Source organism: Ixodes scapularis, unplaced genomic scaffold (assembly GCF_016920785.2).
Source record: "Ixodes scapularis isolate PalLabHiFi unplaced genomic scaffold, ASM1692078v2 PGA_scaffold6__148_contigs__length_123643588, whole genome shotgun sequence".
Lineage (NCBI taxonomy): Eukaryota > Metazoa > Arthropoda > Arachnida > Ixodida > Ixodidae > Ixodes > Ixodes scapularis.
Window position 1 is genome coordinate 76,793,123 of NW_024609881.1, and position 72,089 is coordinate 76,865,211.

Consider the following 72,089-nt stretch of genomic DNA (forward strand, 5'->3'; position numbering starts at 1 on the left):
CGTTTTTCTAGACGTCAAGTTATATAAACTTTTGCGTTTCTTTGCGTGTTTTTTTTTTTTTTCGTGAGCATTTAAGTGGAACCGTAAAAAAGATTAGGGTGAATATGTTCAGTGTCTGGATGGACATAATGTTTATTCAAATATGGCCCTTACGCACACCTATAGCGTCGAAGTGTAGAACGTGCTAGTTTAATTATTTAAAAAGTAACACAAGAGTAACATGCGTTACTTTTATTTTGAGGTAACGGTAACGCGATCCTTTTATTTTAAGGTAATGTAGGCCGGTAACGAGGACAATTCATTTGCAAGTATCGAGTAACGTATTTGGCTGTTTTTTCGGTAACGCCTACGACACTGGCCCAGAGGTGGTATGCCTCTCTGCGTGTACTGGCAACACACGAACCAGAAGCAAACTCTTATCCCTCGGAAGTACAGTCGCACAGAATTCAACACTTCGGTGTTCACGTTTGCGACGTATATGTGACGCGTTTTGTTTACGTAGAGTTTAGATTTTCCTCTAGGTGTTATAAGTGCCTGGAATTGGAACCTGCGCGAGAGCCAGCTGCGTAATTCGCTGCGTATACCCCAGATGAACAACATTATCTTCAAACAAGCTAAAAAAACTAAACATACAAAAACAAAGAAGCATAGACACCTGATTGTAAACACATTCCGACATCTACGCACTGCGACCGAGGTTCATGCGCATATGCCGAAACATCCAACGGTTGCCTTCTGCCGTTTAAGCTTGCGTTTCGCTAGAATAAAGCAGCCATTTTTTTTCCTTTTTATGAAAACAATTTGGCTATTGGCAGCAGGATGATTTCTCGCTATTGATTTAGTACAGGCATGTTACGAGGAGTACGGAAGCAAGAGGTACTGTTGATGGCCAATCTGACAGGATCGTGTGTGCGGTTATGGAGCGCATCACAGCCTCAAAGCTGTTTCTTTTTTGTGTCTGCGTGTGTTCAGATAAATATTTAAATTCGCATCGATCACAGAAGATTGCGCCCAGGCCGCTTTGCTCCTCGATTATCAGACTACTTAGCTTCAGCGCCTGGTATTCTGTTATTCGAGAATGTTTGCTAGTGCCCGCAACCGCACAAACACAAAAAAGCCAAATCTACAAGACCGCTCACGAACATCTTCTGACTGCACAAAAATACACACGCACGTATCGATATGGCTGGCTGCTTGGGCCGACTGAGAGGTGAATCACTGTAGGCTGTATCTGAGCTCGACCGGCGCGTAATTTGACGTGTGGCATGAGTTGATTTTCCTCGCTAACTTTCTTTGACTCTGAGGTGCTAAAAAGTCACTGTGGTGACCCTCCGGCACCTCGTTACCTGCCCGTGCTCACTGATATCCGCGCCATTAGCAGATAAGAACGAATACAAATGAATCACGTATCAAGATAATTAAACCTATTGTTCTTAAAGTAGAGTGGGGTGCACAGTACCAACCGGGTTGGTGAAATTTATCCGCTGCTAATCCGACTCAAAGAAAACACAAACAACGACCCTATTTTTCTACGCCGTCCGTATCTCTGTCAGTCTGCGCTATATAACAGTATATATGAACGGCAACAAAATAGAGATGGCACTTCATTTTTCAGAAAACCCTCGTGGATGCCTGCAGACGACGAGACATGAGATCGCTGAACTAGTCTAAGCCTCGCTGTAGCTTCGCATGAGAAGATCGCTCTGGAGCAATACTAGCTTGCTCGGTACTCGTCAAACCCCGGCTGTCAGAGACTTCCGAGAGCATCCTCTGATGTAGTGAGTGAAGTAAGAAGTGCGAACATAACAGATCGCACCATGAATTCTTTTTTTAAATGTCAGGGACTAGACCCTAAAACGAAAGAGTAGTACTTTCTCCCTCAAAGGAGAAAATGAAATGTCCAATAAGGTACTACACAAAGGGAGCTCCATTCTCTCATTTCAAAAAGGAGGTAATTGTATCCTCCCGCCGTAGATAAGGCCTCCCACCTTCTTTTGCCCACGAACGGAGGAAAACATCCTCATCTAAACCAAGATGGCGGAACGTAAATGCGATCCGGGTGGAAAGGCTTAGCTCTCTGTACGGTCCTTCACCGTAGTAAGAGCGAACGGCGTATACACCTTTCTGGCGTCTTTCAGGCACACAAGAGACTCTAAAGAGCCGTCCTCAAGCACAGGTCTCATACCTCTTTCGGGAACATGATGAAAACTTGCCCACGAAAACCAGGAAAAACGAGGAAGGAACACAGACAAAAAAAGAGGCGAGTGCCGGTTTGTGTTTTGTGTTCCTTCCTCGTTTGTCCTTGCCTTTTGTGCGCGAATTTTTATCATGTTCAGCGTTTACCCACTGGCCCAGCTTACCACTTTACTTTCGTACAGGAAAGACGACAATGTGCACATAGGGCGATTCGGCGCTTAGGACAACGTAGTGTGATCGATGTGGTTTCCAGCTAATGGCGCTTCACACGAAACAAAAAAGTCGAAATTTCGCCGCTTGTATTTTCCTGACCATTCAAGCTCTAAATACACAAGCAAACGGGAATACACAATACAATCCACTTACATATACAAACAGAATACACACGCAATAGCAACACAAGACAAAAACCAGTAACGACACACACTTTGAATGTCAAGTTCACCCGATCGCTAGTATGACAGTCGTTTTTTGTTTTGTGTTCTAATATTCCACTTGGACGCTTATCGGCCCATTAATCTAATATACACGTAAAGTTTAACGAAATATTACTGCTAAATAATATTTCTATGAATTTTTTTTTAAAGATTAGTGTATATCTCTTAATCTAACGTTTTTAGAAGGGTCACCCTTAATTAATTAGGTAATATTTATTATATGACTTTTTAATATTGATTGTATGAATCATGGGAAAATACAGTATTTACGGTGATTTTTGTTAAATGTTATACCAATTGTTAGATATTACTGAATTATTGCATTACCGCGACAAATATTCTACCATCTAACATTGTCCGAGCAACAAAACACTCAGGGAAGACGGCCTTTATGTAACCGCTATACGATATCTTTATCAAAATCTATTCGACTTAGAATAAAACTACCCGTATATAGCCTTAAACTAAAACGCACTTCCCGAGAACAGTAATGGGCTTCGAATGTAACACAAGAGGGAAGATCATTCTCACAGTTTTGTATGTGTGTAAAAGAACTATACATCTCTATTGAGCCAATGTAAACCGCGAACGCCAGATTGTGGGTCATCTTAGCGTTTCTATTCAATTGTGAAAATTTCTAATCTGGGAATTTTCACAGCTTAAGCAAGTCTTCTCACTCTCTTTTGAAATTTAGAAATATTAACAAAAGACTATCGATTTAAACAGTGGAACAATTCATAAGTTCATAACTTTACTCTGAACTAAATAGATCAGTCCTTATACAAGCCAGACTCGGTTCCGCTAGGAACAAGCCATGATACGCAGCACAGGCGACGAGACACAGCCCAGCACACCAAACCGGTTAAAAGAAACCAGCCAAACCTAGCCTCCCGTAAGCTCCGCGGCTCCGCCATGCCGCTGCGATCGCCCGGTGTTGTTAGATGTTTTTCTATATGCTTTGCCCGTTATTGTTTGCAAAGAACAATGGGAACAGCACTGAGCAGTTTTATGTTTTACCCCATAAGAGAGTTTACCAGTATGTTATTTAACAGAAAGGCAAACCGAACCGCTCTTTTCCCTGGTCTTTGTCAAGCGCTGGCGAAATTTCGATAAATGTCACGCCGAGCTGGTGACCGGCAAAAGGTACCCCCAAACTCTGATCTAAATTTAACGCCATAATCTACTGCCTCCAAGTATGTAAAAAGAAATTAAGAACTCAAGTTGTTGACCCCGCCGTCACCGACTTGACCACCGCTGTGGCCACGAACATGCAGGAGGAAGTTCTCCTTTTTTCAAGCGCTACAAGATCGCACTGCATGTCAATCTGTTAAATGAAGAAACTTCCTTTCCTTCCGTTGGCGACAAGGAGGAAAATCGGTCTATCCTACACTTTTCCAGTCTTGAATAGTAACGCGTTACTAGTAACGCGTTACTGTAATTCCGTTACTTTTTTGGTAACTTGTAGCTGTAACGAGTTATTTTTTCAAAATGTAACTTGTAACTGTAGTTCTATTACTTTTTTCTGGGGTAACGATGAAAGTAACGACGTTACTTTTGTCGTTACTTTCCAGTGTTTTATGAATAATATATCACAGAATGAGGGCACAATTTAGATTTTCCTTGCACTTTTCAAATCGTCTATTCCGACATTTCGAGTGTCAAGTTTGCCTTGCACAAACTTGTGAATACGTTCTTTTCTAGCGAGTGACGACCTGAATATAGCCATGTGTAGATTTCATGAAAAAAAATCTAGTTATCTTTACTCACGCGCTTTTACTTTGTGACTGAACACTTACATCTTAGTGTCTTGAAGCACTATCTATGTTGTGGTTTTTCGTTTTTCTGTGAAAACGCTTTTTAATCGGGTGAATCAACCGTGAAACAGCAATACACGCGGAGGGCACTGCGCATGCTTCGTATCTTGATTATCGCCAGTACTGCACACTGCGCATGTTTCGTACTTTTATTTGTGCCACTACTCTGGCGTGGAAATTTTTAAACAGTAATTTTGAGAAGCAACTTCTGCTAAGTTACAATATGAAGTACAGAGCGTACTATCTAATTTTATGCAATCAAACTTGGTGAAGGGCGCTTTCCAGTTTTTCCTATTTTTTATGTTATAAAAAAGTAACTGAAAAGTAACGTCGTTACTTTTTAAAAGTAACTCTAACTGTAACGAGTTACTCTTTTGTTGCAGTAACTGTAACGGTAACTTCACTACTTTTTTCGGAAAGTAACTGTAACTGTAACGAATTACTTTTTAAAAGTAACTTACCCAAGACTGCACTTTTCCCCTCTCATTTTTTTTTATAGTGCCTATTCATCTACGGTCGGTGCTCGCGTTGTGTAGTGGTGGACAACATTCAAGAGGAAATTGGAGCAATGAGCAGACGTCTTGCCAGAAGACGACATCAAGTTCTGCGTGGTATACGGCAGGCAGCAATCAAAGTTCAACGTTTTATGCATTGTAGTCTTGTCACTTATTGCCTTAACCTGTTAGAGAGGTGTTCTAAGAAAACAATTACCCATTAGTGCAAGATCTCGGTCCACCTCTTGCCTCAGTATCGACAGCATTTGCCTCACTCCGGCTTCACCCTAAAAACGTAAAGAAGGCTCGTTATAGACACACATGTGTGGTCCGGAATCAGAGCCGGATTAAGGCATTCCGGGGCCCTGGGCTAGGACACTTCAGGGGCCCTAATGATGATGATGATGGCGACAATGATGATGATAATGATGTCTGGTTAGGGCAATAAACCTGGGAAATACTGCAGTTTCTCTTATTCTTTAATAAATAAAAAGCCGCCTCAAAATGCAAAAAAAAACAAAAAAAAAAAGATTATCATTCCCGTCTGGTTTCAACTAGGGAGCACTCCGGCAAGACCACCGCGGAGGTGGCATGCAGCTTTCTTGCCTTCCCCAGTTGCGTAGAAGCCCGCACTTTCAAAGTGTAAGTGCTGCTCAAGAACACGTGTTTGCGCGCACGAGACACGAGCCCGAGTAGGGTGAAGGGGGAGCTGTTTATAAAATTTCCCTCCCTGACAAGACAAAGAGCTAAAAAAACCCAGATTGTGGAGCCCCTCGCGTGTTTTCTTTGTTTGCTCGAACCCGCTTTCAAAAGAAAGCGGACAAGCACCCTACGGGGCCGGTCACCCACCCAAAGGGCCGGCTTTGTACAGGGATAGGAGCGTGTTACGCGAAATGCGCGTTTAGCCTCGCTGACATCTCCATTATCTGTGTATACTCCTCTTCTCGAACGCTGCGGCAAAGCAACATCGCTTTCCGAAATATTTTTAGGTTTCGTTTTTGTTTTGTTTTTTGTACAAGCTTTCGTCATGGGAGCCCCCAGAGAGACGGGGGCCCTGGGCTGCAGCCCCCTTAGCCCGTCCCTTAATCCGGCCCTGTCCGGAATAAATTGCCGCTATTGTCCGCATCTCTCGTGTAGCGATTTTGTTATCAGACAACCGCAGGCATATGAAGAGGTTCTTCCTCGCTTAAGTTCAAGACGGTAGCTATACTAAAAACAAAAGCAATGTAAAGATTATGATCGTACGCGTGTTGAAGAGTTGCGAGACGAGCTGCTGTGGGAACCGCCACGAATGGCATCACTCATAATCTAGGGTTGATGTCGTTGGTGTCTCTGTAAACCCCAGTCACAATCCACAAGCATCATACAAAACACATGGTGTTCCCGGTGGACGTGGTGAAAAAGATATGTGCTAACACACTTCAAGCATCATCGAAGCACAGTTGCTATACTTACGTGTTTGCTTTGAACATGTATGCATGCAGTGTTTTGCATAATACATTCACTTACTAAGAAACTCAAGGCAGCAAAGTTTTAACAAATATAAAGTGGTTGGGGAAATATGGAAAGGTTTGATGCTGCCTAGATTACCTCATGTTAATGGTTATACTATGCATGAGGTCGGACATTCAAGCAGGATAGGAAAGTCGTTGAAGAACGTGCGCAGACTGGAACTGGGAGCATTTCGGAACACACCAAATAAGGAGGTACCGGGGGACATGACCTGGCCGTCTCGTGAGAAGAGAGGGGCAATTACTAAATTTAAAATTGAACAAAGTTTAAGATAAATGGAGGATACGCTGAAGGCTTGTAAGATAAACGAGCAATTAGACCGAAGTAGTTTAAACAAAAAACGAACGAAGTGAACCCGATGTCTTTTCTTAAAATACCTCTGCTTCTTTTGCAAGCGTTCTGGTAACGGCAGAACGTCAAGCTCAGATTGGCTGTGATGGAAGTATAGTGGGTAGATTTCAAAGCAAGCCTGCCTTGTGTTTTACCCAATATCCTTCACATCAAGCATGATCGGCGTTCTGATGTTACTGCAACCCCTGCAAAGTAGCAGACGAACTTGCGCTCCTCATAATCACAAAAGTGTGTTAAAGTATTCATCGAGAAGGTCTAAAGAAGCGTTATAATAAAATAAAACTGATGGGGCGAGATATTTGCGAAAAATTGAATTTATAAAAACAATTTTGATGGTATAGTTGTGTTTATAGGCCAGGTAACGCCAGCTACCTCCCGATACAGGGGCTGATACACGGCATATCCAGTACCAGATTGTCGAAACAGAAACCGGAACTGAACCGTTATTATAGCCGAACCGGAACGTAACCTTGCCGCCAATTTCGAACTGAACCAGAACTCAACCGGAAAACATATAACGGTAACCGGTCCGAAGCAGTACATGGTACTTTTGTAACAAAATGAATGTTCGTGAAATAAAAATTGTCAGCAGTAATTCTATGCTGTGATCAAATTGGCATACACCGAATGCAATGCATGAGATATTTTGGGTTTTCCTGGCGCTTTTTTATTGACACTATGATTAATCCCGTGGTCCCGTGACGTAGTCAAGTCACTCAAAGTCGACTTATAGTGACAACGTCACTTGGTTTATTAGTGTTATTGTTGACGCCGTAACGTCGAATGGCATCACGACTTACCACGAGTCACGTGGCACCGTGACTTACTCAATTGACATGAGCCCGAGTTGAGTGTTCGTGTTCATCAAAATCAGCATCGTCAAACATTCGAATAATAGCTAGTGTTCAATCAAAGATGAGATAAACCGAACTCTGACAATGTCTAAAGCTCAACCCATGCTTTATCCTTTTCCAACCCAACCGCATGAGTTGTGATATGCGTATAATTATGCGCATATAACACGCATAAATCAGAAACTTTATCTGCTGCATTTCGTAACAGTAATTGGAAAAAGTCATTGGTTTTTTTGTCAAATGATTAAACGCAGCTGCAAGAAAAAAGCATTACATTTTTGCGCCATTTCGCATGGAGGGAAAATATAGTAGGGAAAATCCTAAACGCGCCAGTCACCCTCGCTTTCTCCATTAACCGAGCTATCAGCCGTGAATATCTTTTCGCACTCATAACACTGACTCTGCATACTTAATATTATGGTTCTGAAATGCCATGCTGCACTCCCTGACGGAGCTTCGTTTCGCCGATCACCAGTGAGCGTAGTGCATTCGACCTTTTTTTCAATATCATTTTCGCCGAGGCTCCCCCTCCCCGCCCCCTTGGTGGCTCCGAGTGTAAATGTCAGACGGATCCCGAGTTGGAGGGTCCAAACCCCGGCCAAGATGCCCGCTTTGTAACCGGGGGCCCGTTGCGGAGAAGTCATCGTGTAACCGAGATTTTGATTGCATTACCGTCTAGGGAAGGTTGAAATTCATCCTCAGTTTTCCGCTAATGTGTACGAGAGGTTGCACGTTTCCTTACCAGTAACCCTCTTTCCCCTTCCCCCTCCCTTCCACCTTCGTTTTATATGGCTCCCTCTCCCGTTTCTTCTCGCCCCACTTCGCCTGTTGAACGGACACAGCCGCACGTTCGTCTGTTCTTTGCATACCTCGTTCTTTTGTTTAGCTCGCAGAAGCGCGCAGGTGCTTTTGTTCCACCCCGACTTTAACCAATGACGGCCAGCGCTTGCCAGTCTTAATTTTGCGTATTCTTGAACATGCATTACGTTGTCATTTGATTGGCGTGCCCCTCCTGGCCTTCTAACGCGCCAGGAACGCTTTTCGGAACACTTGCTGTCCATATAGTCACAGGAGAGTACGAGAACCGAGGCAGGGTCTATTCTCGCGGCTCTGTCTTTCTGATCCCCTCGTCGGCGTTCTTATCGGATAACTCCGCAATGTACCCTGCTGCGGAGAGCTAATAAGATGCTCGGAATATAATCGGGCCCACCGTTTCTTGAGCAGTCGGTGAGCATACACGCAGGGACTTCTAAGCAATCCCCGAGCGGCCCTTGCAAACTCCATCTGGATAGCATGGCCGTAGTGTTAGATTTTGCTTAAGTTAAGAAGAAGGACGAGCACGGAGGGCGATCAGACACGGTATAGCGTCAGCGTCCATCCGGAATTCGTGTCATTTTATGACGGAACACGCGTAACAGCAGAATGACACCTTGGACAGCGCCGTCTAGTCTCTTGTAGGTTACCTGACCATCAGCCATCTTTAAAAAGTCCTCACCATCGCCTGTCCGTCCTTGCTTAAGCACATACTCTGAGCATGTGTTCGACACGAGTGTCATCTCATGTCCAAGCAACGGCGATCACCAATGCTGCTTGGTGGACTCTTGAAAAGGGTCTGTTTCAGCACTGCCTTGTGAGAGGTGGCGTTCTCATTGGTATGCAACAGGCAGCCGGTGAGACAGACTTCAATAGTATCATTTTGACGTCGGGGACCTCTGGCCTTCATTAACGAAAACATGAAGGTTTTCAAACCACCGGCGACATACCTAATACGTCCCGGCAAATCTCAGCTAGGACCTTGTCAATAGACCGGAAAATTGGTTCAGTTTTTATGCTTGAACTCGTGTCTTATTCCGATCACCTTTTCGTTCATTTCTCGCTCTTTGATCACACGGCTTCTGTGGGATCTTTTTCTGACAGTGTTGCTGATGCAATATGGAGGATGTCTTACGTTGTACGCCAGTCCCCAGATGGTGGGACGTCCAACGAACACAGCCTTGGCTCCGAGTGCCAGCGCCTTGATCACATCCGCGCCCTGACGGACGCCGCCGTCGATGTAAACTTCGACGCGTCCGCGGACTGCCCTCACGACCTCTGGGAGGACCTCGATCTGCAAACAGGTCGGAACACAAAATTTCTCTGGAAAACTTTGCTTACCTTTATTATTAATTTGAAGGCAAAATTGAAAGCTGGAATTAATTGTAGTTTTTCTTATTTGCTATAGACGCTTTCAGGCAGCTGTGCATTGGCACCGCCGTAATCGACCCTCAATTGTTGTTTTTTTCCTGCCATTCCGATCACTTCACTTCATTGTTGCCGCAACAAAACAGGTTATCGCCACTTTAAGTGCTACTCTTCCCTTCTCCCCAGCATAGGCCCTTGTGGAGGCTTGTCAACGCCCGCGTCAGTGGCTCGGAATCTCGGTAAGACAAGATACGGTCGACTTTGGCGGCTCAATCTGGCGCGTGAGGGATTGTTAAATTTTTTTCGAAAATATATTTTTTAAGTATTTGGGATAGGAGCACTAATGATGTTTTGTAGGTAGCCTGTACGGCCAGGAAGCATTATATAAGGTTAATCCTGAAGATACTTCCATTAATTTCCTAAGATTTGTTAATTCACTTTTCACTTAGTGAAATTACACACATGGCTCCAATTAGAAACTTGCTGCGCGTCATTGAAAACACCTAAATCTGTAAATATGGGAGGTTTTTGATGCACGTGGGAAGCGAGGCGGGCACCCAAATTCTCACTCGTGCTTTGAGCAACAGGCACAAGGAAGGCTAGTGCTAGGAACAGGACTGAGTTCTGCTATACGGGGTTGGATAGTGCTTAGCCGCGCACCATGCCGGGCGCGGGTGAAACGACTGAAAAGTTCGATGCTTGTCGCGGAGGTCCACTGCCTGCTGGGATTTATTTTATAGTGCATTTATTCAGTGATTTGGTTCACAGCTTTTTTGCATTTCTTACGTGGGCTTTAATAATACCTTTCAGGTTTTAATCTGGAGGCGTTTGAATGTAGGACATGCACACTTGATCAACTGGAATCTCCAAATTCTCGCTCATCAGTCGGCTTTACAGAAGACATCTTAAGCCCGCATGAGCTGTTCTTGCGCAATAAGTGCGCTCTCCTGAGATAACGAAAGCAAATCCAGCACCTTGGACACTGTTTTGGCAAACGCTCGAAAGAGTATGTAAGACTCTCAAGTGCTCATTTCTTGGACAAGCCGCTTTCTTCCGGTCGCTTCCTACCTGCTTGCTGAATGCGCCATCCAGCATCCTAGTGAATATCAGTGTGAAAACGCGGATAATAATCTTAGTACCCGTGTTTTGGCACCGCTAGCCTTGTGCCTGTTGCGCGAGTGGTGAGAAGTTGGCGCAAACCATCGCTTCCCACGAAGACGCTCAGCAAGCGTCTAACGTTAGGTATATTTTTAGTAATTATAGAACTGACTTTTTATTACCCGTCATATTGTGAGGATTAGCCCCCTATGTTATGTCCCCATGGCTGTATGATGCACCCGCACAAACCGCAATAGTGTACCAATCAAGGAGAGTTTTAAAAAAAAAATCTGCTCGAATTAAAAATCAAACACCCCCGTATTGAAATTCTAGATGGTACCAGTATCAGGGATTTTCTGTCCGTCGCATGTAGTCTTTATGACATCACAATCACGCGACACCATGGCGTCAAGTAAAATGATTACGCTGAGTGACACTGTGAGATTGCGTGACTTTTTTATGGTTATATTTTATGTAGTTTATCTTTATTGTTTTCCTTTTATGCTCCTCCTTTCATTTATATATATTTTCTCTCTATTTCTCGTTATGATGTAGCCGGTGTCATTTAAAGAATACCAACATCTCCATAATAAAGAACTTATCTCTCTCTTTCTCTCCATCACTCGCCGCGACAAAACGCTAAATAATACGACGTTCCAGCCGCAGGCTGAAACTAGTGGGTGTATTACGTTGTGAGCTCTCACGATTAACCCCTGGTCCTCAGTAAGGTCAATGCCCACTCCGCAGTCTTTTCTTTGCGCGGCTACGGCCGGGTCCGTCCATTGACTGTTTTTTTTTTTTTTTTTTTTTTTTAAATTGGGGGGGGGGGGGGGCGGTAAACGAGAGACAACAACAACGCAGTGAGTCCGTTTTTCACGTGTTTATTGAATCAAACGCCAACACGCTTTGCTCTTAGACAGGAAAAGACTGGGCGCCGGCTCAGTGGCCAGCATCACCCCGTTGGTTTCCCCCGCTGCCACAATAGACAGATTCAGTTTGAGTCTGAGGCCCACGGAAAGTCTGAGGCCCACGAAGAAAAACTGAGCTCCATAGAGCCAGGGCCTCCGCCAACGAGAGCTCCCGACCCCTTTTCGGGGCCGGCTTATGTAGCCTAGGAGATATGGACCCGCCCGGGGAGACCGGTAGCAGTCGCGTCCACTATCGCTCTCAAGGGTGCGCAGGCGGCACATTCACCCTACGTGGGCAACGGAGAGCCGGCCCCTTCGGGCAATTCGGACTTGGTTCCCTGTATCCGGAGGCCGCCGCCATTGGTGACGACAACTCCCACGGCCTGCTCGAAGCTAGACTTAGATAGGGCTATAGGGAACCTCATGGTTTCCACACTCCCCCCTTCTCAAGGCTAAGGTAGGCCAAAAAAATAAAATGACCTACCGGCTCTCAAAAACAGAATTTAAAAAAAACGCTAGAGCGAAAAGAGCATGCCGCAAAGAAAAATATAAAGAAAAAAATCAGCGCGGTACATGCTCAAAAAGCACTAGCTCGCTGCTTGGAAGTGAACCCCGGGTTGCCGTCGAACTCTACAACTCACGCTTCTTGGCCGGCTTACCGAGAGCAGCGTTGAACGGTCCATGTAGTGGCCGAGCTTGGGCAGGAAGGACGGCCTGGTCACTCCACGATGAAATGTTACCGGAATTAACCGCGGAAAAGACGACGGCTGGGCATCTCCTCTTGGGGACCATGCGACACGGGCACGGTCACTGGGTCCGTGACGGGATGCGAGCTACTTGTTGTTGGCACGGGTCCACAGCTTGGGTCCGCGACTGAATGCCACGTGTTGCTGGCCTGGAGACGAGTCCAGTCAGCGGGAGGGCGGCTGCCGCCATCTTGGTCATCATCCGAGGAGCCGGATCTTCTGGAGACCGGATTCGGAAGGGGGACTGGCAGGCCTGTGACGATGACGCTCCCTGGCTTCGATTTCACCTCGATGTGCAACAATGACTCAGGAACCGCCGGGCACTGAAATGCAGCCTGCGCTCTGTCCCCTCTCCGGTATCTTTCCCCAAGAGGAAGCTTCGGAAATTCCGAGCAAGGTGAAGCCGACCAACTGAGGACGCCCGACCGATCTCTGGGTGCGCAAGGCCCCAGAGATAAAAAGAGGCAGAGACAAATATGTCTTTTCTGCTGTAAGCCACGTGGATCGCACTGGCTCGGCTTGCGGAGTTATTGTGAAAATAGTTACACGACTCCGCTTAGTGTGAACACGGATGTCCACATACCAAGCTGACTCCCGTCACCCCGGACAATGGACTTGTTGGTGACTGTTCGACGAGGCAAAGTTCTGTGTAGCTGCCTTTGCTAACGATTCCTAATCGCTTCGATTTGCGTTCGCAATGAAATGTCAAATGCACCACCCTGTCCTTTCTTGTGATATTAAAACGATGCAGGCTGCAGTCGGGCAGGCTCGCCAAAATTGTTATTTTCCAAACATGTTACCTTTTACCTTAGGCTAAAGCACAAATGCCTGTCACTTCGAAATGTCTTAGAGCCGTGTGCTGCTCTGGCCAACGCGAGCCAAAGAGAGCACTGAATGCACCTCCCAGTTGCACAGGACAGCCACCTTGAAATGCAAAGTTCGTAGAGGCCAAGCGCCGAAGCACGAGATTATCTGCATCAGCAAGAACAGAAACCGATCCTAAATAAAAAAGCCCCGTGCCAGCAGCAATACAGGACTGTTCGCGGCACACACCTCGGCAACAACACGATGTTGCTCGACACGGCGGGTACGCTGTCCGGCTGCCAAAGTCCGTCTGCAACAATGCAAGTTGCTTTGCGACGTTAGTGGCGAGCGTACCGCCCGGCGGACGCACCCGCCAGACTCTACAGAGTCCGTGAAAGTATTTACAACTATTCACATATAGTTGTAAATACATTCGTTTTGTTGAGCATCAAAAACTCATCGGTGCTACGATCGATTCCCAACGAACACTTCGAGTGCCGTGGCTCACAATATCGCCAAGCGACCGCATGGCGGTCACTTTAATTGGACACGCAATTAAGGCGCGGTTTCTACGACGTACACGGGACGCTGTTCAACCTGTTGCACTGCCCGGTCGCACGATTGAACTGCTCCCGGACCCCGCGGCGCCTTCACAATTACCGTCGCATTTATGGGGGTCGCAACTCAATAGGTGGCCCTTAAAAGTTCCTAACGTTATTGTTGCATGCTATGCTCACTGACGTTTGGCCAGAGTTGATCGCGGGTAAACTGAACATACTAAAATCTAGTTGCCGAAAACCATGCTCATGCCAGTCCTCTGTCCCTTGATAGCGGGAAGGAAAGACGGATAGAAAGGGAAATCATTTTGACTCTCAGTTTTCCTGGAGGTACTTTGTTCCGGGGCTCGCTTGGTCAACCTGATGGCTACCGGTCTGTCGACGCGGCGACGAAGGGCTTCATCGGCGGTCTCCGCACCCTCACTAGGCTGGGACCGGTGTTCAGCGCAATCACTCGCACTGCGTATTCTACCAGTGGAGGATTCAGGCACAGCGCATTTTTTCGCTCCGAGATACGCTTTTAGTTTGTGCGCTGACGGGGTGTCCACTCTAAGTGGGCCCCGCGAGCCGTCTTGAAGGCAAACAGCTGCACTTGCTTCTTGCTGTGTCACCGTACTTTGTTAAAAAACGGTGTTGACTCCGAAAAGCGCAGGTGAGCTCTCCCCAGCGAAGCAGGCTGGCGTCGTACCGAAGGAATGCCTCGGACGTATTCCGGCCGTTGAGTTACCTCCGTTTGGGAGGGCGTTCGGCCGAGACACTTATTCATTGTGTCTTTGCACGGCTGACGCGGCCACTAAGCCGTTTAGTAGCATCGGGTGTCGGGCATTCGCCTCTCCCTTAGTAGACATGTTTGATCCTTGGCCAGAAATTGACCTAGTTCGCTGTCTTAGCGAACGGAAATGGACGATGTGGTCTTTTGCAGTTCATGAACAGCCGCACGTTGGGGCGCCAAATGTGGGACTTCTCAACTTTTACCCCCAAAGTCCTCATTGAAGCAAATACCCACTCCGTAGTCCGCTCTTCGCGAGGCTACGGCCTGGCTCGTCCATTGACTGCCTTTCTGGGGCACCGGTGAACGAGAGACAACACCAAAAACGTGAGTCCGTTTTCCACGTATTTATTGACTCAAATGCCAACACGCTTTGTTCTTAGACAGGAAAAGTCTGCGCGCTGGCTCAATTGCCAGTATCACCCGGTCGGTTTCCCGCGCTTCCACAATAAACAGATTCATGGGAAGTCGGAGGCCCACAAAGAAAAATAACCAAGCCCCGTAGAGCCAGGGCTTCCTCCGACGAGAGCCACAGGCCCCCCTTCGGGGTGGGCTTATGTAGCCTCGGAGATTTGGACAGACCCGGGGAGGCCGGGAGCAGTCGCGTACACTGTCGCTCTGGATTGTGCGCCGGCGGCACTTTCACCCTACGTGAATTCGGCCTCGGTTCCCTGTATCCGGGAGGCAGCCGCCATTAGTGACGACGACTCCCATGGCCTGCTCGAAGCTATACCTAGATAGAGATATAGGTAACCCTATGGTTCCCACAACCTTTACAAACATGAGCACAACACTGCGCGTCTAGCTCCTTGCAATAAACGACAAGAGCAGCCTCATTACTTTTCGTTCAGCCCTCGTACGTAGGAGACACGATATTTCTTCTTCCCGATCACCGATGATCATTTACAAATTTTAAAGCATTTCCTTTAGTGGAATCGAGTTATAATTATAAGGTAATAGTTTGCCAGATGTAGCGTACGGTTGCTGCTTGTCCGTCCAACTGGCGACCACCGTGGTTTGACACGAGGATCGCTGAAACGCCACGACTGATAGCTTCCTCTGCGTCTTCCGCTGTGAAGAATAAGAAAAATACATCAATACACTGAAATTTACGAATACAAGCCATGCATATACATATAGATGAAAGCTAGAACAGCAGCAGAGGCTTTATTAAACAAGTGATTTTGCAAGACTTCCCGAAACGTATGTAAGGTAAAGCTTCTCCTTCTAACGTTTTGCTAAACAAACATGTTTATAAATTTATTATGTTTATTGTTAATTACGAACACCTTGGTGGATTTTATTACCAATGTAGCACAGTTTTCTGGTTCTAAATGTGGTTTCTCCTGTCATTTCTTCAAGCCCTGTATGCCCAAAAGAACGTTAAGGTATAACCTTAGATTTTCCTTCAGACAGAGCCTGGCATTCTTTGCCCAGAGTAGGTAAACAGACGCCAGGCTTCACCTGGAGTCTGGGAAGGTATATCGCCTTTTGGGCACTTGTTTGGCGCTTTTTACATTGCACGGTGAACAGGACAAACGTGACAAAAAAGCCAAAGAAACGTACTTCGGAACTTACTGAAGCTTCCGAGAAGAACCTTATTAGGTCAAACCTATCAGGTTCTTCAAATTCGACACAAGTTTGAAAAGCCCTAGAATTTATAAACTTGCGTCAAGTTCGGCGTTTCTCTGGCTTGCTGCTTTTGTTGCCATATTTGTATTTAGAGAAGCAATGGGTACAATATTTACAGTTCCATTATTTTATGCATCATACTCTGCCCCCGCAATTTTCGCGAGCGTATTGTTTAAGCGGGAGGCTGCCCTCACTCCTAACTGGCGCTTTCTGTGTTTAGTGTCCAGGCGGGACCATCTACATCAAGTTAACAACGACGGTGCAATATTCATTAAAATATTATATGTTTTAAAAGTATACAGATTGCCTCCTGCTTTTTCTTTTTTTTTTTTCTATCATCTAAGCTTCAATACACAATACACAGCATTATTCTTCTGTGGCTATATAAGAAACATCTTAGCTCGCTACGCTAAACGCAGGCGTGCATCCCATCACTCTATCCAGTCATGAGATTCATTCGAATGCCGGTCAGTTCGTAACCTGCTTTACAAGATCGCAGCAGATCGAGCAGATCGTCATTCGCTATGGAATGATTTCGAACCTTATCGTAAGGATTAATAAAAGAAATGTGGATATCGAAGTTTATCATTTCTGTCTTACTTCATATTGCAGATTCCAGAAACTTCTATAGCCTTAACGTTCCAATAATTTCGCAATTTATATAATGACAAGGCACCATTACTTTCTGTTGACGCCAAACCCGAAAAATGCAACAGCGTTACAAATTAACACGACAGGTGTAAGGACACAATGCAAGTGCGCACCATTAGTGATTCCTTTGAGCACCAAAGGTAGACTGGTGATGCTCTTCAACCAGGTGATGTCATCCCAAGACTGCGAAGGGTCGATGACGGACACCATCGCTTTTACGGACACCGTTGATTTCACTTCGGCGAATTCCGAGCTTCCTTCCAGGTTCCCATATCTGCGTTTAAAGCGCGCTGTAGAAACGTTCCGCGTTTGTCGACGACGTTTTCATAACGAGACCCTGAGTGCGAGCTGACGTTTTTTCAAGGAATAAACGGCCTTCGGTCCGAATTCGTCAACATCAATGTCATAATGAATAATATCAACCCAAAAGTAATTTTATTTAATTATTTATTTATTTTATTTGACACTACTAGCAGTCCTCACAACAGGGACCATGATAGGGGTGAGCAACAAAAGTTAGCATAAAAAGACACGCAGAACATGGTGTACATTATGGCATTACTAGCGTAGTCTACGGTTATATATCAAGTACAATAAACACACTCACAAAAAAAATACGCCAAGCCCTCTGAGCAACTGATTTAGAGACATGAATTTTACAAAAACTTCTCCAGATATCTTATAAATTCATAAATGGTGTTGGCTGCAACAGTGCTTTCTGGCAGCGCATTGAAGTCCTTTATTGTTCGGGGGAAATGTGAATTTTAAAACAATTTTTTGCGTAACGACATTCTTCAAGTGTTCTGGTGTGTCTATCTGACGTAATTCTAGAGGTATGGGGTCGTATCAGTCTAACTTTGTCTAGCAGAAGTATCCCTTTTAAAATCATGTAAAGCATTTTCAAGTGCTTGTTCCTCCTTCTCTCTTCCAGAAGATTGATTCTTGCCCTGAAATACAGTTCCACGGGTGAATCTAGCCTCCTATACTTAAAAAAAAAAACAAAAAAAAAACGTAACGCCCACTTTCTAATCCTCTCTAATTGTAATACTAACTTCTTTGTGCACGGGTCCCACACTTCACTGGCATAATCTGAACTGGGCCGTATCAGCAATTTAAAAGTAAACAGTTTAGCTTCCGGACTGGCCATTTTTAACGTCCTTCTTAATGACCAAAGTTTACCTACAGCTTTCTTATTCATATTATATACGTGCTTGTCCCATCGTAGATCGCTGGGTATGCTTACTCCTGAGTGTTTATTCGCTTACTCCAGACAAAGGCTTTCCGTTTAAGTGGTACTTATGCACCACAGGAGTTTTGTTATGTGTCATTGACATGCAAACGTCTTTTCCAGGTTTAAAGACATCTGCCAGCTTTCACACCACTCGCTAATGTTTTTGCAAACAACCGTTCAACTCGATGATGTCGCTGTCATCGTTCATATAATTATACAAAATGCAATCATCAGCGAAGAATTTTCCTTTTAAAGTAATGTCATGAAGTACGTCTTTGATAAGTATTAAAACAACAAGAGTCCGAGTACAGATCCCCGCGGGACTCCTCAGTAGACGTCTTGTAGCATTGAATCATGCCCATCAATACTAACGAACTATTTTCTAAAAGTCAAGGACGCTTCACTTCACCACAAAAGTTTGGAATTTTTCGGCAAAGGCTCTAGCCTAAAGAGCAGCTTATTATGGTTCACCTTGTCGAAGGCCTTTTGGAAGCCTAAAAATATAATGTGACCTGGCCTCTATTATCAAAAGTCAAAATTAAAATCATGAATTAGTGTCGTTAATTGTGTAGTGCAAGATAAACCTTTTCGAAACCCATGTTGTTTGATATCAAGTACATGACAAGTATCTAAAAGCGCTCTTTTATGCTTTGAACTGACGTGCTCTAACAATTTACAACAGGTAGATGTCCGGTAGGGCATAATTATGAGTAAAAAAAAAACACTGACAAAATATTCATTAAAACACGTAGCGATTTTTTGTCAATAACTCTATTTCTTACTATCACCTTAGTAACTCCTTTTTTCCTTGATGGTAGTTGTCGCCAAAACCTCCAAGATGAATATATTATTAAGTTTTGCATCTTATCATTAAATAAGAATTTCGATCCCTCTATTTTGCTTTGTCCCGTACTTAGCATCAGTATTTCAGCCTGTAGGAGCCCATCTCTTTTCCCTCGCGCTTTCGTTCTACACCTGGTTAAACGTCTTTTGTGATGAATTATGTCCCTTTTATTCCAAGGACTATTAGGATTCCGCTTCTTTACTCGCATTGGAACAAACTTATGAATGCACTCTAGTACAATCCTTTTAGAATTAAGCCACAGCTCGTCCACTTTAATTAAGGGGTTTCTAACGTGGTCATCAGATGTATCGTACTTAAAGCCTAGTTGATCAATAAATGACTCATCATCAGTTTTCTTAAAACTTCTATATATCAAGATTTTTCCGCTTTCTTAAGTGGAGCCTCCAACGATAATTCGAAGTGTACCTTACTGTGATCTGAAATTCCCGGTTGAATCTTGAAATCCCTTCTGTGACTTGAGAGGATCTCACTGACAAATATAAAATCTATTAGGGATTGTGACTCCCCTTGCTTTTCTCGTGCTCCAGAAATATTAGTCATACAAAAAAACTAAGCCCAAAAAATACAATAACGCATCGGAACTCCACTCGAAACCTAAGGTGGAAACCTATACTATATGCTCCTCTTTTTCAAATAGTACTCTACAAACACATCAAAACGAGCCATCCGGTATATAAGCACATTTGAATTCTTACCAGTGGTGATAGTTTAGATTGAATAGAAGGGTAAAATGTGCATGAACCTCCAAACAGACGAGTCGGACAATTAAGCTGCATTGATGACACCAAATGGCAATTCAAGTACCCATGAACTATACTAAAAAAAAGGACGTCATGACCAGCCCATATTTTTTTCTTTTTTTTTTCACAAGCTTTGCAGCGAAAATTCATTTAGTGTGTATTCAGGGTAGCAAAATATTCTATCAAAATAGATACCGTACACAACGTGAATAAGTCCTTTCTTTTCTGCATATAAAAGTATGGAAGGACAAGATATACTCGGGTCGACTAAATGCTAAACATTTAACACACGTTGACTTCCCAAAAGGCAAAAAAAAACATATTTATCATATACAATCGTGGCCAACTGCACCTCCTTGTTCGTCCTTAAAATTACTCTGAAAATACCTTAATTTTTGCTTATGCCAGAAAATCCTCGTTGCATAGAGACAAGATTATGACCTTGAGCATGAGCCGTTCTACCCGCCACCTCTATGGACCATAAGCTAAGTGAGCTCGGTCAAACATGTCAGAAGGGGGAGGGGGGGGGGGAGGAAGTGACAACCTTCAATGCAGAAGCGAATCACCTGTATAAGAAAACTACGCTGTGATTCAGCGAATAACAAGTCTTCTTGACGACAGACGCCACCACCAGCGCAAGTTCATGGGACGACAATGTGCACTATATTTTCCTAGCACGGAAGCTTGAGAAAACTGATTCCAAACAAGCTGCACGAGTCTGGAAGCTGGGCACAATCAGTGGCTGACTTTTGGAGCTATGAAGCCGCTGTCATTACCTCGTAAACAGTACGCTGGCATATATGCCCTAGCATTCTGTTTCCAAACCCGTACATATTAACCTCACTCCGGCCTCCTGTCGTCTGTGTCCTAGTATTATTCTTGGAAAGCGTCACTGACAGGTGTGTTTACCGCGTCTAAAAAAGTGGTACCTCGATTTCCGCCTGTTGACGTCGCAGAACTGTCATGTTTTCACAGTCCTCGATCCTGGCGGTGACACAGCTGTGGTGGTATATGTGGTACACACCTGTCCTACTGCGGGTTGATCTCCAGCTTGAAAGTCCACAGAAGCTTATTCAGCCAGGATTTGGTACACCATGACGACAGCGACACTCTCGTTGGCTATTGCTTTTTTGCCAGGACTTCTACGCCTAACAGCCTGAACCGCGACATCCGATCCGACAGCGTGACACTCCGGCGGCAGTGACGCCATTTGTTACCACTTTAGGAGCACTTTCGATTCATGGGCGAATAGAACGCTGAACACAGCTGCCGGTAACGCGTTCCAGCTACCGTGTATATGTACTAGTAGCGCACCGCTGCTCGTTACACCTGGACCAGGAGCTCCAGAAACCAGTCACCTTGGTCTCAATCGAGACTTTCAGAATAGGCCTCAAGGTTCTTGGTCCTCTAAGAATCTTATGGTAACGCACTGGGCGTGCGCAGATGTTGTGGGTACCCGCAGTGCAGCACCCCAAACTGATTGCGGGACCGCTTGGGCGCCCTATGCTAACGCTCTCTAATTTTTAATCAGACCAATTTCCAGGAGGGAGCCACCAAATAAGATATGCTCTTTAGAGCGAAAAGTTAGCCGGCTTGGTGCAATTGTTACCAGTTTTCTGACGCTTTATCTGGCATCACAAACTAAAATTTCTTCCTCCAAAAATATTAAGGCAGTCCGTGATCGAGCTTTCTAACACTCTATCTAAAACTAAAAAAGTCGCATTTTCGAACTGTTACTATAACCAAGTGCGCTTGCCCTGTACTACGCACCAAACTGGCGGCGCCCAAAAGAACATTGGGGAATCGAAGCCGATACTTTAAGCACCGTTTATTTACTATACTAGCTATAGGTGGGTATTGTATAGCGCCATGTAAACGCCGCTGCATGATGCATGTTAAACATTCCAGGTTAGTTTCCTACGCTCCCTGGCCCAGAAAGTCATCCCGCCACCCTAAAAATCACAACATGCAATTTAAGGGTGATGAACTTATGGCGTTTCCGACTGCTCTCGTGAGCGCGTCGGGTATGGACCAACAGAGTCGGGAAAGCTAACTAAAATATTTTACTCTGAAAGGAACCAGAGTTCGGGCATGGGCCAGTCAGCCGGAACTCGCAGTGTGGTCTCTTTTCCGTCAGACCGGTCGTTCTTCTATATCCTCGCGCAGCGCTGCCTCCTGCTCGGGCCCGCCATCGTCCTTCTCTACCTTTTTGAAGCATGCTGACACTTTAAAGAATGGTGTCTTGGTAGGCTCTGTTGGTCCTTCACAAACGCACCGCCACAAATTCATAACCGTCTGGGCATCCGTATATCCTGAAATATTCGATGTTTAGGGCACTCTTAATAAATACAAATTCACAAGGTTAAATGCCTTATTTCAAAATACATCCGCGCCTTTAACACGACATTCTACATTGCAGCGCCAACTATACCCTATGCAAAGATAAGGGATTAGAGTCACTCAATCCCCTCCGACTTGCGTACCGTATATATGCCTAATGCCATCTTTATGACTCCCTTCTAAAAAAATTGCCGTACGCTCTGACAATAAAGATCTTTTTAAAAGATTTTCCAGTTGGCTGGAAGTGACTTAAAACCCATAAATAACTTTAAGTGCACCTTGCGATGCATACTGTGAAATATACTCAATTTGTTTAACTTTCGAACGTTATCTATTGCCGATGAACATGGCCTTGCCTTCTCTTCTCATTTTCAAATCTCAACCTTGAATATTCGAATCGTCTTGATGTTCGTTACGTCACATTATTTCTTTATTATTCAATGGGAGTTAGTGATTGTTCAAGGAATAGAGAAGTATGTGACTCCATGCGACTTATTATTCGAATAATAGATTATACCAATGAGTAACAGTGTAATTGTGTAGTGTGTGTTGTTTGGAGAGTGGGAAGTTAATCAGCCGCAATAGGCGCCTGGTCTCTTCGCTGGAGATGAGAAATTTGCCCACTGCAGTACAATAGCCTGGTACGATGATCATTCAGATTGAAGAAGGCAGAGGTACAGATAAATCCCAGAATCCGAGTGTTCCGCAGCGCGAGCATTCACTCTACCGATAAGTAAAAAATGAATACAAATCATCAATAAAGTTCCTCAGGTTCGACGCACCTGTTTCCGTCCTGCAGACGGTAAGGCCTCTTTATTAGGCCGATTTGCTTTCCAAACACGGGACAATCCGCGGTGACCACCAGTGCTCGGTAGCCAGATCGTTCGGCCCGTCTCACCAGGCTCCTCGTGAGGTCTCGGTCAACGGCGAACTGTACTTGGAGCCAAAAGAGGCCGCCTGGCACTTCCCTCTTCACAACCTCCATAGAAGTGCTGCTGTAGATGCTCAGTACCATTAGGGTCCTTTCTGCGTGGGCCGCTGTAAAGTAAAAAAATATCGACTTTCCTTCTACTCCCTTTCACTTTCAAGAGACACTGGAGTGAAAAAAAAAAAGTTTTTGGTTTGATTTCATATTTTCTTTTACATGTTTTTACTACAAATTCCTTAGTGCAATATTTACGTTGCTATACGCAATTTAGTGGTGGTAACCGTGATCTATCCCTCCCCCTCTCCTCCGGTGCTCACAAAACTAAGCACAGTTTCTCGGATTTCATTCGATTTCATACAACCAACATTGCACACGTGTGCAATGTTGGTTGTAAAATTGTCTCTCCGTGCCGTAATAGCATTTTGATAAACAGTACTTTAATTTTTGAGAAACAAGCAATCTAGATCAGGTCAATATTGTTTTCAAAAATTATCCCAAGATTGTATTTCCACTTCAGTTTGAAACGATAGCGAACATGGCTACCGGCACATGAGGAGTGATCAACGCTACTAAAACACTCCGTTGGGAAACTCACCCTTAAAACCGGGGCCGCTCACCACCACTGAGACAAAACTAAATACGATGACAGCGCCACCCTTTAGCGACTAGTCAAAGTATGAAAGTTCATTTATATTGCTGCTGCGAAATGGCTTTGCGAGATGGCGCCACCGGCCCTTGCGCGGCTGGACCTCAGCAGTTACGTGTACACGTGCACCTTCCAAAGTGGCCGCTGCGGGAGAAATGGCGTCGTTGCGATTGCCATTAGTTAGGTTATCGAGTACGTATCGAAGCTCATAAAAAATATAAAGCGCGCCAAAAACAAGGACGAAAAAGAGAGGACACTTAAGACAGGCGAGCGCTTACTCGCAACTGAAGTTTTATTAAAACTTGGGAAAACACGAAGATAGTTCCTTTCCCCAGCTGCACATGCCTCATTCAATTACACCCCCCCCCCCCTTTACCGGTCCTAATCTACAAAACGAAGGAACCCCTTTTGTTACCACCCCCCCCCCCCCCCCGCCCCCTTAACTTGCCCGTGGCACTTTCGCAGATAAGAATGATTCCTCAGCATCTGTCAAAGCAAGTGACGGGTGTCATCTGCAGCCATCATCCAAAGTTTTGATGATAAAAGCCTCTAAAACCTCCCTCGCTCTCTGCCTCTCAAATCGTCCCAAAATATTTGTGTTTTTAAAAACAGGAGCACATTTACACCTGCTGCAGTGGACTGCTAAGTGGCCAAGAGGAGTGTTACGGAGAGAGTTGCAGTGCCTCCCTCAGTCTATCACTAAATAAAACGTCCAGTCCGGCCAGCATAGGCATTACCACAAGTCGGAGTCGTGTACTGCATTCCGCTGTCTTGTGGTAAGGCCTATGTCGGCCAGACTAGACGTTGTATTGATGATAGACTGAGGGAGAACTGCAACTCTCTCCGTAATACTTCGTCTGGTCATTTAGCAGTTAACTGCAGCAGATGTGAATGTGCTCCTGTTTTTAAAAACAGTAATATTTTAGGACGATTTAAGAAGCAGAGAGTGAGGGAGGTTTTAGAGGGCTTTTATTATCAAACCTTTTGGTGATGGCTGCATAAATCACCCATCACTTGCTTTGACAAATGCTGAGGAACCACTCTTATCTGCCACAGTGCAACGCGATCTTTAAAAAGGGGGGGGCGGGGGGGGGGGGGGTGAACAAAAGGGGCTCTTTCGTTTTGCAGATTAGAACCGGTAAGGGCGGGGGAGGAGGGTAATTGAATGACGCATGTGCAGCGGGTGAAAGAAGCTATCCTCGTGTTTTCCCAAGTTTTGATAAAACTTCAGTTGCGAGTAAGCGCTCGTCTGTCTGTCCTCTCTTTTTCGTCCTTGTTTTTTGCGCGCTTTATATTTTATCATAAACTGCTACCAACTAGCCCAACTTTCAACCCTGCTGCAGATCGAAGCCACTGTTTAACACCAGGCTCTATGGCAGTTTCCTAACTGATTTGTACTAGTAACGATGGGAGTGATCGACGAGAGCAGCTCGTCCAGCTCGTCTATGTTAATGTGGGCCAGTCATTCTGAGTTCACCTCGGTGTTTAGACGAAGATCTTGCCAACCGATGTAGTTTGCTGCAAGCAACCGTTTAAGTACATGGGAGGAGTTGTTGGCGCTGTGCAGGTGCTTGGGTTCGTAGCGTCGGTATAGCGGGACTGACGTAAGCTCAGCGTCCCACTTTTTTATTTTATTTATTCGTACTGTAGGCCATTTCAGGCCCAAGCAGGGTGGGACAACAAGAAAGGAAAAACATAACTAAACAGAGTAAACCAACAAATCTGGTACACTGGAGGTCACCAAAAAAGAAAGAAAGAAGAGAAAAAAAGACACAAGTTCAAAGAATGTACAGACAACGCAACAATGGGGCCACTGATAGCGTCTTGCAATAAGCGCAATAGAGAACATAAAAAATAAGGTAAGAACGCTAGTGACACGTTATATCTTAAAATCATGAATACAACATTACAGAATATAACAAAAAGACCATGCGAGCGCGTTAGAAATGCAAAGAACATGCATCAACAAAATTTTTCTACGGTCGTACATGCAACAATCTCGTCAGGTAAAAGATTCAATTCATCTACAGTTCTGGAAAAGAGAGAAAGTCAGGTCAATACATTGTGTCTCAAAATATCGGCCAGGCTCTTCACATCGGGCGCAAAAATCGCTTTCTTAACCTATCGCGGCACGCTTTTGTGCAGCGTTTCCCACAGGTGGTGCATTTTTTCGTTGCCACCAGTTAGCGACGCGACCCCTTGCACCATCTGTTGTCTCCCGTGCCAAAGGGCGCCCTATGGTTTTAAATCCGGTGGCTTAGCTGCGTTTTCATAAAAGTTAAGACTTTCTCTTTGTTTATTTTTCCCCAGGTAAGTTCTCTCTTAGCAAATTTTATAGAAAAAATGCACCACTTGTGGTCAATGCTGCAGAAAATTGTAGCGCGATGGGTTAAGAAACCGATTTTCATGGTCGATTCGAAGAGCCTGGCCGCTATTTGACACACCCTGTATGTTGCTTGACATGACTTGATCTGTCCTTTTCGCGTATTGATGCCGAATACAGATATTGGTTCCCGTAAAAGCGGCAACCCTGCTTTGTAAACTGCGCGACCGTTGTGATTGCAACCGTGGTTTTAATAACGAAATGTTACCTACACAGGAACGAATTTGCGAGCACTTTGGTTGGAGGCAATGGGGCGTTCAGATCGCATCAAGTTTGTCCAGCTTCGTTCCCGTCATTTTGCTTCGAACAGAAAGTACCTCGTAGTTTCGCAACGCACCTGGCCTGCCAATACGAATATTTTAGGTCGCGTTTTAGTTGTGCGTCATGACGCTCACCTACCTTTGCTCGCGGATGCCATGCGAAAAAAAAAATATCAAAAATAGAAAAGCTGGAAAAGCTGCAGGTTCTTTTGTTGTTTTTTTATCGCAAAAATAAACTAGGCACCGCCAAACGCTCATTCTCCGCCCAAAGGTAGCGCTAGAGGTCACAACCAGATGCCTAAGTTTAAGCCCGATCCGATACCTTATTCAAAAGTTATTAGTGATTTCCTGAAAATTTCAATGGCAAAATGGCGGCCGACGGAGTTTTCGAATACATGGGGCTCTATGGCACCAGAAACCGCAAACGGGCAAAAGTGGGCTCCATTTTCCTATTGAAATTTTCAGAAAAACATTTATAACTTTTATTGGATCGGGCTGATACTTTGGCATCTGATTATGACCTCTAGCTAGAGCTACCTTCAGGCGGAGAATGAGCGTTCGGCGATGCTAGTTTATTTTTGCGGTAAAAAAAACTGTAAATTTTCTTTTGTGACATCCTGTACATTATCATTTCGTTGATTTTTTTTTTTTTTTTTTTTAGTCTTCTCGGTCGTTTTTACCGCACTTCGACAGACGCTGACAGTCGCTTGTACCGGAGTGTGGCTCGTGCATGATGGAACGCTAGAACACGCTTTCATGGTGGCGTCTTGCAAGCGCTGCAGACGTTTTTAGACAGGAGCGGAAAGCGGAGAGCAAGTTCGTCTGCTTCTTTTGCAGGGGTTGTAGTGACGTCAGAAAAACGCCGAGCTGTGATTGGCTCTGATTGAAGGATGGTCAATAGACCTCGAAGCAAGCTGCATTAAGGTCTACCCACAATCCTCCAATCAGAGCCAATCAGAGTCCAGTGTTCTGACGTCACCCCTGGAAAAGAAACTTGCGCTCTCGATAGCAGAAGGACGAAGGCGAATACGGAGGCCGACACGCAGCTTCCATATCCGCGTCTGGGCTTGGCAGACGACGATAGACGATGTTGTGGAATAGCAGTTGATGCCGGAGGTAGCTTCGCGTCTGCTCGCACGACCAGCAGGCGGCGGCAGACTTCCGGACTATTCCATACTAGATGCACCGGATGTCGGTAAAATGGAAACACTAAAGGCTTCCGAGCATATTCGGTCGAGCAGCCAAGCCAATCCAGTGGTTATGGGAGGGGCCACGGATCTGAGACCGGGGCTTAGAATGGACCGCGACCTCCACCTAAATTGCACCAAGCGTAGATATTGCACCAAAAAATATGTTGCATTAAAACTTGGGTTTGGGCTAGTTGGTTCATTACTGAATAAAAGGTTGATAAGCGCGAACACACGAGGACTTCACTCTCAACTGAGTTCAGAGTGAAGCGCCTGTCCTGTCGTCCGTTTCTTTATTGTCTTCGTTTGTTCGCGCTTTTTAACCTTCAACAAAAAATAATGTTGGTGCAAAAAAAGAAAGCCTTTTTAATGAGATTTGTTTTTCTTCACTCCAGTGTTCCGTTAAGCCCGACCGCTTTCCTCACTACGAAGCGACGGAGCAAATCAAGCAACGCCAAAATGTGCATCGTCACGTCGCTCGCCGTCTTCGTGCATTTTCTGTCCCAGTTTAAGCCATTCACGCGGAGAAAAAGAGCTTGAAATCGAGGCGCATTCAAGGTGCGTGGTTGGTTTAGTCAGTGATATACTCTATAGGTATACAACGCGCGAAGAAGACAAGCCTAATGACCATGCACCTATGACGCTGATTGGTCAACTCCGTGGGATCGCAGCGCTGGCTGCGGTCGGATCTCATGTAGAACAAAATATACAGGTACGCACGCACAACAAATACTCGATTGTATTTGCAATTTATACGAAACGTGTGACCAGGCATGAAAGCAGTAATCTTGAAGACGCCGCATCACGAAATGTATGCCTATTTCAATGAAGCGTCGCGTGAATAAGTTTGGTCTTCCAGGAAACAAACTCTCACGATTATCTATGTGTGTTGTTGTTGTTGAAAAACTTTATTGAGTTGAAAGATTTAGGAAAGGGAAGGGGAGAAAGGGGAAGAAAAAGGAGAGAGTGGTTGTGTGCCCCTATTCCGGGGCTCCAAGTGCGGAGTGAACTCGGAGTGCTCGGGCCACGAGCAGCCTCTGCTCGCTAGCCGTCGCGTACTTGAGTCCCGCTTCCCACTCCTCGAGTTTGGGCTCCTCGACTGGAGCCAGTCCTGGGAGGTTCTTGCATGCCCAGACAACGTGATAAACGCCCACCCAGGGCTCACCACAGAAGGGACAGTCCGCCGTGGCGTACCGCTCTGGGTACCACAGATGTAGCTGGATCGGTGTGACGAACGTGTCCGTCTGAAGTCGTCTCCACGTGAACTCTTCTTCTTTGCTGAGACCTTTGGCCGGCCCAGGATATTCTGCCCTATGTGTTCGTAGAGCCTTTAAGGCCTCACTGTAAGTGAGCGCACTGTCCAGATCCCTCTGGGGCAGAACCGAGTCCCGGTATAACGCACCTCGGGCCGCAGCATTCGCCGCCTCGTTTCCGACTTGCCCCATATGGCCGGGGGTCCAGATCAGATGTACTCCCTCTACTGCGGTTTTGCGGAGGAGCCTTAGAGCTGGTTGACCCACGACCCCTCGCGCAAAGTTTTGACAAGCTCTTTGTGAATCCGAAATTATCGTCGCACGAGGATTGCAAACCACCGCCAATGCTATGGCCGCCTCCTCCACTTGTTCAACCGTCTGCGCTCGTATGGAGGCGACGCGTCTGATCTGCCCTTGCGCAGTGGCCACCGCTATTGCAGCCACCCCCAGCACCGGACCGGCCCCATCCACGTACAGGGTTCCCTCTCTGCTGTCCCAGGAACGCGCTAGGGCCACCGCTCGCGCTTGTCTCCGTTCCGCATTCCTATCCGGGTGCATGTTGCGGGGGATTCTACTGATCGTGAATCTCTGCCGGGTCTCAGCCGGCAGCTCTTCCCCCGCGTCTCCGGGCCCGTGAGAACCGCCGGGTACTGCCATTCCCAGTTTGTCCAGAAGCCAAGCTCCATTCACTGTGGAAGAGAGTCGCTTCAGCTGTGACACTAGTTGAGCTTCATGAAGTTCTTCTATGGTGTTATGCACCCCAAGTTTAAGCAGTTTCTCGGTCGCCGTACGCTCCGGTAGCCCCAGCGCGGTTTTGTACGCTCTCCTTATCAGTACGTTTAGCTTTTGCATCTCCGCCTTGTTCAAGTTCAGGTACGGAGTGCCGTACGTCAGTCTGGCAATAATGAAGGCCTGGACCAACTGTATTGCCTCTTTCTCCTTTATACCGTGTCTACGGTTCCTAATTCGCCTCATCATACCGCACACCTGCGTGGTCATGGCGTCCAGTCTGTCGATAGTCGACTTGTTCCCCCTCCCCTGTTGTAGAAGCTGGCCCAGAATCCGAACCTCCGCTGGTTTTGGGACCCGGACCCCATCTATCACCACGTCAATGTGATCGACTAGCTTATCGCGAGGGTTTCGGAAGACAAGAAGCTCAGATTTCTCCGGGGCGCACTTAAGCCCGCATCTCATAACGTACTCTCCGACGATATCCGCCGCCGCCTGAAGCTTCTTTCTATTTCCGCGTCACTGCCCTCCCTGCACCACAGGGTGATGTCATCCGCGTAGATGGCATGCTCCACGTTCGGAACCGCCCTCAGCGCTTCTGGTAGACCCCGCAGCGCAAGGTTGAACAGCAACGGGGAAAGTACTGCCCCTTGCGGCGTACCCCTGGAACCCAGTCTGTATGTCCCAGATTGCATACTTCCCAACGTCAACGTGGCTGTCCTGTCCGTCAAGAAACTGCGGACATAGTCGAAGGTTCTTCTCCCGCAGTTAACTGTGCTGAGACCCCTAAGTATGCTTTCGTGCGAAACATTATCAAACGCGCCTTTCAAGTCTAAAGCTAGAAGGCATCTCGTTTGGCCGCTCCTCGGATTCTCCAGTATATCCTGTGGCGTTCGCCTTCCGCCGTCCGCCGCAGGCGATCAACCAGACGACTCGTTCTTCGGGGTCAAACAGGGTTTATTACCATGACTCTGGTCCAGACTCGGGGCAACCACTGCACTCGGCCACACGGGCCATCCCTTTTCTACCCTGTCGGCGCCGGGTGCCGCCCCCCCGCTAGTCGCCGGTTTGGCCGCCGTGTGGCGGGCCGAGCGCCCCACACCTCCCCCCCCTTTTAGAGGTCGAGGTCTAAGATGGCCTCCTCGTGGGCCGGGTCGCGGAGCAGATCCGGGCGGACTTGGCGGAGGATCCGGATGGCTTCCGCGACCTCCAACGGGCGGGGGGCTGCCGGAGGTGCAGCAGGAGGTGGCGCGGCTCGGCGAGCCCAGTCCGCCGCGACGCGGGCCTGGTGCAAGGCGCCCGCCAGGTTGGTGGGGCGGTGGAGCTCCGGCACCCCGCAGACGGGGCACAGCAGGCGGCGCTCCGCCTCGTTGTATACGGCCGCGGGCTCGTGCGGGTGCCGGTCCTCCAGCGTGTTGCCCCGGAAAGGCTCGGGGACGGACTCCGGGGGCGCGCCACGCTCGGGCCGGGGCTGCTCCCTCCAGCGTAGCGCTGAGGCCCAGCCCACCGGGCGGTCCTCTACCAGCACAGTCCAAGTCGCGACGGAGGCACGCTAACGGCGCGGCGGGAAGCGTGCCGCCAATCGCCTGAAATGATAGGCGTGGCGGGAACGCTCTTGGTGGCAGTGACGATCCTGCGGAGGAAATAGAGAACGGGCACACGAAGAAAAAGGACGAATTAACGGGTCTGGTTGCGATACGTCAAACATGTTCGGAGACACTCGCGAACAGAACAATCCCTTTGTGAAAACAAAGGGCAGACCCGCGGGAAGGAGATGGATCCTCTCCCCCCCTCTCCGCGAAGAGACGCAGCCAGCCAAAAAAAGGATATGAATAGAGCAGGTGATGAGTCACCGAGGGCGTAGGTTGTACCGCCTGGGCGTAGTTCCGTGGTCCAAGGGCTGGCTGGGAGCTGGGATGTCCGGGACCTGCGGAAAAACTGCTGGCTCGCAGTAACGCTTGAGCTCAGACACGTGAATTGGGCCGTACTGCTGTGTACCATGCAGTCGTGCTAGGCGGTAGCTCAGCGGGGAAATTGTTTCCGTTATGCGAAAGGGTCCATCCCAACGGTTGGCGAGGGATGCTGCGAAGCCTTTCGACGCATCGCTGAGGGGATGTGCCCGACGAAGTACCAGGTCTCCAACCTGAAAGTGGACACTGCGGCGGCCCTTGTCGTACTGGGCGGCCTGTTGAAGACGAGCGACGTCGAGGTTCTCTCGTGCTTCACGAACGGCCGACGAGAGTCGGTGATGGACGTCCTGGGCGAACTGCGCGTATGGGCGTCCATTCTGCGCAACATCTGTGTATAGAAATGAATTTTCCATTGGGAAGGTTAGCTCCTTACCAAAGTTGAGACGGGCAGGCGTGAAACCAGTGGATCGGTTGACCGTGGTGCGCGTTGCAAATGCCATCTCGTCGAGTTTGGCATCCCAGTCTTTGTGACGGGCTGTGTGGGAAATCAACATCATTTTGAGGTTGCGGTTGATCCTCTCCGTGATGTTGGCTTGCGGATGATACGGCGAAGTCAGCTTGTGCCGTATTCCAAGCGCAGCGCAGGTGTCGATGAAAATCTTGCTTCGAAAGTACGAAGCACCGTCCGTGATGAGCTCTGCAGGAAAGCCGAATCTCGTGAAAACGACAGAAGGCAGTCCCAGATCCGCTGCGAAAGAAGCTTCCGTAAGGGGAACAGTTCGACCCATTTGGTGAAGTGGTCAGTCACAACAAGTAGGTACTGATTTCCGCGAGGACTACGTGGAAACGGTCCCATGACATCACATGCGACAATCTGCCAAGGCGACTGGCTAACGACTGGCTGCATTAATCCTGGTGGTTGGCCTCCGCGAGGTTTCGCCTTCTGACACACTGGACAACTGCGAGCATACTTCAGTACATCCTGCCTGATTCCTGGCCAAGTCGCAACACGACATAACTTATCGTAAGTCTTACTGCCGCTGCTGTGACCCGCTAATGCTGAATCATGGAAGTACCTGATGAATGATTTGCGCAGCTTCCGAGGTATCACAATCCGGAAAGGCGATCCATCGCTGTCGTCGTCTGCCGGGGGATGTAGCGGAGAAGAAGTCCGTCCTCGCTCAGCAGGTACGAGTCGGACTCGTCGTCGCTTCCGGTGCCGCTTGCTCTTCGTGCCGCAAGCCTCTCGCACACGCGTCGACAAAGTCCATCTTCCTGCTGGGCCTTGCGGAGGTCTGCTCTGCTCACCAACGTCCCCCACCGTGACTCCGAAGTGCGGGCCACGATGTCGGTTAATCCCACCAACTTCGGTTCCGTCTCAGTGGGAGGGACCTGCAAAGGAGCCCGTGACAGTGCGTCTGCCACAATATTAGTTGCTCCTTTCCTGTAGGCGATAGTGTAGTCGTACGCTTGCAGTGTCAGAGCCCATCGTGCAAGACGTCCGGCTGGATTCTGCAAATTCTTCAGCCAGGAGAGCGCTTGGTGATCCGTCTGTATCTGAAAGGAAGCGCCATCGAGATACATGTTAAACTTCTTGAGGGCGAAGATGATGGCGAGACACTCCTTTTCCGTCACGGAGTAGTTTCGCTCGGCCGCTGTCAGCGTGCGGCTAGCGAAGGCGACTGGGCGAAGAACGTTGTCGTGTTCCTGAAGGAGGACTGCGCCCAGGCCGAAGTTGCTGGCATCTGTTTGGACGACAAATTGTCGGTTGAGATCCGGCAACTTCAAAGAGGCGACGTCGGTAATTGCTTTCGAGAGCTGAAGGAAAGCGACGCGCTGATCCTCCCCCCACCGCCGTTTCTCGCCTTTGCGCAAGAGCAAGGTCAGGGGGTTAGCGATCTCGGCGCAGCGAGGGATGAACTGGCGATAAAACCCAATCAATCCAAGAAACCGCTGCAAACTCTTGACGTCGTGTGGCTGCGGATACTCTGTTATTGCACGCAGCTTGTCCTCGTTGGGGCGAAGAACTCCATTGTCCACTACAAAGCCAAGGAGGTTAATTTGTGGTGAAGCGAGCTGCACCTTGTCAGGGTGAATCGTCAGGCCGGCGTTGCGCAGGCGCTCGAGGACGATCCCAAGATGCTTCAGGTGTTCCTCGAAAGTCTGGGAAAAAATAACGATGTCATCCATGTATGCCATGGCGAATTTATATTTTGTGTCGCCGAGAACGATATCCATTAAGCGCTGGAAGCTAGCGGGTGAATTGGAAAGGCCAAAGGGGAGGCGGGTAAATTCAAACAATCCTCTGTGGCAAGTGAACGCAGTCTTTGGCACGTCCTCTGGATCAATCTCAATTTGCAAAAAACCTCGACTGCAGTCCAAAGTGGTGAACACTTTCGCGTTGCCAATCGCGTACATAACCGAGTCAATGGAAGGAAAGGGGTACGAATCTCTCACCGTCACTGCGTTGAGGCGGCGATAATCCACGCAAAGTCGTACCGAGCCGTCCTTCTTCGGAGCCAAGACGACGGGCGAGGCCCACGGACTCTGGGACACTTGCACTGCTCCGGTATCCAGCATCTCCTGTAGTGCTGCGTCTAGTAGTGCTCGCTTGTGGACGCTGAGGGGCCTAGGGTTGCACCGCAGTGGTCGGGCGTCACCAGTCTCGATGCGGTGTAGCAACACGTCGGTCTTGCCCGGGGTTTCCGTGAACATCGTTGCGAACGGCTGCAGGATGCTCTCGAGCTGCTGCTTTTGCGAGCTGGTTGCTGGGCACGCGTTGAGGGCGTCTCTGATGCCATCAGGAAGAACTGCAGCTGGACGTGCTGTGTAGTGGGTCGGAAGGGTTGCGCCGGTGACGCAGTCTTCACGTCTGGTGAAGGGGGTCACGTGTGGCTGGTTGTCCAGCCGATACCCGCCGGCAGCAAAGTCGAGCGAAATTTTTGCGTCTGCAATGAAATCTCGGCCCAAGATAACAGGTACGGCCAATCCTGGCAGATAAAGGAAACGCTGACGCCGCGTTTTTCCGTCGAAAGAAATCCTCAGCCTTACTGCGCCTGCTGCTTTTGTTTGCGCGCCTGATGCTAACTGCAAAAGCGTGCTCGAACAACGGAGCTTAACATTTTTTGATTTGCAGAGTTCAAAAACGACGTCGCCGATAAGCGAAACTCCCGCGCCGGTATCGAACAGGGCGGCGAAAAGAACTCCGAGCAGAGAAATCGTTATCCTAGGCTCGATGCTGTGGTTCGTAGGTCGTACTCGACATACAGAAGGAAGTATTGCCGGCGACTTACATTTCCCGGGGCTGGTGGCGGCCTTGGGCGGCGAGGTCTCCGGGTTCAGCGCCGCGGGCCGCCTCGGTTTCCCTGGTCAGGCAGTTCTCGCTGCTCACGGGGCCGCCGTTGTGGGCACTGGCTGCGGAAGTGGCCACGCTGTCCGCAGTTGTAGCAGGAGTCATTCTGCCGCTGGGTTCCCACGTTGCCCCGTTCACTCCCACGTCGCCGGCTGCCTCTCGGCTCCGCCGGGTCATTCCCACGTTGCCAGCCGCCTCTCGGCTGGCGCTGGGGCCTTTCGGCCATCTGAAGATCTCGCCGAGGGTCATGCAGCCAGCTTTCGCTGTCCGGGAACTGCAGCCGGCCCCTCTCGGGGTTTCGCGGCACCCGCGGCGGGCTTCCACCCAAGTGCGGGCCCTGGGGGGACCAATCCCAGGCGCCTGGGGCTTCCCTCGGTCGGGAATTTAAGCTCACGCTGACCCCAGCCGGTGATGCAGCACCGAGCCTCCCGTCGCCATCCCGAGTGCACTCAAGGGTGTCCAGGGCGCGGGGCAAGTAGGCGTAGGCGCCGACCCTTTCGGGTGGGCGGTGAGTCGGAGGGGTGCGTTCCAGGGCGGTGCGTGCAGGTGGCGACCACGCGCACGATGGTTCGAGGGCTTCTGTGGCGGGGGGCGGCGGCCGGTAGTCCACGCTGGCCTGGATCATGTCTTGCACGCCGCGCGCCGCACGAACGAGGTCTTCCACGCTCTCGAACCGCCGCCCCTGAAGATAGACGTGGTAACGGGGGTGGCTCTGTCGGATGATGCGTGCAACCCTCTCCGACTCGGGAACAGCTTTCGCCGCTCGGTTGAACAGCTCCTGCATGGCCCGGATGTATTCGACGAGGCCTTCCTCTGGATGCTGGGTACGTCATTCGAGCTCCCGCTGGACTCGGGAGTCGTACCCCGGTGGCAGGAACTCTTCTCGGAAGCTACGGTGGAACGCCTCTAGGGACGGAAAGGGAGTTTGCAACACCCACCATCGTCTCGCGCTCGCTTGTAAGGCGAGGGGCAGGATGCGCTCGAGCACGTAGCTCTCCGAGGCGCCGGACGCTCGGGCGTAGACGTCCAGCTCTTCGAGGAAGTCGGCGACGGACTTCCTGTCGTCGAACCCCGTGTACACGGGGACCGTGAGCCGAGGGTGAAGCTCGGGCCCACGCTGCTGCACATGGCCGCCGGCTCCTCCCGTGCCGGTTGCGAGGCGCTCCGTCACCAACTGGAGGGTGGCGGACATTCGGGCCATGAGCGCCAGGACCTCAGCCGACGACGGACCGGGCTCCGCGTCTTCTTCGCTGGAGTCGCCGTGGTCGGACGGGGGCTGGGACTGTTTCTTGGGAGGCATGGAAAAAAGAAAAACGCGCGACAAGGGAAAAAAACAGCACACGCGAACACGAGGGAAGAAAAAAAAACGCGCCAACAAACTACGCCAAGAAAACCGCACCGTCAGCGACGTGCAGACCGCGGTGATAGGCGAGCGCGCAAAAAGTCACAATGAATAAGAAAAACACGACGCGATATAGAAAAAATGAAAAACGCGAACCGCGACGAATCAACGACCGAAAAGAGATTAAGAAACGCAAACTAGAAGAAAGGGAGGACGAACCGTCTGGTCGAGATCACCGACGACGGACGACAGAATCCCCGTTGGGCACCAGATGTGGCGTTCGCCTTCCGCCGTCCGCCGCAGGCGATCAACCAGACGACTCGTTCTTCGGGGTCAAACAGGGTTTATTACCATGACTCTGGTCCAGACTCGGGGCAACCACTGCACTCGGCCACACGGGCCATCCCTTTTCTACCCTGTCGGCGCCGGGTGCCGCCCCCCCCCGCTAGTCGCCGGTTTGGCCGCCGTGTGGCGGGCCGAGCGCCCCACAATCCTTATATATCCACAAGAGTATGTCCTGCGTCGATGTGTGAGGTCTGAACCCGAACTGCGTGTTCGGAAGGAGTTGTTCCTTGTCTAGATATTTCATAGCCCTGGAGTTTATGACTCGTTCGAACGCCTTGCCCAGGCAAGATGTAAGCGAAATCGGCCGCAGATTTTCTAGCTTGAGCTCCTTTTTGGGTTTTGGAATGAAGCGAATGTCAGCAACCTTCCAACTATCTGGAGTAAGCCCGCGCTCCCAGAAATGTTCGTTGAAATGGCGTACCAGCTCTTTCAGGTCCCCTTCCCCTAAGTTGTAGAGGAGTTTCGCTGTGAGGGAGTCCGGTCCGGGTGCTGCGCCCTTCCTCATAACCCCGAGCTCATACTCCAATTCCGCGACAGTAATTGGCCTGTCTAATTCAGGGTTTTCCTGCCCTTCATACTCCACGATTTCTCCTGTGGATTCCAAACACAAATACCTTTCCGCCAGCCGATCCATGATCTGCTTGCGGTCCCCGGGTAACTTATGTATCAGTTCCGCTAAACGGCCGCCCGTCACCGCCTTTGCCCTACTCAGATCGATTAAGGCCCTAAGCATCCTCCATGCCTGAGCCGTGCCTAGGCTTCCCCGTATAGAGTCACACAGGCCATACCAGTTCTTCCTAGCCAAGTCCACCGCATAGTCCTCGGCCAGCTTTGTGAGTGCTTGAATCCTTTTCCTCAGTTTCTTGTTGTAACGCTGTTTCTTCCATCTCCTGGTCAGCCCGCGTCGTGCTTCCCAAAGATGAAGCAGACGCGTGTCCACTGCTGGGGTCTTCTCTGAGAGTTCAACTTCAGCCACGAACGGCTTGACACTGGCGATCACCTCCGAAGACCAATCCTCGATGTTCTCGATGCTAGCTGTACCTTTCCCTTTCTGTTTTCGCCATCGGTCCCAATCCTTTATTCTTGCCTTTCCCGTCTTTCTTGTGTATCCGGACTCGTGAATAGTCGTTTCGAGGATACAATGATCGCTACCGAGTTGCTCCATGAGGCTAGTCCACTCAGCGTTCGCCACGTTCTTGACAAGCGTCAGGTCCGGACAGGTGTCCCTGCATGAGCTCGTGCCCGTCCTGGTTGGCTGATCAACCTCGGTAAGCAATGTTAGGCGTTCCTGGTTGATGCTTTCCGCCAGCCTTGTGCCTTTCGGAGAAACGTACTTGTAACCCCATCCCGGGTGAGGGGCGTTGAAGTCTCCCGCAATAATCACAGGGTCCTTCCCCGCCTCCTTGACCACCTTCGCGATGAGCCGCCTGTAGTCCGTCTTATGGTTCTTTGGATTTCCATACACGTTCACCACATGTACACCCCGATCCCCTTTTTTCACTGGGATGATCACAATGTGACAGCACGACACCTCACAGCTATCCAAGTCTAGTCTCGTGGCTGCGTAGGTCTTGTGCACAAGCGTCGCGACGTATTGGTCGCCCTCAATTGTAGCATAGTCTTTGATCTTCACTGGTTTCTTGCCCGGCTCCTGCAGCAGTATCACCGCCGGGGGATTGGGTTCAAGCGACACCCTCAGGCTAAGGCTCGCCTGTTTCCGACCCATCCCCCTGCAGTTCCACTGCCACACTTTCAAACTTGGCTTCGCTGACTTGCGCATGATTCTGCGTCGGAAATTTCTGCGTCCCGTAGAGGCTCGCCCGTTTTTCTCCGCTTCGAGATGAACTGCCTGAAGAGGCTCTCTTGGTTTTGCTCAAGAGTCTTTCCTAATTTCTCCAGCTCGGTGACCCTGCATGTCAGCTGCATCAGTTGGCTGGTGAAGAATTCTTGAAGTCCCTGGATCGCCCGCTGAACGGTCGTCTCCACGATCGCTACTTGCTCTGCCGAGACTCCCCCGGTTCTTTCTCTTTTGTTCCAAAGTTCCTCTATTGTCTTTTTGCAGTGGGTCACGTTCCTCCGCAGGTCTTGTATCGCTCCGTTGCTGCTCGCCCCTCCACCTTTGGGCTGGGACGTGCTCCTCGACTCCTGATCCCCGACCCTTTGGAGTTCCGGCCACTTCTTGCGATTGCCTGGATCAGTGAAGATCCCTTCCATAGAGGTGCTTCGCTTGCTCTTTTTTCGCTTGACCTTTTGCGGGCGCCGCTTGGATGTAGTCATATCTCGAGACGCGCTTCTCCCACAGCTGGCGGACCGGCTGCGCGAGCGGGTGCGCGAGTCTGACACGCTCCGTCCCGACTCTCTCGAAAGCCACCGCACGTGCTGCGCGCCGTCGCGACGTCTCCCCCGACTCCGTCTAGGCTCCCTGCTTTTAGTCTCCTTGTAGAACTTCTCCGGGCAGTGTCTGTCGTAGGTCTTGTGGGCCCCCCCGCACAAGGCACACTTCGGCACACACTCATGGTCCTCACCGACCTCGGTGGCCCTGCACGCCGAGCACGCAAATCCTTCCGGCTTGCTGCATACGTCGGTCCGATGGCCCACTTCACCACAGTTCAGACAAGCCGCCCTAGTCTTCTTATAGATAAAGCAGGGAGTCTCAAGCCAATGGAAGCTCACCGTGAACGGTACCTTCTTCCCCGCAAATACGATTACCGCAGACTGTGACTTCCCTAGCCTCCTTGCTTCTAGAACTTCGTATCCCACAGCTCTGGTTTTCTGTCGAATCTGTTCGTTAGTCAGGTCAGGCCGGACACTGTGTATGACGCCGCGGCACGCATCTTCGCTCGGGGAGACATGATACGCTTCGACGTCTAGCACGCCGACAGGAAAATTCAGTTTCTTGATACCTGCGACGGCTTCCGCTTCGCTCCATTCGTCCGTACAAACCATGATTGTGTTCTGTGCTTCCAGCAGCCTTACGACCGTCTTCTCGTCCAATCCTCTCGGCAGGGAGCTCTGGACCGCTTCCCCGATCAGGCTCCTGTACCGCTTCAGGTCCACCGCGACCCGATGAGGTTTGATAATGACCTTGTGCTTGTAGACTCTGAGACTGGGCAACCTCAGAGTTTTCCTCGACTTGAAATTCTCCGCCGTTGTTCCCCCGGCTTCATCACGAACTTGTTTCTCGAGGCCTTGTGTCTCCCTCTTGCTCTTTTTCTTCTGCATCAGTACTTGCACCCAGCCGTTGCCGGGTCCTCCGTCCTCCTGGTCCCCCAAGGGCATCCTTGATTCCATCATCCCGGAGTGGCCGCTGCGCCGGGCTGATAAATCTATGCGCCACCTCTTCTGGGTTATAGCCGATCACTCGACCGGTACCTGGAGTTTCTTGGGTCCTTGTTTCCATCCTCCAGCCTTCAGCCCCCACCAGGACGGCGACCGCCACGCGATAGGCCTAGCTAGGCGGCCGCTCCGAGAAGCTCGGTGCGGCGCGCCCTGCGGCGCGAAGCCTAACGAGTGTTAACAGGCCCTCCGTGGGCCAGAATCGTGACAATGTCTTTGAAATGAGAAAGATTCGGCTCACCGGCATGAAAGTGGTATCGAGCGAAACCGGAACGTTAGCTCTGTCTTCTCCAACACTTTTCATCGCACAGAAAAGGAATTTTCCAAGAAAAAGGACGATTTTCTGCGGAGCCCATAGAACATGCGTCCGCTCTCAGCACGTGCGTGCACGCGCTCCCCTATGTGTGTGTAAGAGAGTTAGATAAAATAATGCTGGTAGGGGAAAGCAATATTATGTCTTTTAGACTGCAGTTCTAATGCCCCCGTTTCCGGCTTGAGCGGCACCGGCGTCCCCTCGCGCGTTGCATTATGGGAGGTTTCCCCGCTAAAGATAGCCGAAAACTTTTCCTGCTAAATTTAGCGGGGAAGTGTTTCCGCTAAATTTAGCGGGGGAGTGTTTCCGCTAAATTTAGCGGGAAATTTTCTTGTTACAGTTAGCGGGAAAATTTTCCCGCTATAATTTGCGGGGAAATCGACGTCACGTGACCTCTACACCAGTTCAGTTCCCTCGCCAAATTTAGCGGGAAAAGTGACGTCACGACTTCGTGTCACGTGAGTCATGAACAAATTCAGCGGCGGGAGGAGAGGACGAGGAGGAAGAAAGAGGAGGAGAAGGAGAATGGGATGAAGAGGAGGAGAGTAGGAGGAGGAGGGGGATAGGAGAAGGAGGGTCATATTCTCCACTCCGTACAATTCCCTTCTCCTCCTCAAAAGCTGCGTTCTAGTTTCGCATTACAGAGATCTGTAAACGCCTTTCAATTTTCTTTTTTTTTTTCGACCTCTAATGGTAATTTCATTAATTTTTAATGCGATACTAACTTTTTATTCTACTTATTATCCGCAAACAAGTTTCTTTCTTTTCCGATTAGTTACATCAGTAGAGTGCCTTCAAATTGTAACGCAGCCTTCAAATGAGATATTGCGCATTATTGATTAAGATGATAGTTACTCTTATTTTGTTTCATAAATGGGAAACTTTGTCACTTGGACTTTACGCGTCACATAGGCAACACTTGGCTATCCGGTCGTGCGATAAATTTGAGGAACCATCTAAGAACGTAAAGATACGCTACCCTTAAGAGCATTCTGATTTCCGGATCCGAAAGAAACTAGCGAGAATTCTGACGCCAGGCTCAAAAGACGTCGATATTAATAGTGGTGAGTGCGATCGGGCAGAAACTCACATCTGATAACTTCATAAATTTTCCGCTTGCCGCAAGACTGACAGAACTTTTAGAGGAAACGCCGTCTGCTCACGTCACATCCCGCCCGAGTCACACGAGTTATCCCCTAGTTATTCCGGAGTGCACGCGAGCCCACAAGTTGTCAAGTTTGCGCCGTCTCGCCGTCTCGCCGTCTCGTTGCGTCAAGAGAGGTGCTCATCTGAACTAAACAATTATCCAACCATTCACAATAAGAGGTATCTAACTACAGGGTGATCCCCTAAAATAGTATGTATCGCCGAATATTTAGTTTCCACTCAAATGCAGCGGTAGCGTCCATACACCATACTTAAGTTGCAGAACGAACTGTTATCTTATTCAGGGGTTAGAACCGCATTTCGAAAAGTTTCATTTTGAAAATGGTGGCGACGAAGTCCCCGAATACATGAGGCTGAATGGCGCAAACCACCGGGCACGGGCTTCATTTTCAAATTTGAAGCTGCATAAGATCACTTAGAACATAACGTGAGCTTTAAAACTTTCGAGCCTCGTCTGGACCGCTAGCTTTTTCACTTGGGTGGAGACTTAAGCGTTCAGCGATGTGCGGTTCATTCTTACGGTGACAAAAACACTGTATATATTTTATTGGGGACACGCTATACTGAAATCAAGAAATATGTGCAGAATGAAATTGGCGCAGTATTAAATGGCAACGCAGCGCTTGCAAAACGTATACGGAGCACGCGAGCTGTGGGTTTTCTCGTGAAAGTGTTATCCTGTTGGCAGCCGAGCAACGGTTTTCTGGCGTAGCACCTGAGAAACCATCCCAAAATGCTTCGTCAAAGAGCCGTTGTTCGACTTCCTCCGGAATGGCCCTGCCGTGAGGAAACACACAGATCGCATGTTCCGATGAAGTTTGGTGAGCGCTGGAAACGCGCTGTCTTCCGAGTGCATAGCATTTATGTACTGAATTCATGCGTACGCGTGGTAATATCGTTCATTCTGTTGGCCCTGAGAACTGTTACCTATTTCCTATCGGGAAACGGTGAACTCTTGAATGGAAAGGCAAGCTTCGGACAGCAGAATTTCAATCATCGCATTGCAAAGGGCTGTGTTGGCAAACGTGTCGCTGCCGTTCCGGTGCCATAAATAGACTTCCCATTTGAAAGAGATTCAAAATTGCCTAGACTGATGAACGAAGCGTGCAGCAAGGGAGAATACCTCGAACTTGCGAAACGGAGAGGGGTTGTAGCGGGAACATTTGTCTTGATACATTTAATAAGCTATGCGTTCCGGAGTAACGAAAACAGAGCCATATTGGCCATCTTGGAGACTAAAGGGGCCGTGCAAAGATATGGGATAAGAATGTATCTCAGTTTACACAACCTTAGTGGCAGTAGTGAACCTATGTGTTCACGCACGAAACGTCACTGACCATGAAAGCTACTTTGTCGCTCCGCAATTTCAAGGACAAAAACGTACGTTTCCTTTCAGTCTCTCTTTTGCATAGCTTGATGAGAAAATTGGGGGTATCGGATTGTTGGCGTTGTCGAAAATGCGTGATTTCCAAACTTTCGTGATCAAGTTTTCCCATCGCCGTGATGACGATATATTAAAATGCGGCTCGCACAGTGGAGCCGTGCACTGCGTGAGCACGCAATTTGGGATCGTGAAAATCAACGGCTCGACTACGCAAAGCCTCTCCGCGTTGGGGTCATTCGTGGAGTGACATTTATTCTCGTATACCTCGTTCCAGGTTAAGAGAACTAGAGCAAAACTAATCCCGCAAAGCTCTTCACTGTTTTCACTTTAGCACAACGAACGCTGTAAACCAGTCCCTCATCGCCTCCTCTCGCTCCCCTCTGGCGTTCGCTCTACTAAAGTGAAAAGAGTGGACGGCTTTACGGGAGAAGCTTGTCCCGCTTTTCGTAACCTTAAGCAGGGTAAGAATATTTCGTGTAAAATCGGCGGCAGCGCAGTGGCACTTGAGTGTCTAGAAACAACCCGCTCGCTGCGTTGATTCCACCACTTTTGTTTCCTGCTTCCACAGATAGTTCCCCGAAAACTATGTTTTGGGGCCCAGGGGGATCTACAAGATCTGCAACAACTCCTGGATCGCTTACCTCTAGCGGTGGCGATCTCCCCGTCCGGGTGCCACCGCTTGTGGAGGGCTGACGGCGAGATACAAACCGGCATGGAGACTTTCTGGTCCCCCAGCAGGGTTACCTTTATTTGGCGCTCGGAGACGTGCCGAAGTACCCTCGGCAATAGACGCAACCTGCGTGTGAAGAAAAATGTACTAACTGGGGTTTTTGCGCCTTCTGAGTAAACTCTATTGCAACATAGGTATTACTTTATTAATGATAACAAATAAGTTTTTTTATGCAAACTGGGATAATGCTACGATAAACGAAGCACAACAAAAACCATTATGCATCATCGCATGAACAGTGGATCTTTAGAAACTTTTTATTTGTTGAATGCGTAAACGAATGCTGTAGAGGCTGCAAATGTCTGTTCTTTTTCTAGCGAATATTTTAATATTTGAACGTGGTTTTACTTTTAACATACCTTCCGAGCTCGCAGTATGCTCAAAATAAATTAAATGAACAACTTGAATATTAATATCGAATTCGTTTTACAAATTTAAATACCGCAAATATGCAACAGTGCATACATTCACATTTACAGTCTACCATACTGCCACCCTACCAAGCGTAAGCTTTCTCTCAGGGTTAACAGGATAAGGATTACGATAGTTTATGAGCAGGTTGGGGTTTAGTGATGACGATGGCTTGAACGGAGGTGTTGTACCGGGCTAAAGTACGCTTTTTTCATAGACACATTTTATAAAAAGAATTACTGCATGACACCTCTCAATATTGTTCTACATGCGGAAATAAAAATAATTTGTCCGAACAAAAAGTAAACCTATAAACACGTCGGTAGCAAAATAACGCACCGATCGAGAAGAAAAAAAAACTGAAGTAATGTAAAAGACGACGTTTCGAGTGAACGCCGATTTGTCCGTCAATAACGAGCTATTTCCCGTGTCCCTGTATTTTTAATTCGGCTCGGTATTCTGTCCGCGCAACTAAAACATTCCAAGCTCTTGGGCCACTGTTCCATTTTTTTTTTTTCAGTTTTCAATGAGAGGCCTTAGGCAGAGAACCCAGAAACCCTGAGCCCCATCCCTGCCTCCGTTTGTTTTGATTTGTATGATTGATGCATCTACTTCCTGTGGCCTTCCTCTACTGCCTGTTTTGCGCTGAAGTCTGCAGATAAGCAGGTGCGGCGCGCAGGCTACATTTTTTGTACAGAACGTGAACCAATGTCACCGCATCCGAAAGGCAGACCGGCATTGGGCTGACTAAACGTTCAAGTTTGACTTCATGATGTTGTGCATTATGACTACCAGAGCACTACAGACTGAACCTCTGCGTGTTGACATACACCTTCAACTGCAGCCAGTCGGTAATGCCCTGTCCCAAAAAAGCGACATTCTTAGAGTTTTTTCCCCCTGCACTGTCAGATCCTCGAAACACAAGAAGGGGTGTGTCGTTTGATTTTTTTGTATTTCAGTCATATAACTGCGAGAAATGGGAGTATTTTATGGGAAATACGCTATCATGTGCCTCTTCTGCATTGTACAGGGAGCGGCCGTTTTCAATGAGAGGCCTTAGGCAGAAAACCCGGAACCCCTGAGCCCCATTCCTGCTTCCGTTTGTTTTGATTTGTATGATTGATGCATCTACTTCCTGTGGCCTTCCCCTACTGCCTGTTTTGCGCTGAAGTCTGCAGATAAGCAGGTGCGGCGCGCAGGCTACATTTTTTGTACAGAACGTGAACCAATGTCACCGTATTCGAAAGGCAGACCGGCATTGGGCTGTCTAAACGTTCAAGTTTGACTTCATGATGTTGTGCATTATGACTACCAGAGCACTACAGACTGAACCTCTGCCTGTTGACATACACCTTCAACTGCAGCCAGTCGGTAATGCCCTGTCCCAAAAAAGCGACATTCTTAGAGTTTTTTCCCCCTGCACTGTCAGATCCTCGAAACACAAGAAGGGGTGTGTCGTTTGATTTTTTTGTATTTCAGTCATATAACTGCGAGAAATGGGAGTATTTTATGGGAAATACGCTATCATGTGCCTCTTCTGCATTGTACAGGGAGCGGCCGTTTTCAATGAGAGGCCTTAGGCAGAGAACCCGGAACCCCTGAGCCCCATTCCTGCTTCCGTTTGTTTTGATTTGTATGATTGATGCATCTACTTCCTGTGGCCTTCCCCTACTGCCTGTTTTGCGCTGAAGTCTGCAGATAAGCAGGTGCGGCGCGCAGGCTACATTTTTTGTACAGAACGTGAACCAATGTCACCGTATTCGAAAGGCAGACCGGCATTGGGCTGTCTAAACGTTCAAGTTTGACTTCATGATGTTGTGCATTATGAATACCAGAGCACTACAGACTGAACCTCTGCCTGTTGACATACACCTTCAACTGCAGCCAGTCGGTAATGCCCTGTCCCAAAAAAGCGACATTCTTAGAGTTTTTTCCCCCTCCACTGTCAGATCCTCGAAACACAAGAAGGGGTGTGTCGTTTGATTTTTTTGTATTTCAGTCATATAACTGCGAGAAATGGGAGTATTTTATGGGAAATACGCTATCATGTGCCTCTTCTGCATTGTACAGGGAGCGGCCGTTTTCAATGAGAGGCCTTAGGCAGAAAACCCGGAACCCCTGAGCCCCATTCCTGCTTCCGTTTGTTTTGATTTGTATGATTGATGCATCTACTTCCTGTGGCCTTCCCCTACTGCCTGTTTTGCGCTGAAGTCTGCAGATAAGCAGGTGCGGCGCGCAGGCTACATTTTTTGTACAGAACGTGAACCAATGTCACCGTATTCGGAAGGCAGACCGGCATTGGGCTGTCTAAACGTTCAAGTTTGACTTCATGATGTTGTGCATTATGAATACCAGAGCACTACAGACTGAACCTCTGCCTGTTGACATACACCTTCAACTGCAGCCAGTCGGTAATGCCCTGTCCCAAAAAAGTGACATTCTTAGAGTTTTTTCCTCCTCCACTGTCAGATCCTCGAAACACAAGAACGGGTGTGTCGTTGGATTTTTTTTTGTATTTCAGTCATATAACTGCTAGAAATGGGAGTATTTTATGGGAAATACGCTATCATGTGCCTCTTCTGCATGGTACAGGATGCGGCCGTTTTCAATGAGAGGCCTTAGGCAGAGAACCCAGAAACCCTGAGCCCCATCCCTGCCTCCGTTTGTTTTGATTTGTATGATTGATGCATCTACTTCCTGTGGCCTTCCTCTACTGCCTGTTTTGCGCTGAAGTCTGCAGATAAGCAGGCGCGGCGCGCAGGCTACATTTTTTGTACAGAACGTGAACCAATGTCACCGTATTCGAAAGGCAGACCGGCATTGGGCTGTCTAAACGTTCAAGTTTGACTTCACGATGTTGTGCATTATGAATACCAGAGCACTACAGACTGAACCTCTGGGTGTTGACATACACCTTCAACTGCAGCCAGTCGGTAATGCCCTGTCCCAAAAAAGTGACATTCTTAGAGTTTTTTCCTCCTCCACTGTCAGATCCTCGAAACACAAGAAGGGGTGTGTCGTTTGATTTATTTTGTATTTCAGTCATATAACTGCGAGAAATGGGAGCATTTTATGGGAAATACGCTATCATGTGCCTCTTCTGCATTGTACAGGGTACGGCCGTTTTCAATGAGAGGCCTTAGGCAGAGAACCCAGAAACCCTGAGCCCCATCCCTGCCTCCGTTTGTTTTGATTTGTATGATTGATGCATCTACTTCCTGTGGCCTTCCTCTACTGCCTGTTTTGCGCTGAAGTCTGCAGATAAGCAGGCGCGGCGCGCAGGCTACATTTTTTGTACAGAACGTGAACCAATGTCACCGTATTCGAAAGGCCCACCGGCATTGGGCTGTCCAAACGTTCAAGTTTGACTTCACGATGTTGTGCATTATGAATACCATAGCACTACAGACTGAACCTCTGGGTGTTGACATGCACCTTCAACTGCAGCCAGTCGGTAATGCCCTGTCCCAAAAAAGCGACATTCTTAGAGTTTTTTCCTCCTCCACTGTCAGATCCTCGAAACACAAGAAGGGGTGTGTCGTTTGATTTATTTTGTATTTCAGTCATATAACTGTGAGAAATGGGAGTATTTTATGGGGAATACGCTATCATGTGCCTCTTCTGCATTGTACAGGGTGCGGCCGTTTTCAATGAGAGGCCTTAGGCAGAGAACCCGGAAACCCTGAGCGCCATCCCTGCCTCCGTTTGTTTTGATTTGTATGATTAATGCATCTACTTCCTGTGGCCTTCCTCTACTGCCTGTTTTGCGCTGAAGTCTGCAGATAAGCAGGTGCGGCGCGCAGGCTACATTTTTTGTACAGAACGTGAACCAATGTCACCGTATTCGAAAGGCCCACCGGCATTGGGCTGTCCAAACGTTCAAGTTTGACTTCACGATGTTGTGCACTATGAATACCATAGCACTACAGACTGAACCTCTGGGTGTTGACATGCACCTTCAACTGCAGCCAGTCGGTAATGCCCTGTCCCAAAAAAGTGACATTCTTAGAGTTTTTTCCTCCTCCACTGTCAGATCCTCGAAACACAAGAAGGGGTGTGTCGTTTGATTTTTTTTGTATTTCAGTCATATAACTGCGAGAAATGGGAGTATTCTATGGGAAATACGCTATCATGTGCCTCTTCTGCATTGTACAGGGTGCGGCCGTTTTCAATGAGAGGCCTTAGGCAGAGAACTCGGAAACCCTGAGCCCCATCCCTGCCTCCGTTTGTTTTGATTTGTATGATTGATGCATGTACTTCCTGTGGCCTTCCTCTACTGCCTGTTTTGCGCTGAAGTCTACAGATAAGCAGGTGCGGCGCGCAGGCTACATTTTTTGTACAGAACGTGAACCAATGTCACCGTATTCGAAAGGCACACCGGCATTGGGCTGTCCAAACGTTCAAGTTTGACTTCACGATGTTGTGCATTATGAATACCAGAGCACTACAGACTGAACCTCTGGGTGTTGACATGCACCTTCAACTGCAGCCAGTCGGTAATGCCCTGTCCCAAAAAAGCGACATTCTTAGAGTTTGTTCCTCCTCCACTGTCAGATCCTCGAAACACAAGAAGGGGTGTGTCGTTTGATTTTTTTTGTATTTCAGTCATATAACTGCGAGAAATGGGAGTATTCTATGGGAAATACGCTATCATGTGCCTCTTCTGCATTGTACAGGGTGCGGCCGTTTTCAATGAGAGGCCTTAGGCAGAGAACCCAGAAACCCTGAGTCCCATCCCTGCCTCCGATTGTTTTGATTTTGTATGATTGATGCATCTACTTCCTGTGGCCTTCCCCTACTGCCTGTTTTGCGCTGAAGTCTACAGATAAGCAGGCGCGGCGCGCAGGCTACATTTTTTCTACAGAACGTGAACCAGTGTCACCGTATCCGAAAGGCAGACCGGCTTTGGGCTGTCTAAACGTTCAAGTTTGACATCATGATGTTGTGCATTATGAATAACAGAGCACTACAAACTGAACCTCTGCGTGTTGACATACACCTTCAACTGCAGCCAGTCGGTAATGCCCTGTCCCAAAAAAGCGACATTCTTAGAGTTTTTTCCTCCTCCACTGTCAGATCCTCGAAACACAAGAAGGGGTGTGTCGTTTGATTTTTTTTGTATTTCAGTCATATAACTGCGAGAAATGGGAGTATTCTATGGGAAATACGCTATCATGTGCCTCTTCTGCATTGTACAGGGTGCGGCCGTAAAAACTTTCACATTTGGCACGCTTAGCCAAAAACGACTTTCAAACGTACATACCTGAAATTGGGCACACGAACGTCTTTTATTCCAAAGTTTTTCGCCTTTTTTTTTAGACGTCGACTCGGGAGTAGCCAATTATTAGAAAGACAACAAAAATGGCAGATGTGCATTTCCTATGGCCTATACGCGCCCGTTCGCCGTCTGCAATCTGGTTCGCGACGCCGCTCCCAGGTGGCGCACTGGACGGAAAAACGCGGGGTCATGGTGCCTGGCTTGACTTTTGGAAACGCAGTGCTATGCATGAAATCCGAAGTCCGTGCGAAACTAGAAATAAAACAGCGCGGAGTAGGTAGACTGGCTTTGGGGGCGCATTGCAAAACGCCAAACCAGGGAGTACAAGGAGACATGGTATGGGCATCATTTGAGAGCAGGGAAGCGGTGAGCAAGGTAGAATTTGAGGATAGGTTGAGGCTAATGGATGGGGAGCAATGGGCACGAAAGGTTTTCAGCTATTTATACATGAGGAGTGTAGACACAAAGTGGAGACAGCGCACTAGGAAATTAAGAGGAAGGTTTTTGGGCTATAGCGAAGATACGGAAGAGCAAGTTTCAGTTAAGAAGAAAGTTAAGGCCACAGAAAGAGATCGGTGGCTAGAGGGAATGCAGACAAAGACTGCTCTGGAAAGCTATAGATTAAACAAAAGAGTTATTGCCAAAGAAAGCATTTATGACAATTCTAGGGGAAGCTCATTGCTGTTTGAGGCAAGAACGGGTGTTCTGCGAACCAGAACATACAGAGTGAAGTACCAGGAAATTGATACAGTGTGCACTGCTTGTGGAGAGGAGGACGAGACGGCTGAGCACTTGATACTCTACTGTAAAGGGCTTCACCCTATGCCTACCGAAGACAACATAGATTTAATAAAGTCATTGGGTTTTAGAGACAGCGAAGGGAGAGTGGATTTCAAGACTGTAGAGATTACCAAGCAAAGATTAAGTGAATGGTGGCAGAAATCGAGAGAAAACTAGGTATTTTCTTAATCACTGATGGCAAGGGGGTTTCATAGCCTCACTTTCTTTGCACTGCGGAGTGAATATAGATTTCACATTTAAATATTCTAAGCTTAAATGGTAAAACAAAATGGCTAGGTGGCGTAAGCTACCGCCCGATCCAAAGGGCTCAGCCGTATTCATCCATCCATCCATCCGCGGGAAACGCCGCACGAAAGCCTGGCGTTGGGCAAGATAATCGGGATGAAAAGTGATTTTAACGAAATATATCAACGATTGTTGAAATTACCTGTTTCAAGTCCAATTTTGGGAAATCGTCATGCAACCAAGACGACACCATGATGCGACGAGATCACTTATTAACAGCCCGGAATTGCAAGTGGTGCTGCTACCGTTGCAGGCAAGTTCGTTTTGAGATATCATTTCATTCTGATTTTTACAGGGCCACTGTAAGTCATAAAGTAATATTTTTTTCATACACTTTGGTTTTAATTAACACACATGTTGCAAGACATATTTGTAAAAAAAGAAAAAAAGAAATCACATTAATTGTACACGATTTACGGCGCGAGAGTAATTTCGGCGAGCGGGTGATAAAATGGTGGCTATTTGAGAGAGATAGTCGTCTTTTTGCTGGTTTCCCATTGGCACCTTTATCAACAGCCTCTACTTTGCTCTCCGCGTGCCGCAAGCAGCACGAGAGACAAAAGTAAGAAAGAAACTAGTACTTTAAATTCCGTCAGGAAGTGGAAGTTGTGCGTTCATTCAATTGCTTATTCTTGAAAAATACATCCTCTGCTACGCCTTTTCTGTCACGGCGATTTGAAAATATGTTGATGCTGCAGCGGCCCTTTAAAAAACTAGGGTTCGCTCATTTCGATGTGCCTGCTGTTCACAGACACGCAAAGCCGAAGTCAAGCATCGTACACCAGGAAAGCCATTTCGCGCATCCCATCGTCGATCTCGAGAAACGCGCCCTCAATTTTTGCTTTGAGCTCTTCCATGGTGAAGATCCTCTTCTAGTATACAAGTCCTTTTGTAAATCCCCATACTAAAAAGCCGAACATATTTAAGTCGGGGGATCATGGAGACCAGTCCACATACTCTGATCCCCGACCCATCCACCGCCGAGGGAACGTGTTATTGAGACATGCCCTCACACTCTTTACGTGTTGGGGAGCCGCCCTATCCTGCATGAATATACAGTTTTTTTTTTTTTTGTTGTTGTTTTTTTGCCATGTGGTATGTTCCAAGTTCAGGCAGCATTTCCATTTTCAGCGTGTCCAAGTGGGCATCCGCGTTAACAATGCCATCGAAAAAGACGGGCCCAGTATGCCTTCACGCCTAATCCCACTCCACAGTGTCACCTTCGGTGAATGGAGATGCCGTTCGTCCACGATATGAGGGGTATCGTGAACCCATATCCTGATGTTCTGGCGGTTCACACGTCCATCAAGGTGAAAGTTTGCTTCGTCACGAAATAGAATAAATTGCAGGTGCACCGGGTTGCTCTCAATTCGCAACAACTCCGCCTTGCAAAATTCTAAACGTCGAACGTTGTCGCCGTCGTGCAGGACTTGGACAACTTGCATCCAGTACGGGCGCAAATCATTCTTCGTACAATTTTTTCCGCAATTCAAAACAACCTGGCTGCTCGTCTTGTTGACAATTGCGGGTCGCTCTCGAAGACAGCAAGCACAGCTTCAGTGAGCTCCTCATTTTTCAGCAGGATCTCATGTTCACTGACTAGATTCTTCTTTTTAAAGTCTTCTCCGCTCGCCAAACGATCCGCCCAAGTAAAAATTGTCGGGCGCGAAGGCATGGCGTTTATGAAATGCAGTGCGAAATTTTCGTTTTGCTGTGGCCACCGAGTTCCGCTCCACGTACCACTTCACTGCCTGCGCACGCTCATTTGCCCAGTATTGCGGCATCGCAGGGCGGCGCGGAAGATATTTTGATAATAACTGCAGCAGATAATGCAACAAAAACAATAAATAGGAGCAATCAAGATGCCTCAGAAGCGGCACTCTTGATTCTCACCGGGAACGGACCCGTCACCAGATAAGCAGACAACAAATGGAAGACACACGCTCGTCTGCTTTAGATTATATTTTTATTAAACGAGGGCGTCCGCCAGTTTCTAAATTTCAAGTAAAAGGGCATAATCGTTGATATATTTCGTTAAAATCACTTTTTATCGCGATTATCTTGCCCGACTCCAGCCTTTCGTGTAGGTTTTCCCGCCGGATGGATGGATGGATGAATCCGGCTGAGCCCTTTGGATCGGGCGGTAGTTTACGCCACCTAGCCATTTTGTTTTACCATTTAAGTTTAGAATATTTAAATGTGAAAACTATATTCACTCCGCACTGAAAAGAAAGTAGGCTATAAAATCCCCTTGCCATCAGTTAATAAGAAAATACCTAGTTTTCTCTCGCTTTCTGCCACCATTCACTTATTCTTTGCTTGGTAATCTCTACTGTCTTGAAATCCCCTCTTCCTTCGCTCCCTCTAAAACCCAATGACTTTATTAAATCTATGTTGCCTTCGGTAGGCATAGGGTGAAGCCCTTTACAGTAGAGTATCAAGTGCTCAGCCGTCTCGTCCTCCTCTCCACAAGCAGTGCACACCGTATCCATTTCCTGGTACTTCACTCTGTATGTTCTGGTTCGCAAAACACCCGTCCTCGCCTCAAACAACGATGAGCTTCCCCTAGAATTGTCATAAATGCTTTCTTTGGCAATAACTGTTTTGTTTAATCTACAGCTTTCCAGAACCGTCTTTGTCTGCAATCCCTCTAGCAACCGATATCTTTCTGTGGCCTTAACTTTCTTCTTAACTGAGACCTACTCCTCCGTAACTCCACTATAGCCTAAAACTTTCCTCTTAATTTCCTAGTGCGCTGTCTCCACTTTGTGTCTATACTACTCATGTATAAATAATTGAAACCTTTTGTGCCCATTGCTCCCCATTCATTTGCCTCAACCGATCCTCAAATTCTATCATGCTCATAGCTTCCCCGCTCTCAAATCACGCCCATCCCATGTCTCATTGTACTCCATGGTTTGGCGTTTTACAATGTGCCCCCAAAGCCAGCCTACCTACCTACTCCGCGCTGTTTTATTTCTAGTCTTGCATGCACTTCGGATTTAATGCATAGCACTGCGTTTCCAAAAGTCAAGCCAGGCACCATGACCCCTTTCCAAATCTCTCTCACGACCTCATACCTGTTGTAATTCCAAAGTGCTCTATTTTTCCTTACAGCTGCATTTCTGTTGCCCTTGCCTATTATATACTTTTCATGCTCACTGGGATATTCTGCACCAACACATATCCACACTCCTCGATACTTTTATTTACTAGCTATCTTAACTGTAATATTTTGTATCTTCAGCCTCTCAACAGCATTATCGTTCAAATCATGACTGCTGATTTTTCAATAGTGAATTCTAAAACTAATTCCTCTCCTTCCCTACCACAGATGCTCATTAATTCCTCCAACTCTGCCCTGTTGTTATCCTTTAGTACGATATCATCCGCATAAATCAATCCCGGTAAGGATTGCTGAATTTTTTGGCCTAGCATACTGTACGAAAGGTCGAATCTAAGCCCACTCTTCTCTAGTCTATCCTCCAATCCTCTCAGATACAACATAAACAGCAAAGGCGATAACGGGCACCCCTGCCTAAGGGGTGCCCGTTGTCTTTCCTTCCCCTGTTATAATCACCTTATTATCTTTGTAAATGTTCCTTAATATTGCTGTTAGCCCTTCATCTAGGTTTAAGCTCTCCACTATGTCCCACAGGTTCCTTTGGTTCACATTGTCATAGGCACCCTTGATATCCAGAAATGCCAGCCAGAGCTGTCTGTTTTCATTTTTGCGCTATTTTTATACACTGTAGTAGAGAAAATATATTGTCCTCCAACCTTCTTTGTTTCTGAAACCCGTTCTGTAACTCGCCCAGTATGCCCTCGAAATCTACCCATTCCTCCTGTCGGTTCTTTATAATCTGCATTACCAACCTGTAAATAACTGGTTTCACGGTTATGGGACGATAATTCCTAACATCAGACTTACCTCTTTTTCCCTTATATATCATACTCATCCTACTAAGCCTCCATTCATCTGGGATATTTCCTTTTGTTATCATAGTGCTCACTACCTCCCTTAGTTTTGCCTTAGATTTAGGACCCAAATTCTTCACCAGCTTGATTGGGATACCATCAGTGCCTGTCGACGTGACACTAGGGACTCATCGTTCCGCCTTTTCCCATTCTCTTTGCCCAAAATCCGCGATGTCAAAGCAGGACTGCAACTTCATTCAGTTCTCCTATTTTCCACATGTACCCGTTCCCAAAGTTCTTTCTCCAACACTGCTGCTATATGCTATATACCCCAACATTTCCCGCTAGTTTATCTCCCTGATGCGAGACTATGAACCTCTGTCTAGCTTGCGTCGTTTCACCGAGTGAGTTCAGGTGTTCCCAAAACTTCTTTGCTGCGGTTCTATCTTTCTTGCTTACATTACTCACCCATTCCTTACCCTTTCTCTGAATTTTCGCATTGATCAAACTGGATGCCTCTCGGCGACATGTTATAAAAGTGTCCCATTCTCTTTTTACTTCCATTTCTGACTCCCCACAACGCTTAAAATACCTGTGTTCTCTACCTGACGTTTTTGTATCGCTTGCTTCACTTCTTTGTCCCACCAGCTTTCTGGTCTATGTCCTTGCTTCCCCTTTCGTTTACTCTAAACTTTGTCTTGTTCCAGAGCAAAGCGCCTAGTTAGGCTCTCATAGGTGCCATATGTATACCGTTGCCCTGAAAATGCTTCCTCTATTCTTTCGGCAACTTTTTCCAACTCTTTGTCGCTGCAGAAAGTTTGCCTTGAATTATGTTGTCTAGTTTCAGCATTTACTTCTTTTTGCAAAATTCAGCTTAATATATTTGTGATCACTACCAAGACTTTTGGAACCTTCTTCATCTCTTTTCACTACTTGTAACGTACCATATATTTTGTGTGACATGAGTACGTAATCTATAGTTGAATGTAGATTGCCAGTTTCCCACGTTATGTGCCCGTCACATTTCTGACTGGCATTACATAAAACTAAGTCATGCTTTCCATCAGTTCTACTAATATGCTTCCAGTTGAGTTAGTATACCCATCCAGACCCTCGATATGGGCATTCATGTCTCCCATAATAATTATTTCAGAGCCTTCTCCTACCTCACTAATGTCTCTTGATATGCAATCAATCATTTTTCTGTTTTTCACTTTAGCACCTGTCCCTGTCCATAAGTAAACAACTCCAAGCACTGTTGGTTCCCCAGCGACTTTTCCTTTCACCCACAAATGTTCGGCACACTCTTTTCTAATCCTTTGAAACTTCCTGTTCTTCTTAATAAATGCTTCAATTCCACCTCCCTTCCTCGTTCCTTCCATGCTGTTGCATTCTTCCCACACATAGTCAGGGTTGCAAGGTGGCTGCTCCATGTCTCTGAGATGTGTTTCCACAAACCCATACACCACTAAATCTTCCTTTCTTAGTTGCTCCTCTACCTCTTCCCATTTTAACCTATTTCTACCACCCTGCATGTTAATATACGCAATGTCTGATTGTGGTGTTTGTTTATACCTGTTCTTCCGTTTTCTCCTTTTTTGAACCCTGGGTGCCTCTCCTGACTTTGTTGGGTTTTCAGTTACTGCAGTGCCCCCAGGGGCCTCGGTCCCCCCAAAACGGCCGTCACCGTGCGGCTCATTCTATCCCCCCCACCCTGAAACCCGTAGCCTCACTGTAGTGAATGCCATCTGCAAAAGGGCGGGAGCCAGCCTCGGACACTTCCCTGTTTACTTTCATTACGTCGTAGCGAAGCTGTCGACTTATACCCTTAATTACTCTGTTGGATTCGACAACCCTCCTCTCCGTTACCCCGGACTGCCCCCGAACTTCTGGAATTGTGAACACAACCACGTGCACATTCTCAGACACGTCCCTCAGCTTACGCATTCCCACGTTTAGCTGCTTTCCGAGGTTCTCGCTCCTACCCTTGAGCGCATCATTAGGCCCCGCATGAACCATTACCAGGTTCCTTCCCTCCCGGTTATCCCACACTGCCTCACATGCTGTGGTCATAGCATCCACCATACACTTCCCTGGCTGGACATCTACGGTTACCTACTGGTCTCCCATCACCCTGTTCAGTACACCCCTTTTAACCCGTGCTATGTTAGAGCTCCCCACTACCAGTACCCTAAATCCCCATGGTACCTGCGCGCCCTTGTCCTGCTACTTATCTCCTGTCACCTGACTTCCCGACGCCTGCTGCTGGAAGGCGCTATTGAGCTGAGGGTCACTCAGCTCTCCAGCGTCATCGAGCCCGCCAGCCAACAGGCTGGACTCCAGACCACCAGTGACCCCAGCCTGCAATCTGGTGGTTCGTCCCGCTAGAACTGACACTTCCTCCTTTCTCCCCTCGCTACTCTCACTCACTCGAATTACCCCTTCCATGCGCTCTACCCTACTGTCACACTCCCTCTTATACGCTCCTTTAAACCCGCCTTCCATACTTCCCCCAGTTCTTCCTCCTGCTTCTCGAGGCCGACCCGCTGCTCCCTCTCATGATAAGGCTGCCTAGTCAGCTCCTCATCCTGGGCCTCGATACCCACCCGCTTCTCTCCCTCTGCCTTAAGCTCGGCCTCAATCTCCCGAACTCTACCCTCCCATTTCCCAGTTACCTGCTTAAGCTTCACACAAAGCCGACACTCGACACTCATCCCCGCCGCCTCCTCCGGACCCCCGAAACCCGTCTCCTCTATGTAACAGCACCTCCCACACCCCTCGCGCTGCACCAACCCGTCCCCACCCTTGTCATGCCGACCCAAATCTCGACCCATGTCTAGACCGGAGCAATCCGTCACTTCCCGCCAAAAATTTAAACAGAGCCTACTTTAGGAAACTAACTTCTTAGTAGCCTCAACTAACCTCAACTGCTGCTGTTCAAACCTAACACTGCCTACCGTATACTCACTTCCAATCAACTCCCAAAGAGAGAGAGAAAAGAAGAAAAACTTGCACTTAGCTTCGGATGCTCGAGGAGAACCAGGAAGCACGTCCGCTCACCGCAACAACTGTTACAAACCTTTTGCGTTCAGTGTGCCACCTGAGAGCGGCGTCGCGAACCAGATTGCAGACGGCGAATGGGCGGGTATAGGCAATAGGGAATGCACGTCTGCCATTTTTGTTATCTTTCTAATAATTCGGTACGCGCGAGTTGACGTCTCAAAAAAATAGGCAAAAAACTTTGGAAGAAACGACTGTCGTGTCCCTAATTTTAGGTATGTAGTTCGAAATTCGATTTTTTTCTAGGCGTGCCAAATGAGAAAGTTTTTACGGCCGCACCTTGTATTAATGCCACCTAGAAGACAAAGGCAGCGCCCCCCCCCCCCCCCTCCTCAAACGTCATCGCTACAAGATCCACGCCGCACAGCCCCCTCGCGTCAGCATCGCCGCTAGCTCGACTTCCCGCCTCTCACAAAAAGTGGGACGCTAGCAGAAGGCGACGCCGAGATGGATCCGTCTGCCCTCTTTGCGGCGACTATCATTGAACTTCAGCGTGTATGCCTCTTGGGGGAATCAGGAATCAACTATACATTACGCCATGCGTATGCCCTTTTTTCTTTGGTTTAGTGCTTGTACTGACTTAAAAGGGCGTCATCATCATCACGATCAACAGAAGCAGCGGCAGAAATATTCCATTTTAGTGCCAAGAACAAGTCGTTTGCTTCTTGCGAAGAGGTTTCCGTGACGTCAAAACAACGCTGAGCTCTGACTGGCTTTGCTTGAAAGGATGGTGGGTAGACCTCAATGCAATAAGCCTTTATGTCTACCCACTAGTTTTTATCAGCCAATAAGAGCCCGGCGTTCTGACATCAGCGCAACCCCTGTGCAAGAAGCAGATGAACTTGCGTTCCGCATAAAATGGTTCATAACTTTTTTTGTGAACCTATACTCTCAATTAGAAATATTAAGTTTGAAACTGCTTCATAACAGCATGGAGAAGTTCCCTGAATAAGTTCGAGACAGAGCAGACATCGCATATTGTTAGTGTCACGTCGATTCCGGTTACCCTTTAATATCCTAGGAATGTTACGAACTTCTGCTCAAAACTGACGTTGGACCGCTTAGTCGAAACTTCGAAATTTTCTCAAAACTCAATGAACTTTCTTCTGTAGAAGATTGACTCAACTTGTACACAACAATTTCATTTCTTTTTAATAAGAAGATATGATATATTTCTGATATTTTAGAAAAATTAGTATGATGTTTTCACAATAAAAAAAAAACAGATTGCACTTTTAACGCTCTAGTTAGTCCAAAATGCCAAACACTAAAAAAATGTAACCAACAAAGATTGCACTTCTCCGCTAAGTGCCGTCAGCTGGTTTTAAATTTTCGCGCATGCGCAGAAAAGACTAAACTTTAGTCGAACTTTTGTCGATAAGTTCGAACCTGGGCCAACTCGTACCTAAGGAGGTTCGCGACCCCCCGCCCCCCCCCCCCCCCCTACTTAATATCTAGACAGTGCCCAAAAGTTTACCTAAGGTAAGCCATCCGGTTTTCTTTGAGTGTCTGCTCCCGGTCCGCACCAGTGTTGCAAAAAATCTTCGCACCCACGTTCATGTTGGAACATCCAAGACGTTCGATGTCATCCACTGTCACCACGACTTCCCCTGTAGCGGTACAAGCATCCATCTCGATGCGCCACGCCCTTTACCGCGATGTCAAATGCCGCATCTGTGACAGTGCTTAAAGTTACAGCGTCCCGAGCGTAGAGGTAGTCAAGCGTGGCTGTTTTATGCCATCTGTGACACCAAAAACTAGACAATCTGTTGTCATACCTTAAAAAAAAAAAATTGTATTCAGAAGTTTCCCGCAGATTTTCACAACTAAGCACCCCGTTGAAAAAAAACAACAGAAAAAAGAACTATTGTATGGGGTGGACAAAAAAGAACAAGATCTCTTACAAAAAAATATATCTCATAAATAAGTGCTTATATACTTTTGAATATCCTTGAATGTTTGTTGGCAGGCTCATATATTTTTACTGGTACAAGGACACCAGACGGAAATGCTGTTGGAAAAAAACATGAGTGTTGCAGCCGGCATAAAAAATTCAGGTGCTCGCGAGAGACGTACGTCGATGCAGCACGCCGAGAGTGAGAAGATGTGCCATGACATCACGCTGCAGAAAGCAAGATATTTCCTCTAAAACATTTTTGTTCTATTTTAAAAAAGAAACGCGGAAAATATTAGCAAGTTTTTCTGTCACATATATTTTTGTTTCGTTTAATTCGTTACGTTTTATACAACTTCTCAGATACAAATGATTACGAATGAGGTCAATACGATTTTTTTAATAGACCGTTTCACTGAAAGTGAACGAGGGAGTATGGGGAGAGGGGTACAGGCCCGCTTTCTTGCTCGATAAACTGTGTGCAGTCAGGGGAAACCCCGGATGTTCTCCTTAAGAGGGCGCGGTACCTCTATTTATTCTTCCGTTTCAGCCACCAGATGGCGCGCGGCTCGAAACGTGGTTGAACGCGCAACTTCTAGATGGCGCCAGTATCGAGGTGTGAAAAGGCCCGCGTTATCCGCTGCGTGAAATAGATCCCGAAATGTGCCGTGTTCTCCCGGCGGAGGAAGTTTTTCCCTCCCTCGCTCGCGCTTGGTATGTACGCGCGGTGGCCGAGTCCGGTCTCTGCGCTGTGTGATGCAGTGGGTGGCGCTCGTTTCTGTTCGGAGGTAGGAATAAAAATGCCGGTCCCCTTTTTTACGACGCTCGTTTCTATAGCTTGTTTTTCTTCTTTTTTTATCTCAAGTGACCTACAGTACCGCCTGTTCGAAATCGTCCTTTGCGGTGAGCGATTGAGAGTCAGGTTAGCATTTTATTTGAGTCAGTACTACACGTTCAATGGAGACCTCGGGCGGCGATGTAAATATGCATTGCTCCCCAAAGTGTGTCCAAGGTGCGCAATGACAATTGGAAAGGGTATTGAAGGCGCGCGACCGTCGGTTGGTAAAATACGTGCGTTAGATTCACTTATTCAGTCTAATCATTTTTGCCAACGTCTTTTATCTGTTTCGACAAATGACATGGTCGAGTCTATTGATAACCTTAGCTAGATTGGACGTACGGAGTGTCCGGGCTTTAAATAAATTTGCTTCGTTTATGTGAATGAATAACTGTTTTCTCTTTTCCGTGCTCGGTGCTATGCAAAAATCGCTGAGATGTTATGGTAGCTCAGTGTGGCGGCGTTTTGCACGCTGACTCGCTATTGCATTCGCTGTGCACAATATGTGTTCAGATGGAATGTGCCAAATCGTATTTCCGATCGATATGATAGATTTACTTTGCTACAGTGTTAATTATATTTTCCTGATTTAAACTGGTTCGTCCCTGATCTGAGCCTAGGTTCAAATTCGAAGGGCAGGCAGACTTAGCGTCGTAACAGCCGTAATGCGCAGAAAGAAATTAGTACCATGAAAGAAAAACAAAAGGATACGAGGTGGCTCAGTGTTATAGACCTTTTCATCCTCCTCCGCATGGGCGCTGCCATCTTGGAATCACGTGACGCGGCAGCCATTAGGTTGCTTCAACTTGCTGCTCCGCTCTCCCCTCCGCGCCTTGGCGAGTGCGTTGTACTCGTGTTTTTCGTCGCGTGTCACCGCGCTTTCTAGCCTTATTTCGGAAACTGTAGTCCGATACGTCTACTCGACGACTCCTGAGGTTTGCTTACTAATAGTGGCGGAACATTCTCAGTAAGAAGCACCTATATTTATATCGCGCATTTGCGATCGCAAGGAGACTATCTATATTCCCTAAAAGTATCGTTCTTTGTATTCATAATATATCGAAAACAATTTCTTTTGATTATGTGAGGAAACTCGCGGACGAGATAGACAACGAACGTTTAGCTTGTATTTTATCTGAGGCTAAAAGTAATGGTACGTCAGCATCAAGCGATTTGTTTGTTCATAATATCACACCTACATGTGTATGAGGTTCTCAATCTCTTTTTTGCGACGTAGACATTCGGTTGGTCGGTTTACTTATGAAGTTTGAGAAATTGTATACCATGCTCGCTCCCATTTTCACAGTCATTTAGATGATTCATTGATTACATTTAGATAACCAATGCCCTCCACTTAATTTACTTAACACAAAGGTTGCCTCCTGCCGCGTAAGTAACTGCCACATACACTTAACAGTAGCGAGTTTTAGAATAGCGTGCACAAAGAAATAACGTCGTTTCTAGTTGCAAATCCAAAACGCGGTTTGCGTTCGGCGCATGCGCAATATTGACGACGCTTTTTTTTTTTTTTCGCTTACGTTGTTTTATTTTTGCCAGTATCTAAAATCCGCAATAATGAACGCCCCTTCCCTCTCCCCCCCCCCCCCCCCCCAAAAAAAAAAAAAAAAAAAAAAAAAAAAGAAGAGTCTGCATAACAGTTATTTGAGTTCGGGATTGTCGATGGCGGATAGAGGTTTACTTTTTGTGGCTGGCTACGCCGAAATTTATAAAGCGAACTTGTTCTAAGAAATAAATATTTGTTCACACAGGTCCGTGAAGTGGTGCCTAGAGCTAGAATTCAGCCAAACTTTCCGAGGTGTTTCTCCTCCTGCGTTTTTTAAAATTTTATTTGGACAATTTTACGGAAGACAAATGCCAGATTTAATTTGACGGGCCTGTCACTTATATCATGTCTTGAGTAAGCAAATGTTCATATTAAAAAAAAAAATGTATTTCCTAGGGCAAATATCGCGAAATGCTGCTTATAAGTACTTTAGCAGGATTGATAATTTAAGAAATTTCCTACTCAGCCTGTCAAAACATTTCATTTCATTTTATTATGTCTCTCAGGGCCCGAAGACATTACGCTCGAGGACTAAATTAAAAAAAAAAAAAGAGCCCGGGACGATATTATATGCTTATATCAATTATCTGCGTCATTACACGATACGTTTTTATTCTGCGAAGTTCACTAAAGGTTGGGTGCCCACGAAAACCAAACAGTCAGTTGCAAACTGACGAGTTCATCTGTTCTGGCCGATTCAGAACACTGCTAATCAAGCTGTCGATATGCTTCCCCCCTTTACATTCACATGGTACTCTCTTCATTAGTTTGTTTTTCTGGAAACGGGTGTCATCGGGTGTCATCGGGTACGGCCATACACGATGGTATTCTTCCCTGTACATCAGTCAGGCTTTTCACAACCGACCATAATCAGATCCATCAAAGGAGTTGGTAAAAAAAAAACCTCAATTTAAGCTAAAATAACCTCGTAGTCATCAAAGTGGCTCAATACTACTGTTGCATTGGTTGTGTGCTATCAGGAAAATAATGGTATCACAAAATTAAGCAAAAACAATGTAAAACAGCAACATAGCCGCGTTCCCGTTGAAACCGAAATCAACCAAATTGAAGCAACCTAATGGCGCCGAGTGCGTCAGCGCCCTCTGTCCGCCGGTGAGGCAACTACTAAAATGAAAAGGTCTATAGAAGTAATGAGTGTGCAAAGGATGCCATCGTACGTGTTTTTTTTTTGTTTTTTTTTAACTTTCCGCATCGTTGGGAAACGCTCAAGGTACCAGCAAAGACAGCGAGCTGGCGTGAAATTTCCATCGAGCGGAAAACGAGTGTCATTTTTATTTCATCATGCGCTTTCATTTTGATATGGCTCAAAATGGGCGCGAAATAGTAACAGGTAAGGCAACAAAATTTAGATGTTAGGTCTGGAGCACCGCCATACTCAGCCGTGTTGGGGGCATCTCTCGCGAGTCAATACGGCAAAGGTATTGCGCGTCGAACTGTACGTGAGAGTTATTCATTTCAGCGAAACCTTGATTTCGCAAAACTATTGTGGCTCGAGTCGTGGCTTCCAGTACTTGGAAGCCACGAGCGAGAAATAAATGACAGTTGATTTTGAAGGACAATCGCGACGTGGAAACCCATAAAAGAGAGTTCCAATAAGACGAGAGCTTCCCCTTCTCTTCAAGTGCGTGGGTTACGCTCTGAATCCTGCACCTGTGGTAACACTGCAGGCTCCTAAAATCGCTTTGAAAACGTTCCTGATCGCAACAACTTTTTTTTTTTTTTTTTGTCGAGGCGCTATTTCATTTTTTTTTTCTTTTTGTCTACCTTGATACCCCATCAGCGCAAAAACTACCATAAACTAAAAAAAAAAAAAAAAATAGTGGGCATACAACGACAACGCACCCACTGGGACCCGAGTCAAGGCAAGAACAACTAACTACTAAAAGGGGAAAAAAATCATGTTCGCATACACGCCTCCATCGAAAGAAATGAATCATGCGCTTGTTCTGCCAGTCTCGTTGTGCGTCTGTCAAAAGCCACAAAGGAGGAAGACAATCAGCGCCTACACCACTCCATCCCTCCCCCCCCCCCCCCCCCCCCCCCCCTAAAAAGAAGAAAAGAAAGGTTTCTTGGGCGCGCGCACGGTCGCCCAAGCGATGACCTTGGAAGGGTATGCGATTGTAGCACGTTTGTCCCCTGGTTGTGCCCCTGTCTCAAATGCCACGGTCCGTTTCTCCCAAGTGCCTGTCTTATCTTCCCGAGTATCAACTCCGCAGTGATTCTGAATCATTCCGATGCTTTCCAACGTTGCAAAACTGTTAGACGAATATTTGCACAGAAAATACACTGTTCGCAGAACTATCTACGGCGCTAAAATTCAAAAGCGCCGTGTTGGATTCGGGAACTCGTGTAGGTTTAGCTCATTGTTGGAACATTCTTATTCGCTCGATGAACTCCACAAAACGTGTAAATATTAGAATGAACTTTCCAGAGAACGATAGTTGTTGTCGGGGTTCCAGGCGACCGGACAGGTCGCAATTATTGGCTGATTAAAAAATTTATTTCATAATCACAATCGTATCATCAAGGGCACGCCATTTCCTCATCACTTCTTCTACGAAAAGAGTTGCTGTATTCGTAGCACACACAGACGGAAACGGTTGAGACTGTGTCCAAATAATATCTTCTTTTGGCAGGTACTGCGCAGCGATTACACACAATGCCTCTAACATAAACATGCTGCTCCACATGTCTATTCACAAGATGCAAACATCGTTCTCCCAACTTTGTTGAAATGGGCATGAAAGCGCGTAACCGTCACTTTTTTGAAGTTCTACTTAGAGGTGGAGTGTTTACCGTAAAAAGTCGTTAATTATTTATTTTTTTCCATTCCACTACAAAGCTCGATTCACTTAAATTTTTGTTTTTATATCGTCTCTACAGCGCTTTTACGTCGGTATTTTCGTGTTAGAAAACATCACATAATGTGCGAAAAAAAAAAAAAAAAAACGATTGGATCGATGCTGCATAGCCTTTTTTTTTGTGGACATCAAGAAAAAAAAAAAGATAGTAGTTGTCTTCACTTCGCACTGCATGTTTTAGCACGGAAGTTCCTATTTGGTTATGATGTCTTTATTTTCTTAAAAATTGTATACAGTAATTTAAATTACCGAATTACAAAAACGTCGAAATTGTATAATTGCTTTTCGTTGGGACGCCATGACGACAGCGACACTCGTGTTCGCTCGTGGTTTTCGCCAGCATTTCTAGGATGAATTGCCAGGATCGCGAGATGCAACAGCGTGACACTCCGTCTTCTGGGACGTCATTTGTTGCACTTCGGGACCACTTTTGATGTATGGCCAGCATAAGACGCTAAACACACCGGTCCGAGACGCGCTGCAGGTGCCATATACTGCTCCTAAAAGTAGTTGTCACGTGCTTTGCTCCGCGACTGTGATTCCCTCACAGCAGCTCTGACTGAGGGTTGCCAAATTACGGTGAAACGGAGTATAGACAAAACAGACCGAAAACGAGCTGCCAGCATACGATAGTCAAACTCCAACAAAAAGGATTAGTTTCTTCCCAAGCTGGACGACATTTACCGGGCATCTTTAGAGCTGCGAAGCTCCAAATCACGCGTACTCGTAAGATTTTTTTTTTCTCGCGTGTTTGTGATTTTTATGATGTCCTGCAAGCAAGAAAAAAATATATATGGTGAAGTCACTCGGAGGGGGTACCGATAACTGCGAGCGACGAACATGAAGGATTCGCTAACATCCGTCAGGAGTGTGAACGATAAATCGTCACGCAAACATATTCTCACAAGCTGCAAATATTTATTTGGCTTAGCAAGTAGAATATACTAACGACATGTGATTATTGTATACAAGATACCATTTCTCGGTTCTTCAAAACCATTTCCCTGGTCTGAACGGTCGCGCTACGGGCCGCGGCTAGCCGTGCCCTCGATAGACTACGGAGCTGCGTTGTGTCGTCTGCTACTGTGCCGCCAACAGGAGAGCGATAGCTCTGTGTGCTCCACAGATGCGTGTTGCGGTATAACTCTGTACGTCTGTCCTAGAGGAAGACAAAAAGATAGGCTCTGTGACCCCCTCCTAAGCTAACCAAAACAAACAGAAGTATACTCGTTTGGACTGAAAGGTTTACAAAATAGTGACCAGACACTGGAAAAGCATATGTCACAGAACTTGGTTTATGAAATGGCATCATTGTTTCGAGCAAGAAATCACCTGCTCACCACTGGGACGATGAAATCGTCACTATTTATTGCGTCAGGTATATTTGCGCTCATGAAGAAAAATCTGAACACATCCTTCTCCCAAAGTCCTATGTCGAATAACACTTTTTTAAACATCTATGCACAAATAACTCATTTTTTCTACACTTGTATATACACGTTAATTAAACGACGTCAAACCGCATTTTTGATTAGATCTTGATGTCTACACCAACTGCATTCATATTTTTAGGGCTTTATTGAACGATAACTTCAACTATAGTTAATGGAACACGATGGCTCGATCTCAACAAAAAACTCAACGTGCGAAGCTTCCACAGACGGTCGCTTGCGAGTATTCTCAATGTGAGACTTCAGAAGCCTTCGCTTACCATACGGAGCTTGATTTCGACTACAGCACTGCACGGGCCCGGAAAGCGCGGAGCGCGCTGCTGTGGGGAGAGGTTGAATTACTAGATGACGTGTTACGTGGTCACGTAAAATGGCGTCATTTCGTGCAGCGTGATCACGTAAGATGACGTCATTTCGTGTAACGAGATCATGTAAGATGACGTGTTTGTGTCACGTGATCACGTAAGATGACGTCAGTTCGTATGAACTGACGTCATCTTACGACAACGCCAACAACATTAGTGCCGTCCGGAGCCATTGACCTTAGAAACGCGCCTCTTCGCTTGAAGAGCTGATGTGCGTTGATTGTTATTTGTTTCTTTTGCCTACTACAGACCATTCAAAAACTCGCCTTCTGGGTGCCACCAACTTCGTCTACTGGGCTGTGAAGCGCGTTCGAGCGTGCGCAATACCTCTCTAGGACGAAAGATTGTACACTGAGTATGCGTTCACAGCTCAATGACATAGGCATTTTTCGTCAGGATAGATGCTCCCACGAGAAGAGCGTAATGGATATGTGAATAGAAATGGAAATTTGAAATGTTCTTGTCCAATCGCATTTTTCTTGGGTCATCAACGCTTTTTAGCGTCATCACAAGACGTTCAACCCATAATACACTGGTGATTAAAAAATAAGCACCGAAAAACATGCACCGATTTTCGCTCCCCTATTGGAAAAACGTACAAGAAACAAACCTGCTGCTTGTACAGTCCTGGTATGACACCATCATAATTTATTGTTATTATACATGCAGCTAGTTTGGTTTTGCGTTCTCCATAACTGGAGATACCGGCACCGCTTTGGCTCCGGGTCTGTCTATACTGGCAGCCGGTTTGCTCGCCGATATGACTCGGTATGGCTTGTATGATTTTGCGTCCGATGACGTAGGCGACCGCCATCTTTCCAACGAAACGCCTATACCACAAGACCACCGGTATAACTAAACCATACATGCAGAAAGACGACCGCCATCTTCCAACAAAAACGTCCATCGTTTACCACCGGTATCGTTACATATATCATACATGTCGAAAAATACCATAAGCCGCGTTTACATGAATGCGACTTAGTCGCATTGAATCCAGTTGCCGCATTCAATATGCGGTCATGTAAACGGCATAATGCGCAAAGCGCATCGCATTAAAGTCGCTAGACAGAGGTGGATCGAGATGGCGAGTGCGCATTCATTCAGCCCATGTAAACGAAGATCGCATCGCATTTTGGAACGGGGAGGATTATCGGAAGGCGCTCGCTGCGGGAGCGAGTGAACAGCTGAGAACATGGTGGCGGCCAACCTCGTCGGCGGCGCGGAGAGCGGTTACGCAATTTTTTTCCCGAGAACAAACGCAAGCTTTTATTGCGATCATAAGTAAGCGGAATTTAGCGGAGCTGCTCGGTGAGGGCGGCCCCGTCCAAACCTTTGCGAAGTACGACTTGCGCGTCCGAAGGGGTCACAAAGGCTTCGGAGCAAGCACGCATGACAACGAGAGCTCCGAGCACTGTAGAGCACTGCATGGTTGCGCAGAACGAGCAGCTCCTACCTCGCTGCCGTTCCTGGCTGCGCAAGAGCCTCTCGGACTCGGGGTCTGGTCGCGATCGGCGACGTCTGGCGCGGCGAAACGTGGAGGCTTCCTCAAAGCGTGCACACACACGTCGCCTCTCGTTCAGAGTGGACCGGCGGCCCGGACTGGAGTCCTAAACGCCTTGGTTTTGATGCTTCTTCCGTCTCCCAACTTCTTCCACAGCACCGAAGACAGCGGGCGCGATCTTTACGTTCACTGAATGCGTCGAAAGGCCTCCACGTGCGATGCACCGGAAAACGTGGTGCGGCTGGTGCCGGAACGGAACTGACGGAACTGCATAACTTCAAGCTTTGAGTCAACGTGCACGGCAACAAACCGATCGTGACACTAAGCCGCGGATACCGCATCGCCGGTCGACAGGGGCAAATGGCCCGTTGCTCGTATCGTGGGCCGTGACTCGTACTCGGCCAACTCGGCGTCTTTTCGTGGCCCCTCGCGTCGTCGCAACCAGCCGCAAACATACCAGCCCGCGACCGTGGCCGATGTCGGAGAAAAGCGAAACCGAAACGTAAAGCTTCCGCCCAGTGGCTTCCGCTGCCGCGCCTTTTCTAACTTCCCGGCCAGTCCCGGTTTACACGCTTCCGGTCGTCGCGGAGATGGCGACGCAGCCAGACGTAGCGGTTTTGGCGCTGGCTCCTGCGTTTTACGGTACAGATGTTTTACGGTCCGTTTCTACTGCGTCTCTGGCTCTCAACTCGACGACGCCTCTCATGGTTCAACCAGGCGTGGTCAGCCGGGGTCAGCACAGCGCGGCCGGCTCAACTCGTCCGATCGCCGGACCGCAGGCGACTTCCGATTTCGGCCGTTAGGCCTAGGATCCGAAGGACTCTGTTTCCGTGAAGCGGTAAGCGAATCTCGCCCCGTTTTCGTTCTACTTTTAAATTACGTTAGGTGCGCTACAGTGTAAGCATGCGTGCCAAGTGTTCGTGACAATTTTGAACTAGAATAATTGTGCTTCATTGCGGTTTGTCATTTACGAAAAAGTAAATCGAGCAATGAACGAGGAGCCATGCTTGAAAACGATGTATGTACGATGTTAACTTCTACCTGGGCGGCTTAAAAAAAAGTCAAGACTGGTTACGGTTGGATGCGAGGCTGGTCCCAATGCAATGGTAACCACTTAGAGCACCTTTCTGAACAGCATGTAAGCAATAGCGATCAACGAGACGAGCGACGACGAGAAGCTACGAGTGCCGGCGCCGAGCGACGAAGATTTCTCACTCTCGCTGCTTGCGCCGCTCGGTTCCTGGGCTTCTAGAAAACGTCGCTCATCGCCTTGATCGCTCGCACCAATCGCTTTCATAATGTGTGTCTCGTCGCGCAGCTGACTACCGTGTTTATTCAAATATATGTCGACCTTTTTTTTTTTTTTTTTTTTTTCGGAAATTGTGACTAAAGAATTTCGACCTACATTCGCGACCAAATTTTGCGACCGTACCGGAGGCATGAAGCTATCGAGTCACCGAGCCGGCGTTGCCGTAGAGCTGCGCCGCTTCTTGTTTCCAAAAGCTTTTGTTAAACAACCGAAAACAACAGCGGTGGCTGGTGCCGCTATCGCGCGCACCTCTTGGGGCATTGGATTTCGCCATCGCACCTCTAGCGTTCCCCTTGCTGGGCAATGGGGAAGGAGAGGAACGCGATGCGCCATGCACTTTGTCCTCCATCCTCGCAAACGCGCACAAAAAAAGAAAAAAAAAAAAAGATGTTACTTTTGTTAGTTGCTTGAGGCGGCTCGGCTCGCGTGTTGCTCATGGCGACACGGCGGCTTTGTTTGCGTCTTTGTAGTTTGTCTTTCGTTGCTTCGCACCTTCTTTCGTTTCTTGTCGTCATTTTACAACGGTGTCAGTGAAGTATTGTGGCGGATTTGCGAGGATGTCTACCAAGCTGTGAAGTGATGTAAATAAAGGTTTCTTTCTTTTGCCCAAAATTTCCCCTGTTCTTAAAAATAAAAAAAAGTCGACCTATATTTGAATTGTTTTTTTTATTCTCGGTGGGTCCAACAATTAGAGTTCGACCTATTTTCGAGTAAATACGGTAACTTTAATTTTTATTTTGGGTTACGTCGGACGTAACTCGAATGCTTGACAGTTACGTTGGGCGTAACTTTAATTTTTATTTCGGGTTCCGTCGGACGTAACGTTAGACACTGCGTTACACTTAAGAAAAATAGGGGCTGATGGTTCATCATATAAACCAACCATTTGTGTTTAATTAAAGCGAATCACTGGCCTAAAAAAATACTGCTGTCCTATAGGAATGTAGCGCTTCAGATAAATTCGTTAATTTTTGCTTTTAGTCTCTGCCCCACCAGATACAACATCTGGCCTAAAGCAGTGTTCCGGATCTCCTTCCAAGACCTCAGGCGGGTCGTCATTCAATCCAGGAGGCGGCGGCGTCTCATGGGCGTGTTGCTGGTGCTTCTTACTGGATGGTGCTACCGAGGGAAAAGTGGTCGTGCTTGGGAAAGGCAAGTATGGCCGCCGTAAGTATACATATTGTCTTTACCTTTGCTCGAACCCACCTTTAAGAAATGCACAGTTCGCATGTGTGCATCTCTCAATGCTTCTACAGTCGGCTGTTAATATCTGGAGTGCTCCAACTCTGTCAGCGCTAGTTTCTCTAGATTATGCAAATGGGATGCAACACTAAACCACATATGCTCTCGCAACAAACAGTGCTCTGCTGAAGCACGCACTGTGGAATCTACTCTGGCTTTATAATGCAGCACAAAATAGTTGATGCCAAGTATAGCTACTTTTGTGACTCCGTTTTACCAAAAGCTCTGCCGAAATAAACTTGCCACCTTATACGTAGTGCAAAAGAACCTCGCGTGCCTAACCTGGAGAAGGGCATTTTTTTCATAGGTAAATTTTTTCTTAAACCAATACCTTCAGCCTCCTTGAAATGTTGACATCATGTGACACTCAGAAGAACAGTAAACCCCTTAATGTTGGCGAACCTTTAATTTTCGCGGCCTTTAATTTTGCGGAATTCAGTGGCTGCGATTATGTCCTCTGTGACCGATTCGAGAAGAAATAGGGGCTACCAAGATAAGGGGGTTTTACTGTCCATCGGAGGAGAGAGGAAGTCACCTTTGTTTGTATGCAAGAGTAAAACCAACAACAACAATCATGGTGCCGACACTTTGTGAGCCTATCTGTGTCTATTGAATGATATCAATTTTGTTTTTGTTCGTTAAAAGTTGTTGCCTGTCCACTGTGGGATGTCGTCTTCAACACGAGCAGTGGTTTTCCTCTGAAGCAGGCAGCATGGACGCGTGCCGCAGCACAACATAGTTTATTTGCAGGTGGTACCGCAGTTTGAAGGATGGTTCGCACAATATGGGGGAATCGCAATTCAATGTTCTACCTCGGGCGTAGACAAGATTTGCTCATTCTAAATCATTTTGTCTACAAATCGGGAACTTGCAACGAATGTACCCGCATGGTTGGAAGGGCCAGACAAGCCTTGCGAGCGCTTCGTTTTCTAGCCTCTCAGTCCTGAACCTACTCACGCACCACATGTGTAGATGTTCCGGTACATGGGAGCACTTATTTGGAAAATGGTGAATGGCAACTGTTGTTATCTTTAAGGTGGACTGCATATTTGCAGTACTTTTCCTCACTTAAAAATATGTCTTACTAAAAATATGTAGTATAGCCGATGACAAAAAGAGAATGGCTGGGCGTCCTCCAGCACATGCTTGTGCTTTTCACCCCGCTTTAGACAGATGTGCTCGCTCCAGGCTCATCAGGCGCTGAAACGTCATCGAAGGTAGCAGACGGGCTGGAGGTCGAACAACGGAGACTTCTCCCTGCCTTTCTGATGGTGTCAGTGAGCATGTACTTCTATACTCTAACTTAGCTTAACCTGCACAGAGCTGAGTAGAATAGGCTTGGCAAGTGCCCTTATTGCATATGCATTTGTATAGCTGAGGCACTTTCTAAATCAAGAACATTGTGTACCTTACCTTCAAAAACACATCATTTTGGGGGTGCAAAAGGAATTCTAAGGCATATTTTTGTTTGTATTGTCCTATTACGCATCGACTCCTTCAACTTAATGCGGAGTCGACACAGCCTCTTGAAAAATTTAATGCTTGCCAGGTAATTGTTTTGCATTTAGTTGATATATCAGTATTCAGTTAGGTATCCCAAGTCATTAGTCGTTGAGGTGGAGTCTCTCTGTAAGTCAGTCATGTTTAACAGTCATAGAAATGCTTGTCAAATAATGGCACTGTCGAGGACATGTATTCAGCTCGAACAATCGCTGGGCACAAGCTGGTCGTGTGGTTACAGGCAGCAAACATCCCGGTTGGAACGTCCTATTTCGCAATGTAGCTGCAGACTAGGTGAGGGCCCCACCCATAAACGTCTATACTTTTAGTCTCTTTAAGCTG

At 47.3% G+C, this 72,089-nt stretch overlaps 1 protein-coding gene across 1 annotated transcript; it reads right to left on the reverse strand.

The window, feature by feature from the left end:
- Positions 1–5,129: 5,129 nt before the first annotated feature.
- On the reverse strand, positions 5,130–58,830 carry LOC120839839 (hydroxyacid oxidase 1). Its single transcript, XM_040210204.1, has 7 exons — positions 58,676–58,830; positions 43,357–43,511; positions 22,963–23,218; positions 17,118–17,278; positions 15,701–15,792; positions 9,607–9,765; positions 5,130–5,228 (listed from the first exon to the last, which is right to left on the reverse strand). Exons 1-7 carry the CDS (start codon positions 58,828–58,830, stop codon positions 5,130–5,132), a joined length of 1,077 nt encoding a protein of 358 aa, XP_040066138.1.
- Positions 58,831–72,089: the final 13,259 nt, after the last annotated feature.

Coding starts and splice junctions, on each gene's coding strand:
- LOC120839839 (XM_040210204.1), bottom strand. CDS start 58,830: ATGGATGCTTGTACCGCTACAGGGGAAGTCGTGGTGACAGTGGATGAC. Junction 9,766..15,700: donor TGGACGGACAAGCAGCAACC/GTACGCTACATC, acceptor ACCTGTTTGCAG/ATCGAGGTCCTCCCAGAGGT. Junction 5,229..9,606: donor TCTGGGGACTGGCGTACAAC/GTAAGACATCCT, acceptor TTACGTTTTTAG/GGTGAAGCCGGAGTGAGGCA.